The following is a 70,144-nucleotide window of genomic DNA, read 5'->3' as shown; positions in this document are numbered from 1 at the left end:
TTGGTTCATTTTCAAGCCTATTCTCTGAGTATCAAGTCACCTTCCTCCCTTCCCTCCTCTTCCTCAGGGCGGAGCAGTGGGAATCGCCCATGGGGGCACCTGGGGGGAAGCCAGAGCAGAGGTTTCAGGCAGAGCAGGAGCTTGGAGTGGCAGCCCCGTGCTCCCCCCACCCCATCACTTCCCACTACCAGGCAGCAGGGTCAGCCCTGGTGGGCTTTTCTCACCCAGCCCAGGCATGAGCACCGACACCAGCACCAGCACTGGCACGTCCAGCAGCAGAGTGCTGAGCCAGGTCCCCAGCTAGGAAATTGTTCTTACCCCACGGCACTGCCATCCATGTGGCTACAGATTGCTTCCAGGATTGATGCCTGTGGCTGGAGGAGAGGGACCCAGGTCAGTTTTGCTCCAGTCCCCAGCCCCCCTGAGCCCCAGCAGCCCCACCTTCAGAACAGAGCTCTGCAGTGCCCGATGCACCGGCAGCCTGAGAGCCCCCGGCTTTATGGGCAGACATGATTTAGTGCCCTGAGGAATACACCTCTGGGGAAACTGGGATGGCTTCCAACTCTTCCTTCCCTCCTCTATATATTAACTTTGCATGCATATGAAGCTGAAAGCTCTTCCAATCACCTCTGCAAATATCAATTAATCCTCACAGCATCCTGAGGACCATTATTCAGTCCTATTAAGTAAATATTATTAAATCCTTTTATGAGAGGTGAAATGACTTTTCCAGGGCTGTGCAGGGCATAAGTAGGGGCGCACAGACTTTGTCTCTGACCATATGCCCGGAGCTGCCAAGCTCAGTGAAGCAGTCACTGCTCAGGGGTAAACCTGCCTGTGCCTGAGCCAGGGGATGTCTCCGAGGACAGGGACCCCAAACACCCCACAGCACCGCTGTGCTGTGTGGGGTGGGAGCGCTGTGTCAGACCACCCCAAGATGCATCAGCACCCTATGCCTTTGGCTGCACCCTGCAGCCATGGGGACCTGCTCCCTGCTCTTGGCCACTACCCCATGCCAGGGCTGTGTCCCCTCTGTGCATCCCTGCTGCTGTGGCTGCTGCCCTTTTCTGGCTCACAGACACCAGTGGGGATCCCCATCATGGCATAGGGGCCAGACTTACTCTGAAGGAGCCAGTTGATGAAGGTGCTTGGGAATGGGGAATTCTGCAAAAAAAGCAAGGAGGGGTTAAAGTGCCTGACTGCAGAAGCTGTGGAGGGTGGGAGGGCAGGCAGTGCGGTGGGGACCAGGGACAGGACACAGCCGTACCTGCAAATCCAGCTCCACGAACTGCCCAGATGTCACGGGCAAACTGTAGAGGGCAGAATGGATTTTCCCCAGGAGTCCAAAGGGGATTATACCTGGGGAGAGAGAGAGGCTGTCAGGGTTGAGCAGAGGTGGCGGCCCCATTCAGGAGCCTGCTGGAGTGCTCTGCCTGCCCGGAGCTGTGCTGGCAAGTGGAGCATCTGGAAGAGGCTGGGAGAGCAAAGTCCCTGCTCAGCAATGTCCGCAGCACCAGAGGAGGAAAAATCCCTCATCCTTCCTGTGGGTCTCAAACCTCCCAGGGTTCAAAGGCTTCCATGAAAGCCTCTGTCCTGGAGCTACCTGGTACATGTCTCATCACAGAGGAAATGTTTTGGATAAATGGGGACGATGTTGCATGCAATGAGACAGCAATTGCATCTGTGCAGAACTTGAAGTCAACAGAGCAGAGGAGGGAAAACCCCCTGGCTCCATGGTGCTGCAAACTGGGGGGGTCCCAGCAGAGCTGCCTCTCTGGGCAGCAGCTCAGGTATGGCCCCAGTTAGAAGAACAACCATGAGAACAGCAAGATCATGGTGCTTTCGTGATGTCAGGCAGCAGCGGGGGGTGTGAGTCAGGACCGTGCCACCCACAGCAGCTTAACAGGTGATGTGGGGCTGCTCCTGGTCCGTGCAGAGCAACTTCTAGCTCTAGCTCTCCTGAGGACACCCACTGCCTGTAAAGATGGCTAGACATGCAAAACTCGTGTCACTAAAAATTAATACAAAAAGAAAAGTTAACGACTTACAGTTGAGGAGTTGTAGTTTAATATTGATGATGCTGACCCAAATATTCACTAATGGGCAAAGCTGCAATGGTAACAAGTGGCAAAATCTTGGTGAGAACATCATAGGTGTAGCAGCATGTTTCCCTAACATTGTTTGAGTTTCAGAGACTTTAAATCAAGATGGAACAATCAGCTCCTACAGCATAGTTTCCTCCATGGAGAAAGAGCAATAGAAATTGTTCAGCCCTCTTCTCAAGATGGCACAGATTCTATTTAACAGAATAAAAGATTTTCTAATAAGCTCCTTTTTGCTAAGTGAGGCTGTCACTTCTGCTTACCGCACCGTCTCGGTACCAGAAGGCGTTTCAGAAAGCAATTGGTTACAAATTATCCCGTAACATTGCATGATGGAATTTGAATTACTTCTAACAAATAAATCTTGGCTATAAGAAAGATCAAGGAATTTTGTGGAATTCACTTATGGGATGTAGGCGTATGTCTGTGCATGCACATATATATATATATGTATGTATATGTAAATCTGCTGGACAATTATGAGAAGGGCAGTAATTTCAGTTAAAGTGCAGCTTCTTACAGCAGACTTTCAGGCACTCACCAGTGCAGGTACAAGAGACCGAAGAGAAGTGTTCAGCAAATGGCTCACCAGATTGGTGAGGAAGCTGGAAAGTAAAAAAGACAGACAAAAATTACCAGGGAAGTTGTCAAAACCTGGGGCTCAGCATCAAGGCAAATCTGAACTCCTCTGCTGGTCTGCAGTGCTGCAAACACCAAAGAGGAGCACCCATTGTCTTCTCTTATCTCTGATGTTAAAAGATGCTGCGAGGCCACAGCTCCCCCAGGCTTTAGCAGGAATTATAGATGCTGAGGACTTTGTTATCTGCTTCTCAAAATCTGATTGTTAATGTGTAAATCTGTGCCCAGATTTGAGACTGAAATTTCACCCCACTGCAAACATGCACAGAGCTGACCCACGCTAGTCCTGCCCATTATTTTAACTGCTTCCCTGTGCACATACCAATATCCCATCCCCTTGCAGATTTCTCAGAAAAATATCAGCTTTTCTATGAGAAAAACCCATGAACTCATTATTGCTTGATAATGGAGCTGCCGTTTACTCTGCATGCTGCCTCTGAGATTTTTGCTGAATTAACCTTCTCTGTGAAGTGGTCTCAATTCTGGAAACTAGATCCTGGCTGGGCAGCTCAGGGGTGAGGGATGGAGAAACCTGCCTCCAGTGCAAAATGCAGTCCTATGCCAGGGGCCTCAGCTGAGCCCCAGGTCAGCCCAGGTAGGTTGGGCTCTGCTCCTGCACGTGACTAATTTGTCCTTGCAAATCACCTCAGGGCTTCTATGACCAGCTGCTTGGTGCAAAACACGAGCCTGGTGGTGATGAACACGCCCACTCACCCCTTCTGCAGGTTGACACGGAAGCCACCGAGTAGGTGGCTGCAATCCTTAATAACTAACTTGAGGTCACCGGGGGTGTCTTGTGTCAGTGCGATATGTGATGTGATGTTCGTTTCTACTGAGGATCCGCTCAGAAAGTTAAAAATCCTGAAAAATAAGGAAGTGGTTTGAAGGATTATGGAGGATACCAAAGCATCCCAGAAGAACAGTATCTGTGGCTGAATTGCAAGCTTGGGCTCAGCTGGGACAAAGTTTTAGTCTCAGGACTTCCATCAGGCTCCTGGTCCTGTAAGCAGATCTTTGAAGCCCCAGTATGCAAACAGGCACAGAGGGGTTTCCAGGACACTTCTGTCTTCAGGAGGAGGAAGGACAAGTGGACATAAAGGAGCATGCAGCCTTCTTGGCACTTTGCTTCCAACAAATTGTCCACAGGAGGACCTCTGCCTCTGCCAGCTGCCACAGACTGAGACTCTGCCTTTGGAGAGAGGACTGCTGGAAATGTCCCCAGGGAGAGGCACCAGTACAGCACAAAGCTTTCCTCACCAGTCCCTTGCTTAGCTTTTGGGGATGTTTCTCCAACACCCGCAACATCCCATCCTCCCCAGCACCCATGGCGTCGCTCTGCCCACCAGCCTTGCTCACCCTGGCAAGCGCAGCACCAGCCTTGAGCACAAGTTCAGCACGAGCTCGCTCCCGTGAAGGACGTTCCATGACACTCGGACATTCTCGAGGTTCAGCACCTTCAACCTGAGGGTCAACACCGAAGCAAACCCACCTTGGCCTGGCAGCATCAGCAGGAGCAGACCCTACAGTCCCATCTCTTCCTGTTCATCATTTGACCCATTACGTATGTGGATGTTCTCAGTTAAATGTGTAGGTGGGGAAGGGCAAGGCCCTGCTCCAAGAAAAGCCAACTTCAAAACAGGGTCAGGTTGCTCAGGGCTGTGTACCCCTGAGTCTTGACCATCTCCAAGGGTGGAGATTCCCCCACCTCTAGGGGTGCCTATTGCAGTGTCACGTCACTCTCATCGGGAAGACTTTTCCCATCTCTGGTTGGAATTTCCTCTGTCGCAGCTCCTCATGTGAGCTGTGAGTCCAAGACTGGTGATTTGTATAACAGGGAGGATCTGGTCCCCCAGAGCACCCCTTTAGGGGAACCTCTCCTCTGAATGTCATTTATTACCCTGCAACGAGCACAACCATTGTGCTTCTGCTCTGACTTACCAGGCTAAGTGAGTTGACTTGCGAGGGACTCCATCACCCAGCAGTCCTCCTTCACCCAGCAGTCCTCCTTCACCCAGTAGTCCTCCTTCACCCAGCAGTCCTCCTTCACCCAGTAGTCCTCCTTCACCCAGCAGACCTCCTTCACCCAGCAGTCCTCCTTCACCCAGTAGTCCTCCTTCACCCAGTAGTCCTCCTTCACCCAGCAGACCATCGAGACCAAGTATACTTCCACTGCCTAAAAGAACTTTTCTAAGCAGCCCTGTGCCAACCAGATCTTTATCTCCAAGAAGGCTTTTACTGTCAAGGAGACTGTTGCCAAGGAGGCCATTACCAAGGAGACCATTGCCAAGGAGACCATTGCCAAGGCCTTCCCCACCAAGGATGCCTGCGCTGAGCAGACCACCGCTGTCAGCTTGTCCTCCTGCAACAGCCATACCTCCATTACTGTTCTGGTTTTCATTTCCAAGAAGCTCTCCTCTCTCAAGTGGGCTCTTGCCAACGAGACCTTGCTCAGGCAGAAGGCCTGTGCCAGGAACTTCAGGTCTGCTGGATTCATTTCTTTCATCAAGGGTACCTCCACTTTTTCCTCCACTTGGACTTCCAGTGCCAAGGATGCCGGTACCAAGTAGCCCACTTTCACCAAACAGCCCTGTGCCAAGCAATCCACCTTTCCTGCTGATGAGACCTTTACTGCCAAGAAGACCAGTACCAAGCAGACCTGCACCAAGAAAGTCTCAGTTACTAATCAGACTTCCACTATTGGAAAGTGTTCATTGATGAGAAAAGTTGGTTCAGCCACAATAGGTTGACCTGCTCGTGAAGTCTCATGGGGAACCCCTGAGCATCCTTGCGCAAAGTTGGGTTCCCCATGAAGCTGAGCCTTCCAGGAGGCAGGTTCCTGATGCACAGAGGGATGCTCCATGAGCCCGACGCGGCACAGGACACACCAGGACCGAGGCGGGCATGGCCGCCTGTGCCACGATGCTCCCTTGGGCAACATGGAAAACCTCTGATCTTACCGTCTTTGGATTGTGCTGGGCTCAGCCCAAGGACACTGCCCACTTTGAGGAGGCCCTGGAAGGGGGGAAGGAGGCCCCCAAGGAGGACAAGACACCAGAAAGTCAGCATCTCTGGTCCCAGCACCTGTGGAGAGACCCACATCAGCCCAATCACCAGCCCAATCACCACATGGGAATTGGCAGCCTGCGCACTGGTCCAGCTCTCTATGCTTCATGTGTGCTGCTCCAGGGCAGTGGGCAGGTCTCCCCTGGACATGCAGCCCCCAGGCACTGCCTCCCAGCCACAGGGGACCTGCCTGGACCCACAACAACCTTTTCCACCCAGAAAGGTCAAACTGCTTCGGATTATCAGGGATCAACTGATAAGCATGTCACCGTGCTCCTCCAGAGTCATTGATGTCTCCATGCCCAGCTGGGCTACCACACTGCAGAGCTGGGAAGCTTGGAGGGAGAAAAATCCATTTTAAATAGAAAAAGAGGGGTGGATATGAGGCAGGAGGACCTTGTACCAAGCAAGACGGATGGCTTCCAACTGTTCTGAAATGGCCCTGAATGTAGAACATTTGAAGGGGCACAGCCAGATAAAAAATGGTATGTGTCAAAGTCGAGTCCTTCTCCCTGTTATGAAGAACACCTTGTGTTATTAAAGCTCAAAGCACAGCCAAAATCAGACTCACTTTTCCGCGGGCAGGTTGTTTGTTCTTCTCATCTTGTTCCGCTCAGGCTATGAATAGAGCCCACTTTCCCTGTATTTGATCTGCCTCTAGTCAAAAGAAAGCACCTCCAAGGACTTACGTTTCCACATGAGCTGGACTTCTTGGGGTTGCAACCAATGCTGTGGAGTGTTTGTTTATGCCCAGAAAGGTGTTTGCAAAGAAATGAAAAAAAAGGCACTGCTGTAGGTCGCAGTTTAAGGGAGCACCAGCCTGCACAGCCCACCTCCCAGGCCAGACACCCCTGTTTGTCTCTTCTGAGAAAAACTAGGTATGGGCTGCAGATTTGAGGTTCAGCACCAAGAAATAACATTATTTAGGTCAGACTGAACAACTTCTTTATCTCTTCCAGATACTTTAAAAAAATCCCTCTATGACAGTTCTTGGCACAATTAAATTAGACTTTAATTCACTAGACTGTCTTTTACATTTTCCCTTTGATCAGCATGTAATGATGCACAGCTCCTGTAGCTGTGATTATTGAACAGGAGAGAAAGATAGAGGCTTGAGCAGCTTCCATTGAAAATCGCGTCAAATAAAATCAGTGGGATTTGTTGGAGGGTCTCTGCAAGACGTGTGTAGCATTGTAAAAGGGTGCCAAAATGGTTTTCAGGTCTTTTAGAAGAACTCTTAGAGAGAATATGTGACAAAGTAGACAACTGTCTCTGCAGTTATTAACGATATCTATCAGGTTGGTACCTCCTTGGTCAGACGCATTTAAGCAAGCCGAACATCTTATACATGCAAAATGCATGTATGGCTTTGTAGATAACCACTTATTTTATGCCAGCTGAGATGAGATCCGTTCAACTGAAAATCATTCTGAATTCTGGTCACCAAGATCATGAAAAAAATCCTAGTCATTTCTGCTAGCTTAGTCATTATAACAAACTTAACAACAACAACAAAAATAAACACAGAATTTGACAAGCAAGAGCTCTACTACCTTTAAAAATTAATTTCATAAATGATTAAATGCAGCTACTGAAATCAAAGGAAAACATCATTAAAATTCTTGCTTTTAAAGCTGAGTTACACTTTGCTGTAGGTTGTCTAATGGGAACAGGATCTCTGTGGCCACGGTACCTTAATGCCACTTACCTGGAGCCCTTTGATGTTGTGCTGCAGCTGCCCACAGCTTCCCAGTGGTGGCTGGCAGGAGCAGCTCTTAAGTACCTGAACTGCAGGAACAAGGAAAGTCCAGGGGGGATGAAGTGGGAACAGTTCTGCTTCGCTGGCTGTGAATTATGAACCTTACACCAGCCTGACTCTGAATGCTCAAGTAGCAGTGCTGGACCATGGCCAGCAGCACCCATCAAGCCCAGTGGCTCATCCCCTTCCCCTCAGGCTGGGTGTGGTGCCCACTGCCTCTCCTGCCTGGCAGGAACACACTGCCACCCTGCTCCTCGGGGCTTGTCCCCTCCTGCCACCTCTGACTTTCAAGACAGCATATGCCTGGGGCAGCTGTGCCAGGTCCGAGGGTCCAGCACAGCATCCCCCCGCAGTCCCTGGGTGCTGGGGCAGGGACTCACATTCCCAGGCAGGGGATGCTCTGGATCAGGTCCCATCCAGCCCAGTGCAACACAGCTCCTTGCACATGGCCCAGCATGGCCGGCCGTGGCCATGGTCGGGATACAGGCTGCGGCACAGGTGGCTGTTGCTGCTCACAGCTACTCAGTGTATCTCTTGCTTTGCTCTCCCAAAGTGTGCCAGAGCAGAGCAGGAAGATCCTGGCACCCAGCAGCCCCTGGCTGCAAAGCTTTCCTGCACACGCGGTCCTGCTGAAAGCCCCAGTCCCTGCCACAAAGGCAGTCACCAGAACCGTGTGTGCTGAGGGTGCCCAGCATGGCCGTGGCTGTGGTGCAGATGGTGCCACGCTTTGCAGACAGCAGCACATACCTGCTCAAGGCTATGGCAGCAGCGGTGTCCAGCCCAGGGCAGCCCTTGCTGCCAAGGCAGGGAAGTGGAAATCTGTGATCCCTCTCATCTCTGCACCTCCAGATTTCCATGGGGCATGCAGACCCCAGACCATTCCCTGAGCATCACGGTTCCTATGAGACAATCTCAGAGCAGCCAGGGTGAAAGGGGCTGCCACAGGGGTTGGGGATTCTCCCGGGTCTCTGGCTGAGCAGAAGGTCCCAGGGACAGTTTGGGGCAGCTCCTCACCAGGGGATGCTCCATCATATTCAGCAGAGCACAAGGATCTGAGGACAGTGAGAGGTGAGCAATTACCTCCCAACAAGCTAATTATGTACAGAAATAGCACAAGGCTAGTTAAAAAAAAAAGTTATCATGAACTAAAGAGTGTGTGGATTTATGGCATACCAGCTATGCTATGAAATCTGCCTGTCACCCAGAGGTACGCAGGAGATGACTTGTGCCTCCAAGAAGGATCTTGGCAGTTTAAAGGAGGCTTGAGAGACAGCAAATAGAAGAAAATGGGGAAATAAATACAGAGAGGAAGGGAAAAGGAGCATGAAAAATGACAGAGAAACCTGAGTCTGAGGTTCCAGGTGTTTTTCAGGGTGGATTCATCCATCCATCCAATATTCAGAAGGCAGAGGCACCTCTGAACATCAACTGGATGGATCACCACCACCTCTGTTGTAGCCATGAGCTGGATCACGTTTTATTTTTCTTTAAGGTTGCCACAGGTGCTTCAGGGACTGCAATTTTCAGCAGCAATTCACATGGCTCAGGGTGCACCTCAGAAACCTGTCAACATCCAAAAATGGAAAGTTTCTGCTGGCAGGAGCACAAACAGTGCTGACGCTGGACCAGGCAGAACAAATAAGGAACCAGGAGCCAGAAAGCAGGCTGCCTACTCCGGCAGCATTTGCACAGTACTGCTCTCAGGGGGCAGATCTAATCCCGAATTGCTCCAGTCCAACAATCTGTATCTCAGCTGGCTTAAGTCAAGCTACCTGAGCACTCAGCTGCGTGGATGCCCTGAGTCTCACTGAGAGCATCTCATCCTGGTTGGGGAACCACAGACAGCCCTGCATCCAGGCAGATGGGGCAGCTGCAAGGCTCGTCTGTGACCCGAGAAATGCAGAGGACAGGGTGACAAACTGGGCTCTGGCCTGCCATGGTTTCCAGTTTTGGACTTAAGTCGGAGCTTGTTCAAGTCCATGGGACATCTGAGATGATACTTCTGAGAAGGAAGAGACAGGGAGACCTCCCCTGCCCTGGACACTGCTTCTCTGACAGGCTTATGCAGCAAGGGTAAATTAAGACTCACCACAGGAACCAGGGCTCCAAGGGTTGGTGTTGTTAGCGGCAGGAGTTCATGAAACTGTAACAGAGAAGAGAGAAATGCTGCACGTATGTGGAAGTTTTCAACAGGATCTGCTTTCACCAGCAACATGCCTGAGGCTTTTACCACACGGTCTCTCACTTTTTTTGCCTAAGATAGCAAACACCCTGATAGATAGTACAGAGGTGCTAAGGCATTACACGGTGGGATCAGTGTGCATGGCTGACAGCCCTGAGTAATTCCAAACCCAGAGCTAGGCAGTGGAGGTGGCCAGGTCCAGGGCACCGTCCTGCTGCAGGACAGACAGCACCAACCTGAGGAAGTTCACAGAGAGGCCCAGCTGGGAGGAGCTGGTATCCACCATTGGTGGCAGGGGTGGCAGGGGGACCTGCGGTGGTGTGGGGACAGTTTCTGGCTTTCCCAGAGGATAGTCCACCAGGCCTCCTGCGGCTCGCCCAGCAACAGTCTGGAGTTACAGGGGAAGGAAGCACAGGCCAAAATGTTTGCAATATTTGCCTTTATGGTTAATTTCATGTTCCTTCAGTATGAAATTGCTGCACACATGACCATGCCAAGTCAGGCCCTGTGACACTTCCTTCTCCAGAAATCATGAAATGCAAAACCCATTGCACTCTCCAATGACAACAGCAGCAGCAAGAGCAGGGCACCCAGCCAGGACTTCCCCAGGCTTTCCACAGCGACCTTGGAGCCCACTGCTCAGGTGCAGGTGGCCCCAGGGACAGCCCGAGGATACCTTCTCAAACCCAAGTGAAATAGCACAAACCTTGTACATAGATGGAAGGAGAAGATGCAAGAGCTATGTTCAAGTCTACCTGAAGGAACTGGCTGGTTACCAGAGGAAGGCTGGACACAGTGTACTGGATACTGCCCAGCAAACTCAGGTGCACCAGTGCTGGGGGGAGGAAGGACCTCAGCGATGCCCTGCTGGGCTCAGGTGCAAATACCCCCTCCCCTGCCCGGCAGGTTTTTTTCTGGAAGAGCCCTGCTCAGAGGCGGACTCAGGGCAGCCACTTGGCTTTGGCTTCAAGTGCTCTGTGCTGAGCGGTAATGCCACAGGAGACGTTTCCCTGACGAGCAATGCATGCCACCACTGCAAATGGAAGGGACAGCTCACAGCTCACCCCATCAATGTCACCCTCGTGCACCCAGGGGTCCTTGTGTCTGTGATTGAGATGGAGAAAGGGGAGATGTGGGGAGGCGACAGCATCCCTCCAGGCACACTGGGCCACTGCTCCCCGGCTGCTGCCCAGGGCTGACAGGGTCTGGGCAGGGAGCTGCTGAGGGGTCACCACTCCCTGAACAGGGCAGACCTGGGGTGAAGTGGGGGGATTTGCTCTTCCTGCCTGGGGTGCAGCAGGGGGAATACTGTGGCAGTCCTTGCACGGCCAGAGTGGAGGTGACACAGGGGGAAGGCAGGGGAAGTCATGGGACCCACCAAGTACTTACAGTTCACAACACCCTGCTGGCCATTGGCAAGTCCCAGGGCAATGTCGACCACCGGGCAGAGCTGCAAGAGTCGGGGAGGGACAGTGAGTTACCCGCATTCAGAGCCAGACAAGACACACAGTCCACCTCGGCTCTGCCACACTTTCCCTGGGAATGGGAGCACTGGGCGCATGGGATGGCATTCCCCGCTGGTGACTCCACAGTGCTGCTGAGGCTGCACCAGCGCTGGGTCTGGCCCTGGGCACCTTGCCCTTCATCAGAGAAGCGGGGTTAGGACTGGGTCCCAGGAGCCTACGTAGGACTGCTGAAGCGACTCGGGAGCTTTCAGGAGGAAGGAGGAGAGATTCAGTTAGCCCATAACACAGTCCAGAACATCATTAGAAAATCCCAGACACTTAGGCAGGCCTGTCTGTCTTGCTGACCTTGCATTTGGAAGGAGGGAGCAGCTTTTCCCAAGCAGATGGAGACATGACATACACCCCTTGATAATCCGAAAACATTGGGCGGGCGGGCGGGTGGATACAGCAGCCCTGGGATAGTGGCTGTGCCGGGAGCTGCACTGCAGCTTTCTGGACTCACTGCTCCTTTTCAGAGCGGAGGCTTTTTCCATCAGGAAGAAGTTTGTTCAGGACCCTTGCCAATAAATTACACACAACTGGGAGAAGGCTGTGGAAAAATAAAGGAGCACCATGAAAAAATCCTGCTGCAAAGTAAAGGGGTCTTGTTAAACAATTCCTTGTGAATGGTGCAGAACACAGACCTCTCGGAGGAAGGCAACTGCAGCAGCAAAGTGCACTGTCTATGCTTGGATTTTTCATGAGATAAGTGTAATTTGCATTCCAAAATAGCCAGTGGGAAATTAATTGCTGCTTTTTATCTACTAGCATATTGTCTCCTTAAATGAGCAGAAACTACCTAAGGCCAAGTGGTTTCTGTGGTTTACATACCATATGCTTACATCTTAGAAGACCCCATGAAATATCAGTTAAAATGACCTGTGAATGTGGCACATGGAACAGAAATATCTCTCTGGGGTCACTGTGGGGTCGTGCAGTCCTCTGGGACAACATGTCCATTTGCTGTGGCTGTGTGAGGGGCACACAAGGACCACCACAACCAGCAGCCTGTTACTCAGCCCCATGACATGGCTGGTGAGTGACTGTCACCTGCAGGGATGGTGGCTGCTGGTGTTGCAGTCACCTGCGGGTCTCAGGCACACAATGGGAAGTGCCCTCATGCATTCACTGTTCTGCAGGCGTGGGCCGGGGGCTGGCAAAGCCTGGTGGTGAGGTGGCTAATGCCAGCAGAGGAGGACACCTCCATCACTCACCCTTTCAGGAGTCTGACTTTAATGCTACCCAGGAGGGTGTTGCACCTTTCTGTTGTCAGTTTGGGGTAGCCCATGCTGTCCATGGTTAGCCTGACCCTTGATGTGATTTCACTTCCACTGCAATGTTGAGCAAACCTAGGAGGCTCTGTAAGGGGAAAGGAGTGACCTTCAGCAGAGCAGCCTCTTCCCAGTGAAGAGGAGGCCCCCCGAGACACCCCTGTGGAATAATCACTGGAGGTGACTTAGAAGTTGAACTTATGTTTTTAGAAAAGATACAGGATTAAAGCAGCTGTCAGGGTGAAGTGCAGCTGCTATGTGAGGAATCCATTCCATGGAAGTTCCCTAGTAACCTTAGATGTCGCCAATGCCAGGAGGACTTGGCATACTGACGCTAAGAGGAGTCGTCCAGAGGGTGGAGCGGTGTGGAGGCATCGCGGCTGGGCTCTGTGATAAATGGGAACTCGAGGCACCACGGAGCTGGTACGCTGCATATTTGCTACCCTGGGCCAACAGTCCGTCATACTTTTGACAAAATGCTGTCCTTTTGGTGAACTTTGTTCAATATAATATTATTATAATACCAAAACACACCTCCATCCCAAAAGTTACCCACCTCTAAGCTGCGACCACCCCGCACTGGGCATGCACTTTGAATTTCATCTAGTCTACACTTTTAAAAGTAAAGCAAGGAAATTTTACACCAAACATAATAAAGGTATGTATGACTAGAGTCACTCAAGCTCCACCTGAAAAATAATAGTATAAAATGTGTGAAAAGAAAGAGGGTTTTAGGGATACCATCGCACTCCACTCAGACTTCTGGGACCAGTCTTTGGGCTGCACCTCTCTCCTCCCACACTGGGGTGCCTTTGGGTAAGATTAAAACATTTGGTGGTGCTTCCACAAGACCCAGGGGCACAGCTGGCACTGCCACCAGCAGCACCAGCAGCACCAGCCCAACCTACCTCTTGGCATTGAGGGCCACCTGGGTGTAGAGACTGAGGTAGATGCCAATGCTAGGCAGAATCCGCAGGGACACCCTGGGGAGCATCAGCTCCACGATCCTTAGTCTGCAGGGACAAGGGACAGTGAGGGAGACACCATGAGTGATGGCTCTGAGCCCAGCACCCCATCACCTGGGCTCTGCCTCACACACAAAGCCACTGCTCAAGGGGTGGGTGAGTCAGAGGCCATTTAGACCAGAAATGGCAAAAGACACCAAGTTTTCTCAGTTATTTTCCTGTTTTAGTTATTTTCCAGTTTTAGCAGAAGCTTCATTCTAGCTGCTTTATTATTGCTTGTGCTTCTGCTTCTGCTTGGTGCTGGGCTCCAAATTAGAGTTAAATGGGATGGTTGCAAACAAGTGACCATTGGTTTGGCAGCGATGGCACCTGCTCCGCAGGGCCGATGTATATAGTTCGGTGCACCCTCTGTGTGTAAGTGCCTCTCAAGGTGCACCCTCTATGGGCAAGTGCCTTTCAACTACAGCTTCCATTAACTTTCCTTGGGTAGCTCAAGAAGCTCTTTTGCATCCAGCGATGCAAACCTGGTGGGACTTCCAGGCAGTGTTTATCTCAAAGGATCAGCTCCAAAACACATATAAGCATCTACTGAAGTATCACCATTGCTCCCCCTAAACAGCTCTGAGTTTGCCCCCACACAGAAAGTTGCCCAGGCGGTGCTGTCCTTACCTGGTGAGCCCCTGGACAGTGCTGAGCAAGCCACCTTGCCCAAGGATGACAAGCAGACTGCCATCTCCCAGCAGCCCTCCATTGCCCAGAAGCCCTTCTCTGCCAAGAAGGCCACCGGGGCTACCGTGATCCCTGCTGTGCTGAGGACACCTCCATCACCGAGTAGACTTCCTTGTCCCAGCACTCCTTCAGCTATCCCTGTGGGGATGACACCCCTGAGGACATTGCCACCAGCTGCTGGCCAGCCTCTGGGAGGGTTTCTGGGCCTCCCCCCATAAGCACCTCCACCACCCCCTCCACCCAGCAAGCCATCACTGGCATCACCTTCTCCATCAAGCAGAGCACCAGTCAGTCCCCCGAGCAGCCCTTCATCACTGCCACCCAGCAAGCCACCAAGCAGACCACCAATGCCACCACCACCGAGGCGACCTCCACCAAGGCCACCAAACAGGTCTCCGCTTCCATCTGTGATGGGACATTAATTTCTGAGTAGCACCTCTATGAGGGCATGTTGGAGGGTGTTGTCTTGCCTGAGTGAGCCTCTAAGAGCTGGAAACATCACCTGCCATGAGCCTCTAAGGCAGAGCTGCCTTCCTAGCCACTGCTGCAACCATGGAGCAGGGACCATCAGGCAGCCACCAGCCCACACCATTACTCATTGTGCTCCTCAAGCATGGGTTGTTGAGGGGTTTGTTCTTTCCATTGCCATCGTTGCCTATCCCAGTTCCTAAGTATCCACTGTCAGTTTTTCCCATATATGATGCAACAGAAAAAGGGCTTTGGGATCCAGGACAGGAGGCACCATGTTAAGAGCTGTGTAAAGAAGCCTGGGGGAATTTGTCTGCAGCTGCACCAGTAAGACAGCAAAGGATGTGGCACAGTTGCAGGGATTGGGCACTGATAAATCTAAATGTGAGATAATTGAGATGCCTGTGGCTTGCACCTCCTGACACATGCAGGCTCCCAGGAGGAGCAAGCTCCCACATTAGCAATGTCTCTCTCCTTTTAGAAGCCTGGCCTGTTGAAACTTTAATTACAAAAAAATTACTCCAGGTTCAGTTTGGAGAGTGAGGTTTCTGTGCAAGCCTCACGCTCTTGCCCTTCCACGTGCAGTTCCCCTCCCTTCCCTGTCTGATCAGGCTGTGCTAGTACCACAGCACCAACCCCCAAGGACCACTGCTAGTCCTGTTTCCCAGGATCTCACTAAGAGGAGGCAGAGTGACCCACCATCTCTTAAAACGTCTTTACTGAGCGTGAGGACAGCATCTTTTGGCTTGCTTAGTGATGGGATCAGCAGGGCATACAAGAGGGCGATGCCCAGAACCTGTGGCATGGTGTCCTCTTCTTGGCTGGGAGCACTGTGGGTGCTGGCAGGACTTGGGGAAGGACAATGGGAAAAGAGTAGGAACAGGCTGGGCAACCCCCTGGTGATGAAGGGGAGATGGATATTTCAAGCTGGGTGAAAATTTTTCAGTAAATAGAAAACATGAGCTTTAGGAGGACCAAAACTGTTCATGAGTCAGCGCCACATTCAGCAAACAGATCTGGACACACACAAAAAGGGGTGAAGAGGGAGGGTGGTGTACGCACATCTTCAGGGACTTTTTCATGCCAGCTCTGCACAACCCCAGCACTTGTTTGCTTATTCCTATTTATGGGCACCCTGGGCAGCCTGTGCCTTTCCATCCCTGGTCACTGTGACATAATTTTAAACTTACAGTATGAAATGATTACTCATAACCTATAGAAAACGCTGAAGCCCCCTCAGCAATAACTGCCTGGTGACTGGGCATGCAAATTAATGTTGTAATTATACAAGTAACTCACATTTGGAACAAAGCCTTTCTTTTTAAAATTCCATTCTTTTCTGATTTTTTCTGGCTAGTCACTACCTATAAATCAGAATTACTTACTTTCACTTCTACCATTATCATATTTTCCCCATGGTTTTTTCATGTTTACTAGAGTATATTGTAAGGCCTGTAGGTGAAATGGTGGCTCTGTTCTCCCAAGCTTACAACAGCCTATACCACTATTTTGACCATATTTACCTGGTCTTATCCCAAATTTCAAACCCTGGCTTTGGTCTTCAGTGCTCAGCTCTTAGTCAAGGGGAGACCTTACAGCAGTCCAAAGGCACCTCTGCTTTAACATTTAGGGACTGTGGGTCCTTATATCACAGAATCACAGAATGGTAGGGGCTGGAAGGGACCTCTGGAGATCATCTCGTCCAACCCTCCTGCTTGAGCAGGCACCCCCAGAGCAGGGGCACAGGGCCGCGTCCAGGTGGGGTGTGAATGTCTCCAGGGAAGGGACCCCACAGCCTCCCTGGGCAGGCTGTGCCCCTGCTCTGGCACCCACACGGGGAAGGGGTTTGTTTATTGAGGTGGAACTTCCCGTGTTCCAGCTTGTGCCCGTTGCCCCTTGTCCTGTCGTTGGGCACCACAGAAAAGAGTCAGACCCCATTGTCTTGACACCCACCCTTCAGATATTTACAAGTATTGATAAGATCCCCCTCAGTTTTCTCTTCTCCAGGCTGAACAAACCCAGGTCTCTCAGCCTTTCCTCACAAGGGAGATGCTCCTGTCCCCTGATCACATTCACAGCTCTCTGCTGGACTCTCTCCAGCAGTTCCTTGTCCTTCTTGACCGGGGGGGGCCAGAACTGAACACAATACACCAGGTGAGGCCTCACTAGGGCAGAGTAGAGGGGGAGGATAACCTCCCTTGTCCTGCTGGCCACACTCCTTTTAATGCAGCCCAGGATACCCTTGGCCTTCTTGGCCACAAGGGCACATTGCTGGCTCATGGTCAGCTTGCTGCCCACCAGCACTCCCAGGGCCTTCTCAGCAGAGCTGCTTTGCAGCAGGTCACCCCCAGCCTGTGCTGGTGCGGGGGGTTGTTCCTCCCCAGGTGCAGGTCTTTACGCTTTGTCTTGTTGAATTTCATCATGTCCCACCCAGCCCAGGTCTCCAGCCTGTCCAGGCCTCGCTGGATGGCAGCACAGCCTTCTGGCATGTCAGCCACTCCTCCCAGCTTGGTATCATCAGCAAATTTGGTGAAGGTACACTCTGTCCCTTCATGCAGGCTATTGATGATTATGTTGAACAGGACTGGACCCAGCGCAGACCCCTAGGGAACACCGCTAGCTACAGGTCTCCAGCCAGACTCTGCCCCGTTGATCACAACCCTCTGAGCTCTGTCGTTCAGCCAGTTCTCAACCCACTACTCTGTCCTCTCATCTAACCCACGCTTCCTTAGCTTGTCCATTAGGATATTATGGGAGACAGTGTCAAAAGCCTTGCTGAAGTCAAGGTAAACAACATCCACTGCTCTCCCTTCATCTACCCAGCCAGTCACACCATCATAGAAGGCTATCAGGTTGGTCAAGCATGATCTTCCCTTGGTGAATCCACGTTGACTACTTCTGATAATCTTCTTTTCCTCTACGTGTCTGGAGATGACCTCCAGAATGAACTGCTCCATCACCTTCTCGGGGATGGAGGTGAGGCTGACTGGCCTATAGTTTCCAGGGTCCTCCTTCCTGCCCTTTCTGAAGACTGGAGTGACATTGCTACCCTCCAGGCCTTGGGCACCCCTCCTGTCCTCCATGACCTTTCAAAGATGATGGAGAGTGGCTCAGCAAGAACATCCACCAGCCCTTCTTGTTATCCTTGACATCCCTTGCCAAATTTAGTTCCAAGTGGACCTTGGCCTTCCTCTTTGCATCTCTGCGTACCCTGACAATGTTTCTATATTCCTCCCAAGTGGTCAGTCCTTTTTTCCACATACTGTGAACCTCCCTCTTCCATTTGAGTTTCTCTAGAAGCTCTTTGCTCATCCATGCAGGTCTTCTGGATCCTTTGCTTGACTTCTTCCTCCTAGGGATGCTCTGATCTTGAGCTCAGAGGAAGTGGTCCTTGATCATTGATCAGGTCTCTTGGACCCCCCTACCTTTTAGAGCCCTAACCCATGGGATTCCTCCAAGCAGGTCTTTGAAGAGGCCAAAGTTGGCTCTCTTGAAGTCCAGGGTTGTAATCCTACTTGCCACTCTGCTTCTACCACGCAGGATCCTGAACTCCACTGTCTCGTGGTCGCTGCAGCCAAGGAAACCCCCTACTCTCATATCCTCAACCAGCCCTTCCTTGTTCATTAGTACAAGGTCCAGCAGCACATCTTGTCTTGGCTCCTCCATCACCTGCATCAAAAAGCTATCCTTAGTGTTCTACAGGAACCTGCTGGATCGTACATGCCTCGCTGCGTTGCTTTTCCAGCAAATTATAAGGGTTGTTGAAGTCCCCCACAAGAACCAGGGCCTGCAATTGTGAGGCTACTTCACATACAGCAAAGCTGATGCGGAAAAATGTGGAAAGATGCCTAAGGTGTAAAAGCTGGGCTAGTGAATTGAGTGTATAAAGCAGCATTTGTGGCTTTAATATATTCCAATATAAATAAAGATTTGTAAAAACAGCAAAAAGCATTGAGCAACAGGTTATTGGATGCCCAGTTATCAGCCAGCACTGTTAACCAAGAGCCCAGAGTTAATGCAAAGGAGAAGAAGCCTGGAATTCTGTAGGCTGCAGGATGTGAAGCTGGTACTGACCCCAAAAGAGCTGTGCTGGAAAATCAGCTTATTCCAGACAAATCCCCACTAACACTTGCACTCAGGTTGTCACACACAAATTACTGTATCAGGGTAATTTTTCAAGTTCCCAACAAGTGTGTGGGAAAAAATCCAGAAAAGCGACAGGAGATTTTTAGCTCCTTTAACATTCCACCTGAAAAGTGGTTCCCAAGGATCATCCCACCTGTCCCCACAGCTGCCAGACAGTTCCCGGCAGACAGTATTTCCACAGCCTCAGAAAAACCACTGTGTGGTGGGACACGCTGAGCCACGTCAGCTCCAGATCATAAGGGCACTTTCATCCTGGTGTCCTCAACAGTTAATACCTTTGTGAGATGAAATGTGCTCCTAACAAAGCAGTGCATCTTTCTTACACAATAAGGGGGCTAATACGCTCCTATACACAGCAATGCAGATGTGTAAACTCAGTTTAGCTGTGCCTGGCTCCATACAGAACCTTGCACAACAAGCACTGCTGGGCTCCATGCTGCAAACAAGCCCCTGGCAAGGAGCTGCTTGCCCTGCAGCAGCTGTGATGTGGGCTTCAAATGAGTCAGAAATATCAGCAAGCACTTTGCTAGATCTGTGCCGTCATTGCATTACGAGCACCTCCTCTGCCCCCATCAGTCTGGCATGAGCAGCACCCAGCACTGCCCCAGCTGGGCAGGGGATGGGCTGCAGCAGGGCACTTGTGTGCACCAAACCCCAGCTCCTGTGTGAGGCTGTTTCAAAAATGCTTTCTGTAAGGTACCAGCTTGTTCCCTATAGGTAGAACGTCCTTTTCAAGCTGTCTGCCTGCCTGTGCCATATGGCATAGGGGCACAGCCAGAAACCCGTATCAAATAAACATTTAGGGAAAGAAATACTGAGGCAGTGAAATATTTTATTGAAAGAGCAATACGAGAGCAACTTTTATGCCTAAAGAATAGCTCTGCTTACCAACTATGGATGTTAAAACTGGCCACAGAAAACCCTCTCTAACATCCACCAGCTGAGCAGCTTTCCCTACTTCTTATGCCAGGCTATGCCAGGACCAGCTGACCAGAGATGGTCACCTGTCCCCCTTGGGGCATGGCAATAACACAGGGCAGTGCTCAAGGGAGAATGAAGACAGAGACAGCAGAGAAGAGCATGGCTCTGGGGCTCGCAGCACATTGCCTGCCTCAGATGGTGAGCAGGGTCAAGGGTCCTCCCGAGCAGGATCTTTTTAGAGCAAGATGGTCAGAAGAGTCATCCGCCTGGAAGAAGCAGCACAAACAACTACTCATTTTTCTCATTTGGACTTTCACCAACTTTTTCCTGTCTCCCAAGTGAGGTTTCCTTTTGGGTCCATGCAGGCAGAGGGACCTTTTGGAAACGGGGAGCAGCCCATGGGAGATGGGATGGCTGGGGTGTCATGGGGCTCGTGCCCTGGATCCCTGGGAGACCAGCGCTGTGGGAAATGTGATCCTTACATCGGTGATGTCAACTTTGGTGTTACTGAGGCTGGTGTTGAGAATGTTGGGCAGAGGGACCAACACATGCAAGGCAGCTGCAAAACCAAGTGAAAGCATCTCATCACAGGGGAAACCCCAAACACAGGCAGCAAGGGAAGGGAGAGAGTTCCAAATCCAACTGAGTTTGAGAGAAGAGGGGACCCAGACCCCAGCCATACCATTAATGGCAGGTATGTATGCAGCCTCAAGGACTTGTTTGAGCCATCCTGCAAGTGGGGAGACCTGCAGGGGAAGATGATGTGTGTCAGTATCAGAAGAAGAGAGCAATGGTTATTGGGATGAAAACAGTGATGTCAGGGTTATCAAGTTCTGTTACTGTAGGATGGTCAGAGCTATGAAACATAAAGGCTGGGGAGCGTCCATCAGTGAAACTCTTCCAAGACAGAAGGTGGGAGCATACACAGGGACATGTGTATCTTTTTGGGTCATTTCTTCTTGGTTATTCCTCCTCCCTTCCCAGCACCCCCAGTGTGCTGCCAACAGGTGAACATATACATCCAAGTGTCACTGGTATAGGGTATAGGGGATCGACAGGGCAGACAACAATTGGCCTCTGCCAAGAGAAGAAGAAACATGAAGACTGAAGAGAAATTGGCATTTTGGTTCTCCTTCCCTACACAGGCTTCTGGCCATCACATTGCTCACTGCAGCACCTCGATCCAAAGCAGCATGCACTTACACTGAGAGGGTCGAGTCCCAGGGGTGTCCGTGTCAGGTTGATGCTACAAAAGATAAAAACAAGGCAGAGACAGGGTGCATCAGGTACAGGCCTCCTCCAGCCTTCAAAATGCTGCTCAGACCCTTTCTTGGTCCAGAATTTTGTCTCATCCACATAAAGATACAAGGATTTTGAAAATAAGGCAACTTTTTAAAACAATTCTCTCATCACTTCAGACATTCACTTGGTCTGAGGTTAGCGCTGGGAGGAGGCAGGAAAGCTCTGGCAGCCCTTTACATCTCTCCACGTCTACATCATACCCCTCGATCACTGCTACCAGCCCCATCTTCTCAGGTTCCTTGGAGGGTCCCCAGGCAGGGGCCCCTCCCTGCCCACACCAACTGCAATCCTTGGCTCTACCTGTCGAGAGCCAGGGAGGCTCGCAATTTGCCATCAGAGGCCAATGGGATGATGTTCAGAACAATGTCCTGAAATTGGAACAGCGGAAGAAATTATGTTAGTTCCCTGCATAGCTCCAAAGACTGAAAAGAAAACCCAGAGTATTTGTAAATAACCCATTCCAAGAAGAAACACCTGTCTGGGCCCAGAGATCACTTGTTTTTTCACAGATGGTGTCATGTACCCCTGTCCCCAGGGTTCACCCTTCCTGTCTTTATTTTGTTCTTAACAAAAGTTCTCTGTCTTTATTTATTCCTTAAACATTTTACTGGCTCTTGGTTACGAGCATTTTAAAAGGACTGGGCACCACTGCTTTTAAGATGTACTGAATTCAAAAGTACAAGTACTGCATGGCTAGGGGCAGGGCAAGCCAAGTGGATGAGACTCACCCCACACTGTTTCGGAGGTCTTGTCCTCCAGGAGCACACTCACCGTGTCAAAGGAGAAGAGGGGCTTCTGGGAGGACTGTAGAGGGGAACTGAAGATGTCAATGGAGGCTTTGAGGGTAGCGGTGGCTCTTCCTTCCCTCACAGCCACCACTGGTTTCTTGGCCACCCACACACGCAGCTCCAGTGGCAGAGAGCCAGGGAGGGCCTTGGTGAGCTGCACAGGGCAGGGGGAGTCATGGAAAGGGGGTCTTTGCATGGCCAGGGCAGGCGGAGGGGTTGGAGATCAATGCACACACAGGAGGTGGCTGACCTGCGGGATGAGCGGGAGAAGGGCAGACGTGGACAGCGAGAGCCCATCAGGCACCTGCAGGAACAGCACCAGCAGCGTCAGCGGCTGGGAGGGTTTGCGCAAAGCCCACACTGGGCTCAGCGGGACCCCACAAACAAATGCAAGCATGCAACAGCAAGCACCCCTGGGTCAACCCAGAAGGACCAGGACCCAGAAAGGGGTGTCATGACCCACCATCGAGTTGGTGATGCTGAGGTTGAAGGCTTCTTGCTCCTGGAATGGCTTCAGCAGGACACCAAGGGCGCTCTGGGAAAGGCTGAGCTGCGGCGGGTGGCCGGTGACCAGCAGCAGAGTGACAGCGAGCGGTGGTCCCTGCGTGGAGGCCGCCACGCCACCTTCCACATCCCCGATGGGGAGCTGCAGGGGACAGAGCAGGGGAGGGACATCGGCAGGCTCAGAGGGCTGCCCACCCAAAGACCTTGCGGAAAGGCTCATGTGGGGTTAATCAATGCTTTAATAAACATACACCTGCTTCAGACTGTTCTAGCACAGACAGTGGTTGCATTTGCTACAGTTTTCCCTTTAAAACACTGTCGCTTCTCCCGATTGGTAAGACACACTGCCAATATTTTTGGTCTGATTATCATCCCTATTAATTACATACTAAACTTTGACAAACTATTTATAAATGGAACCTGCTTGTGAATGGTGACCACTGCTTCTGTATGAAATTAAGCTTTTCTGATTAACAACTCTGAGAGTGTTATAATTATGCTTAATTAAGTGGTGTCAACCCAATCTGGGTCATGTCACTCTCAAGGATTAGCAAGTAAAAATAAGGGTAGAGACCAGTGGTGGCATTAGCATGAATGTGGCTGGACCACACTCATCAGCACCTTCCAGTGAATGCTTTCCTGAAGACAGCTGGAATAAGAGGTTCCTTTGGCCAATAGCCACCATACTCAGATTAATTAGCCAAACTCACTAATTCCAAGGATTCTGGGCCAGGGGAAGCAGTGGCACTTACGTTTAGATCCAGCTGGATAGCATCATTACTGAGGATGGAAAAGGGGGGCAGATCTCCCAGAGACCCAAGCGGGAGCACAGCTGTAGGATACAGGGAGGAAAGCTTTTAAAATACAATAGAGGGGCATGTTCCCAAATCCCGTGGTCTCAGGTGATATTGGAACCAACGGCAGTTCGTGCTCACAGCATTCCCAGCTGGAGAAGCCACTAGAAAGCCCTATTTTGCAGCAAAAATGTTGTTTCTAAAAGCAATAGTCCCTGAAGTGACTTTCTGCAGGAAAAATTGCTGCTGCTCTGGGGCAAGGGAAATTGAATGTTGTGCTTGAGCTGAGGGGTGTGCTTTTAGGAGGATGTTAAAATATTTGTATTTACCCAATATAAAAAAAAAAAAAAAGAAAAAAACACTAGCCCTACATGCAGGGGATCACACGGGAGCAGAGGAAAAAGAGGGTGCCAGCACTTACACGTCCTGGAGCCGAGCAGAGCGCTCACCACGTTGAGCTTGGTGTTGACAATGTTACACCCCTGGGGAGGCAACAAGAGGAATTAGAGTCCTGGGAGCTGCAGCAGCAGCAGATGTACCTTGCATTAACACAACTGGTAAGAACTGGCTCTGCTGGGGTTGCACAGCACAGGCAGGAGCCACTGCCAGGCAGGCTTTGGTGGGATGCTCAGAACCAGGCAGGCAAGTGCCCCCTCTAAGCCAACGTAGGCTTCACCTCCCAGGCAAGACTTGCTCACTGCGACTGCTAAACCTGCTTGTCTTGGAAAAGTGTTTGCTGGCAGACCCTGGCACAGGTGATGGTGCTGGTGAGGTGCCGGTGCCCGCTGGCAGGGAGGACGGGCTGGCCAACCCGGCTGAGCCCGCAGCTGTGCAAACAGCCCCATCCGCGGGGGCAGCTGGCACGCTGCCTGCCCTGCCCGCACTGCCTGCCCTGCCCGCACTGCCTGCCCTGCCCGCACTGCCTGCCCAGCACCGTGCTGATGGCTCACATGAAGATCTCTTTGCAGACTTACCACCTCACGCAGGACTTCACTAAGGAACTGGTTTAAAGGCTGATCCAGAAGTGGCACTTTGGGTCTAGAAAACAGGAAAATAGAAAATAAAAAGTGACATAGATTAATGTCTGGAAAACAAAAGTGCTTCACACAAGAGAAATAAGAGGCCTCGCTTGCAATGTCCAGGGCCATATTCAGTGCCAAAATATTACCAACCAAGCCCTCTGACTCCTGCCCAGTGCTAGGTTGCTAGCATAACCCAGAAATATTCTTTTCTTGAGCCCAAATTTTAAAATAAAGGTCAGCAGTTCCCCTCTGAGGCTGGCATCCAGGTAGTTCAGCCTCCAAGGCATTAGGCACAAAAGCACTGCCTTCAACGGCCAACAGTGCTATGGTTTCCCACTGCTGTGGGGGCCACAAGCTGGCCATGAGTGCCCTGCTCACACAGATGTCAACCTCACATGGATGCTACCTCACACCGATGCCTACCTCACATAGATGTTTATGTGTGAAGTCTTGCAGTCTTTATTGTTCTGGAGAGACTCCAACTTGTCCTGGACCAGCATGACCACATCTGCTTCCACCTGCACGCAGAGCACCCCGCCCAGTGCACTGCATGGGGGGAAACACAGCACGCAGCTCAGGAAATTTGCTGGTCATCTGCTTTCCAAAGAGGTGGTGATTCCCCTGCCCTGAGCCATGCCTCTGACGGACACGCCATACCTCATGCTCTCAACCAGCAACTGGGTGTTGAAGCCCACCTGGTGCCCAAAGCCTGGCAGGGAGTGCAGATTTATTTTCGGGAGGGTGTTGTTCACAATTTTTGGCCTGGATGATTGAAACAAGGAAAAGGCAGTCAGTAGCACATTTGTACAGTGGATGCCCTGTCCCCTCAGCCCGCAGCACTGTGGGCAATTGCAGAGCTGCAGTCTTGGAGTCTTGGGTCAGCAGGGAACCCCCCCAGCCAGGCACAGCTTGTGGCACATATAAGGCACACTTGCATGGCAGGCACATTCAGAAACTCCCAGCAGCTGACCCCCACTTATGAACCTGCCTGAGGAGAGGGAAGGAGGGGGCCCTGTGTGTTCAGACAGCAAGCTCCAGACCAGAGCCTCCTGTCCCCAGCATGGCCCAGATGTACCAAGGGCTGCTCAGGGAAACCCATCTCCCACTCTCACTCACCCTGTGAGATCTCCGCTATTTCCACCAAGAAGATTGCCAATGAGACCATCTTTGCCAATGAAATTATCAACGACATCATCAAGGAGACCATCAACAAGATGTGTGTGAAGGAGATCACCAACAACACTATCTCCGTGAGGGGGACTGCTAACAGCACCATCTCTACCAAGGAGCCCATCAAGATCATTAACTTTTTCAAGGTGACCACTAAGCAGGTTGCCAAGGACCTTCTGGAAGTCACGTTTGGCTAGTGAATGTTTAACATCTGAAAAAAAGGATGAGAGGTCACTGTGAGCTATGTGGACTCAGCACACTTGCATACTGTGTCAGTCTGGCTGTTCCTTCCCCTCCACTGTCCCTGTATTTCCCTCTTTTTACAAAGGGTGGTGGCACCAGTCACTGTAAAGTATCTGAAGTGCCATCTCCAAAGTGCTTTATAAATGCAAATTATCAGCATTACCACTACTGCTGAACAGATCTGGACCAGCTTCTGATTTTCTGAGCATGGTCAAGAGACAGAAAGAGCAGAACTGGTCTCAAAAAAAAAAAAGATAAATCCTGTGTCTTCCATACACTTAGTATCTGCATCCGCTTTGGCAACTGAGGACGTGATTCCAAGACTTTGTGAAGCGATCAGCAGGCTGCAGAGGAGCAAAATGGCCCGGGAAGCAGACATCTTTGGTCCTGATAACTGTGGAAAGTGATTGCCATCAGTGAAATGTTGGGACAGTGAGCACAAGCCAGTGGGGGTAGGAAAGAAGAGGATGGAGGGGAAAAAAAAAAGAGGAATGACTGTCAGGGAAGACAAAATCAGAGAGGAAGCTGCTGGCACCTCTCCTGCCTCCTCACCATACTGGTGGGCACAGTAAAACTTGTGATGGCACTTTCCTGCAGGACGAACCAGAACTTCAACAACAGTTGCTCCAAAGACCGACCGTGACAGCAGCCAAGTGGAAAGCAAGTGGTGGTTTGGTTGTTCCTGTTTTAGTCCCTCAGTGCCGGTGACCAGTGTTGGTGACAGATCTGGACAATCTGGGGCACATCTGTTCTGGGTGGGAATTTCTCCAAGAAACAAGATCCTGTATCCCCGGTGATGGGAAAACAGGACAATAGTCATGGAAAGAAAAGCAATGACATCTACACGGGACAAATACACCAACATGCCTTGTAAGGAGAGCATCTCTTTGTCTGAATGTCATGATCTCCACACAAACATCAAACATATGAGGCTTCTCTCTGCATAAAAGCACCTTTTGCTAAAATTGTAAGAAGGAGAATATAATTTTTGAAGTTTCAGTGTGACTGAAATATTTTTGTGGGACCTCCAATTTGAAGTAGCTTTTTTTTTTAAGAACCATAATGAACTTCATTGCCCCAAATCTATTTAAATGTAAATAGCACATCAAAAAGGGATCAAAACAAGTGTGAGAGGTCTAATTCACCCTAGGTAGAAATCTATCTCAGATAACAGAGTTATACCAAAAATAATTTAAGTGATAATTGTTTATGAAAAACCATGAAATATCCTTTCTTCTTCAAGGACTGCAAATACAATGAACACGCATGTCTGTTCTTAGGAAACTTATAGTGAAAGCCGTTGCACATTTTGTTCGGGGCATGATTCAGGCAGGCAGCAAGCAAGAATAACAATTTTTGTTAAAAAGTCAATACTCCTAAATGAACATTAGGAATTCTCTTCTGGAAGCATTCAGGTTTGCAGAAGCAGAAGCTAAGAACACACTTTTTGAGGAATAAGTTTGCTCTTACCTGACCAAGCCCTTGAGCGTGAGGATCTCGCTAGCTGATGTTCCTTTCTGAAGATGACCTGCATCAAGCATCCTCATATATAGAGCTTTACAGCAGGAAAGAGGCAAGCAATGTCATCAAGCACATCCAGAATAATTGGTGGGGAACAAAACAATGACTATATGGTTTCTGATGACTTCCACTGCAAATATTTCCCTAGAGACGTTAGGAGTTAAGTAAATCATTGAGCAACAACCTGTAGGTACAGAGGCAGGCTCGGCCAGCTCTGGCTGCCAGTCTGCACACTGCTGCCTGGTTTAGTACATCAGCAGCAGCCTTTTGGGCTTGCTCTCACGTCAAGATGTGGACATCCCTGAGAAGTCATGCCCTGATAAAATGCCTTTTTTTTCCAAATAAAACTGAGATTTTGGCTGAAAAATTTGCCAAAATACTGGCCACCTCTTGCTGTTAAGTACTTTTACAGTTCTCAGTGCTGCAATACTGAGCACTTTACCCTCACAGTAAGTCCATGCAGTGGGGATGCGCCACATGTTATAGGTGATAAATGAAGGACCAGGCAGCACCTTTCTCAGTGTAGGCAGAACATGGAGATAGTAACAGAGCCAGGTATTCACTGTCCAGGCCAGCAGGCCATGCCCAGTGTTCCCATTCCAACGCGCCTACAGACTGTGACCTTACCCAACATTTATCAAATCCAACAGCGCCTGTCCAGTAACCTGAATGGCTCATAATCCATTTGATAATTGAGGAAAAGGAGGTATTGAAATGGGAAGGAATAGTGACACCATGATAAGGTGTATCAATTGGGTGTCACAGCTTTATGGTTACCCTGAGCTGATAGACTCTTTGGAGAGACACCATCTGATTCAGAAATGCTGCACCAATCTAACTGGCATGCCATTATTTCCAGGTCCATCACCTCTGTCTCAGAGCACTCCAGGAAGACTGGAGGTGGGATGCACTGTCATGAGGAGATACCACAGAGAAGGTGATGCCATTGGCCATGAAGCCAGGGAACTCCCAAGCTAGAGCTTGTTGGCTCTGGATCATTTTGAAGACCTGGAGGGACTGTTGATCACAGTGTTGGCCTATCAAGAAATGTGGCCTCCCTGCCACACCTTCCCTTGCAACAAATGTGCTCTAACTGCCCAGGTCTTCCGTCCAGGCTCCTGTCCTCTCAGATTTCTGGCCAGGTTCTTTCACACTGAAAAATTGTGTCTCACCTGGTCCATCATGGCTCATTTACTGCCAGATAATTTACTGCTACAGACAGGAGAAAAGGAGAAAAATTTCTGCTGGGTGAACACATAATGTGTATCCACAGCCACGCTGGCTTTTTCCCTTTCACTCCATCCTCGTCCCGATCACCAGCACCACATGGATACATAGAACTGATGCCTTGAGCTGCACCAGAGCAGCAGCTTTTCACAGACAAGAAAATCTTCCTCTGTGGGCAACAGACCAAACGCAACCCCTATGTGCGGATCATGTCCCGATGTGCACAGCGAAGGCTGTCCATGGTGGAGGGGAGGATGCATTGGCCAAGGGGATAGCAGCAAACTATTCACTCCCCTGATGTGCTCTTCAGTGCAAGGGGTGGATGGCCTGCTTCTCAGCTCTGAAGGATAATAGTCCAGAAAAATGTTTGCTCAGAGTTAATACTTTCTGCAAATGTGGAAATACACATTTCCAGCAGATTAGCCAGCTTTTGTCATACATTAATTCTGGCTTTGAAAAATATCCTAGCTAAGGGCCAAGGAAGGGATGGCAAAGGTGTCAAAGTACGTAAGGAGTTGTCACTCTCCCTGCAACCTGAGCAGCCAGGCACCTGCAAAGCACAAAGCCTTGCTGTCACAGGTAGATCATGACATTTGATAAGGTGGAAGAGAGTGTTAACAAGATGGTATTATGTTATCATCCCTCCTGAATCAGTTTACATTTTGGGTAATCACAATAGGAAACCTGAATTACCATAAAGACAGACCTGATAATGGTCAGTACACAATAAAGGGGCACTTTGGCACTGCAGAGAATAGCTTCTGAGCAGTGACCTTACAGGCATGACAGAAACGTGGCCTCTCGCCAGCTGTTGCTGAATGCAGAGGTCTCTGACAACTAAATACTTTAGATAAACCAAAGCAGATTCCCATAAAGAGGTTTAGGTCTTGCTAAAGCAACTTTCAAAGCACCAAGAACACAAAGCCAAATCACTGCGTGAGGACAGAAATGCAGAGTAAACCAGAGCAGACCTGGTCAAAGAGAGAACAATAGGACTCATGCGAACAGACACTTCTCGGATCACCTGGAAGCTGAGACCTAAGGGGAGTCAGTAAAGAGGGACATAACCCCCAGAGCATAGGTTAGAGATCTTGACATTAGCACGAGGGCAGTAGGTTCCGGCCAGGGCAGAAAAAGTGAAATGTGTTAGGCCTGGTTGAAAAGGGAGATGGTTCTGCTCTGCTCTCTCCTTGATGGCATCATCCAGACAAGGCTCTTCTGCCTGACAAACCGCCTCTGCGGGGACCCCTGAGCCAGAGCAGTCTTGATTTGCACTTTCATTCCTCTGGGACCGTTAACGGTGAGAGGCTGGTACATTCCCCACTGCTGGGGGGATCAGGGTTGCTGGGGTGCATGTGCAGCTCCAGAGGACAACGCTGTTGCCTGCACCTCCACCAAGTGCCCCAGGGCATCAACTACCAGTTAAGTGATAGTGCAGCTTGACAATGTGGTTGTTTCATGAAAAATTAACTAGGTGCCCCCTGAGATTTCCACCCTTGATTTCTCCTAGGAGAGCTACATACAGATATTTTGATTCATTTTTGTTCTTCTTAAGGGAATTCAGACTCAAACTGTTTGATTGTTTATTAGCTAATGCAAGAGCAATAAGGGAAATCTCTTTAAAAAATGAGCTTGGCATTGACAAGGTTTGCACTGAAATGAAGAGAGAAGGCACCATGAACACCAGTCCTCATGGGGAGCTGGTTTTATGGCTGCTTCCCTCATTGCTTAGGACTCCGCATGAGGACAATTCCTTACACACATTGCAGAACAAATGCCTGCTGGGTCTAGCAGTGCACACAAGAAAACAAACAGAGTTCTCAAAGCCTGCCTCACAGAGAGGTTTTCTTGGGGACAATGCGTTAAAAACACAATGATCTTTTCAAAGATACCCTTAATTCTGTACCAGCTACCTGTCACTAGGAAAAAATGTTCAAATCATGTTGGCTTGATGAAATCAGGATCAAAGCTGTTTATTGACTTACTAATGACAGGTAATTATCCAGCAATCTGTGAACTATACACTTGGGATCAATATCAGCAATGCAGCCGATAAAACACAATCCTAGGCATTTCTGAAATATTAATAAACCCATGGAAATGTCTAAATGCCTGTTTCTAACTCATTCCGAGCAGTCCTAATCCCCCGCACACAACCGCAGATACACTCCCCTCCTCTCGCAGCACATGCACCCCAAGAGCAGGGCGGTCCCCTTTCTGCACCCCCTCCTGCAGGAGATGTGTGTGGTGCACCCCAATGGCAGCCCACGCTGCTGCCTGCAGCACACTAATGCAATGTTGCAAATGTGATTTACTTAGGTACCAGTCCTTTCAAGAAATATGACCTCTGCCCAGACATGCCAAGCTGGCCCCACTAGATGCACAGCAGGCCAGAGTCTTGTCATGGGGTGATGGGGTCTTTTTATTTCAGCTTATGAAGTCAAACTATTGAAAAGTCAAGGAAAGAGGAAGAAATGCCCCAGGAACTCCAGCACCCTCGCTGCTCCCTCTCCCGCCCTATCCTGCTGGGTCTTCACAGCAGGGGTATGTTGCAGCCGTACCTCCCTGTGCCTCAAGTCTCCATGATGGGCACGTCCAGCACTAGAGAATTCTGCAGATTTAAAAATAAAAAGCACACAGATAGCATTTAGCAGTTGCTTCCGTGCTCAGATGTGATGGGCGAGCAGCACTAACTCCAGGGATGACCCAGGGTACAGCAAAACCACCATGTGAGTAAGCCTCTCAGTGCCTACTTTGAACCCACTGATGTTTGCCTGATGGTAGGTGATGCCCAGCAGTTCAGGCAGGGGGACCCTCCATGCAGCACCCCTGGAATGAGGGGGAGATACTGTCAGAGGTGCTCCAGCTGTGGCAGGTGCTGCCAGCATCTCTGGCGCTTCCCTGCCTGCCTGCCCTCATGCTGCCTGCCTAGCCACACCTGCCAAAGGTCTGGCAAGGGTTTTGGGGAACACTCAGAAGGAAAATTGGCAGGGCTGAAATTCCTGGTTTTGTGCATGTTAACATGAATAAAATTTCTGCTTTTGGCATACTTTCCGTAAAAGTTAAGCAGGTAAATTGATGTTCCAGGGTGGCAGTTTTTACTGACACTCTGGCTGTTTTCAGGCATGGCAAAGAGGGACTTGTCAATTTTTGGACACTTCAGAATGGCAATCTTTTGAAAACTGTTCCCAGTTGTTCATGGCAAGTGTTTTTGATTTTGAGGACAGGAAATATGTTCAAAGAGGCTTCAGAGGAGAAGCCTGTATACTTTGCAGTGAATCTATTCTGTGAGAGCAGATCTCTGCTGCCTGTGAAGGAGGGGGTGTGCTGCAGCCCCAGCCAGAAGACATTGCCTTCCTCCAGCTCCCACTGCAAATCCCCCCAGTACAGCCCCAGCCAGAAAGAGATTTTCCTGGTAGAATCACTCAGAGCCTCGAGGGCATGAAAAGCATACAAGGTCAGCCAGGCAATGCCATTTCCAAGAAAACCCATAACAATCTATAGGAAAAGAAATGAGAACTATTTACCCCATGCAGATAGCAAATCCTCAGATGAAGCCTTAGCCATGCTTACTGTTGATTAATGGCACATAAGCCACATGAATAATATCTGCCAAAACTCTTTTCAGTGGAAGTTCCTGAAACAGAGAGAAGTGGTCTAAACTGCCCATTGCTCTGCCTGCCAGCAGCCGCGTCCACCAGGCTCACCCCAGCAATTCATCCAGTGCCTTCTTCCCTCACAGGAGGATTGCAAAGGTCTCCCCGAGCAGAATGGGAACATTTGAGAAATTCTAAATTTCCACGAAAACACTCCCAGATGAGCCCGTTCCAAGCCCCAGCAGCACTCTGCTATCTGACCTGCAGTCAGTGCCAGGCACCCTCCTTGCAGCCCAGAGCCCTGCCGCAGCCAGCCCGTATGTTAACCACATAAGCCCCAGGCACTCGCCCTCCCAGGCATCTCTACACCAGCATCAGGATTAGAGGGAGATGAGGGGATTGAACATCCAGCACACATGGCCACAGAGCAGCCCAGCCCACACTCCCACCCAACAATGCCGCACTGGCGAAAGTTACTCGTGGCCAAAACTCTTCCAGGAATGAACACAGTGCATTACGAGCAGGGACCCCTTCCAGAGCATTCATGCCTGTGGGAAAATGGTTTTGGCAGTTGATTTGTAATTTGTTTTTCCTTGAAATAATACTTCGATCCTCAGCAATCACTTTTGTTTTGAGTTTTGGGGTTTTTTTAACAAATCTGTTACTGACAATGAAAGCAGGAGGATGGGGCTCTGGGGAGTGAATTCGTGGTACCACATTACACAAGCTGCCAGTGCGGACATTCACAGTGTCAACCCCAGCCCCACGCACAGCGCAGACTGCCCAACTCACATCAAACATCCTGAGGGAGGAGGAAGCCAAAGCCACCCGAGGCAGACTGCAGGGAGAGGAAAGGCACAGCATCATTTGCCTCCATCGGCCCCCTGGCGAGCTGTCCTGTTGTCCTCAGCAAACTCCTCACCCAGATCTTGGCCTCCACTAAACCTCTCCCTTGCACCAGAGGTGCCGTGGCTCCGCCAGCCTCCCTCCGGGAATGGGCTGCTTCCCACCAAGAGCATTTTCTCCATCCTGAACCAAGTTCAGCTCTTCAAACTTAAAGAGCAAAAAAACCCAAACAGGTTTTGGGTCAGCTGGATTATGTCACATTAACCCCCCATCTATTTTTAAATAGCTGTTAGAATAAACTGTAAAAACATCATGCAGAGACAGCAAAGGTTTCTTCCAAAAATGCACAGGTGTGCATTCCAAAAATGCATTCCAAAAATGCAAATTCCAAAAATGCAGCGTGTGGCTTTCCCAGCAGCCCATGGACTGTCACACTCTGCTGGTGGCGGCACTGGGGACCAGCAGCCATGTTACCTTTGCAGAGCTGAGCAAAGAACAGGGCCAGAACCCCACAGGTATCCAACTAAAGCAGACCAACTTTATGACACACGTTAAGAGGCTGCAAGCCTGCCCTTTGACAAGCCCTTAGGAAAAAGCATGCTCAGCATTGAGATCGGCTCTGTCCAAGCATTGTATCTCTAACCACCAGGCTGGGACGAGGAGGCTTTAGGCAGTGACAGTGCCTTTGCTGCAGATATTGACTGCATAAAACCAGTAGTTGCTTGAAATGCTCCCTCTTACCAGCCTGCAAGCTCCTTTGTGTGGCAAAACCGTGAAACCTGTTACAGTACAGTGAGGAAGAGTAGGAGATGGTGTCAAAGAAACAAGGATGGGAGGAGGATCAGACTTACCAGAGCTGGCAGCACTTTCTGAAGGGTGTTGTCCAGAAACTTGTTCATGACTTTGGGCAGCATGCTGGGCAGAGACAACACATCAGCCGACACAGCCATTATGCACATAGCAATAATTATTTACTAAAGATCAAAAAGCAAGAAAAGCAAGCCCTAAAGAAACCTATCTGGTATGGATTAAGCCAAAATATGCCTAATGTCTAATAGAAGATGTCTATTAGACATCTAATAATGTCTAATAGAAGTCTTTACAAACCTTTTCTCAAGAATGCCATCTTCTGGCTTTAAACAAAGCTGAAGGTTTCCATGCCAGAAGCTCTGATATCCCAAGAGTACAATACTAGAATGAGGTCTGATGCCAAAGAACACTACATGGAATAACACTGATAGAGCTGGTCAGAATTTGTCCATAAAAGATTTTGGTTTTCTTAGTGGAAAAAAGAATGATCAGTGAAAAGTATTTGTGTTCTGTAGAAACCTGCGCCTGGAGACTAAAAGATTTAACAATGTTGTTACCTGCCTCTCAGCAATTATTAGTATCAGCAAACCTTCAGTGTTGTCCTTTGGGACTCATCTGCTGGGGAGGCTGGTTTTAACACTAACGAGAGCCATGTGACAGTTCCTGCAGCTGAACCTGGGGATGCCGGTGGTGTCCCGCCACAGCCAGCTGCTGGATGTCAGGTTTGCGGCCAGAGCAATTCCCATGTTTCCTCCTATAAAGCTGCTCAGAGCAAAGCTCGATCACTGCAGGGCAAACCCCCAGGAGCAAGCGAGCCCACCCCAGCCCCACCAGGAGCTCTACCCCATGAGTGCCGGCTCCTGTTCACCTTTCCCAGCGATGGTCACTGGGACCAAGACGACCGTGAAGACCCCCGAGCCCAGCAAGAGCAGCAGCGATATCACCAGGGGACAGAGAGCTTTCACTTTTAGCTTGTGCGAAAAAAACAGAGGAAAAGAGCTGGGGAAAAGGAGCCCACAGAGAAGCCAGTCAGGCTGCTTACATCAGTCACCTACCACTGATACTGCCATCACGATCTTTATTCTTCCACTTCTTGTTTAAATTTTCCATTTAAAGCTACTTTTAAATTTAGAAAAATGTTTCTTACTAACAAAAAGATTGCACAGCCTACTTTTGAAAAAAATTGGAAAAAAAATATTTCAGTGTTCAAAACGCCTCCGTGCTTTCACCCAGAACAAATCTGTGGGAAGGATGGCCAGCTCTGATACCCCAGAAATGCTGCAGCTCCCTCAGGATATTATTGACAAAAGCCAGGCACCCCTGGCTTTGAGAGAAAACCCCACCTGATGCCGCAGAGCCACTGCAGCAGTCCCCAGCCAGCGCTGAATCAAGAGCTGATGCGCTTTGTTGCCTTTAAGTTATAGTTTCTCCATGTATTTGTAGACACAACCATGCAGAAAATCACCGGCTTTAATATCACACTTGTTAGTGGGGAGTGATTCATTTCTGCCTCCAGGCTGACACTTCCCAACCTTCTGCTTTTATTTTCTCATTCCCAGGTTCAGGCTCGTGGTGTAATGCTGCTGATCATCACTCACCCCGAGATGCCTTTGATGGGTCTGGCGCTGCCTTTTCTTTTTTTTGCAGCTTCCTCTGCCATTTTCTGTAGAACATCACTCTTGTTCGGGGCAGTGGACACCACTGGAAGGTTTGCACAAGACAAGGAGTTTAGCACAAAACCCCCAGGGAGAAGCCTGTGCTGGAGGGTGAGAGGACTCAGCACCCTCCACCGTGACCTATAAAACATCTTTATTAACATATTCCCATTCCAACACACAGAGGCATCATCAGGACTCTTCGCATGCTGTAAATTTGGATTACCAGTAGTCTTTGCTATCCCCGGGTAGCGGCTGGAGCTTGGCAGGCACTTTCTGTGCAGGCATTGCCATTTTAGACATGAGATATGGGGCACATTTTCAGGTTCCCGCCTTAACGTACTGCACACCGTCGAGACAACCCATGTGCCCACGTCAGGGTGTCACAGCTGTGAGGTCCTGCTTGCAGCATCCCACGTGGGATGTGCAGACAGCAAGGAAGCAGCTCCTGCTGCAGATTAAGGGCAGTGCCTGGAGCCTGCCTGGCCAGCAGCACTCAGCAGCTGGGGATGTGCTTGGGGATGCAAGCTCTGCAGCAGCGAAAGCTGGTTTCCCTGCCATGACGCAGCCGGTGCACCACTGCCCGCTTGTCTGTGTGGACAGACAGACTCACGTCCATACACAGACAGTAACGTGACTGAGCACTTACTGTGGTCGGTTGTTCCAAGATCAGTCCTGATGACAGCTCTCGGCCATCAGCAACTCCCAACCGTACCAGCCAGCCACAAAGGAATAAAATGCACCAAATCCTTGACACCTTCCAATCCAGTACAGCTGCTTCAGAGCTCCAGAGGTGGCAGAGGTTTACAGGAGTGTGTGGGTTTCAACAAGCAGAGACAGACAACGAGCTGGAGACTGTTCCCAAACCACATGTCAGGGGCTAAACACTGCATTCACACTAGAGGAAAGCAAGCAGGGCTCCGTGCAAGTCTGGCAGAGCTCCACTAGCCAAAACACAGCCTGAATACAAGAATCGGTCCCCAAAATTCCAGTGTCTGAACATGTGAGAGCAGCCCCATCAGGACATGCCTGCATCATGCACCACCTGCCCCATGGTTGGTACCCAAGCAGGGTGCTAAGCCTTCCTCTTCCGCAGTCACCAGAGCTGCTCATGATGCCTGAAACCTGCCATAGAGAAGGGGCTGGGCCTGCCTGATGGAGTACATGGCCAGCTGGGTCTCGGGGCCACCCTGAGCCCTGGCCCCAGGAGTGACAGGAGAGCTCACAGCTGTTGGCCATGGCAGTGGCATGAGGCATGACAAGCCTCCCCACAGACTATGGACACGACTCCACCAGTCTGCACCAGCTTGGCCTCCCACGTCTTGCTTGCACCAGCAGGAAATGATGTGAGCTGCTGCACCTTGCCATGACGGGGACTCCTGCAGGGAAGGCCCTGCCATCACCTCACCCAGTTCTTCCCCAGTGGAGAGTCCCCTGAGGTTGCCCTGAGGTTGCACTGATCTCCTGGAGAGAGGCAAGAAACAGCCCATACATAAATCCTGACCGAGAAAGAGGAAAAAACAAAAGAATGAAAGGGTTGGATAATGACCATGATGTAACCTAATTCCTGAGTTTTTCTGACATCTGCCAATACAAATAATTTCACTAATAAATTTGAAAGTCTATGTAAGCCATTGAGTCTCATGCGTCAGGCATGTGCTCCAAGCAGGCTGAAGCCAGTGCTCTTGCTCAACACCCATGAAGAGCCAATGGAGACTCGCACATCAAGTCCAAAAGAGAAAAACCTGATCTGTTTAATTACATGGTACAGAGAGAAGTGGGAGTGAGGAGAAACCTAACACATGTAATGATAAGTTTTGCTTTTGGAGGTAACTGTGTAACTACAACTCTTGGGATGAGTGGCTCTCACTCCTCAACGGTTCGTGGAGCCTGTGTAAATGCTGGGGGATGATATGGGGTCAGCTGGTGGACAACCTACTGCAAATCGTGATAGTCTCAGTAATGATCTTACTGATTTCAGCAGGGTTGGAGTAAGGCTGAGAACTGTCACCTGCCCAGCGAACAGGCTTCTCTCCCCTGTGTCCTGCCATGGGAGAGACGTGCACCCCACCAGAGTGCAGACAGGGTGTTTGAAACTCTCCTCCGGTCTGCCCATGCTGCTGCTGGTGCTGTGGCTGCTCATGCACCAGCCCTGCCTGAGCTGGGGCTAGTGGTCACCATGGTGTCCTCACCCATCCCCTCACAGGTACCCCACCCAGCAGGACCCAGCTCTAGGAGTTCACCATAGCGGGATTCTGCAGCACCAAGCAATTTATTTCTCTCTTTATTTCTGTATAAAACATGTCATGAGGTTTAATCTGCCATCACCTCCCTCCCAGTGCTGTACTCGTTGGCTCTCTGCTAAGCCCAGACAAGGAGATTTACATCTTACCTAACAGGAGTGTAAGATTTATAGATAACTCCTGATAAGGAATGTACCATGCCAGAAAGATACCTTTGTGCTAGTAACTTGATCAGTCATTATGCTATAAGCTGACATGTAATTAAGCCTCCACAGGGATCATCAGGTCCAGAACAGGTCTTCAGGAGGAGAAAAATCCATGGCTAAGCACCACGGTGGCGTCTGACCCCGGCAGCTTATCCCGACCCTTACACTGCTGTCAATGACAGTAACGCTCCACAGATAAATCTCTAGTACTGCTTCGGGAAGAGCTGCTGATATTACCTACTCTGAAACAAGGCCTAGCGGGGCAAATTTCCAACCACTGCTCTAAAACACAGCAAAGACATATTTCTCAGAGACTTTTCTAGGTTGCGTCCATGTCCCTACTCATGTCAGATGCCACAAAATGCTTCCCACAGCCCCAGGGGACTCATCTGCAGGTTACAGCTTTCTCAATGGATTTACTTTTCTGAACACATTTCTAGCCTCTAAATGGGCTGCATACATCAGTGTAGATGTGTAAATCCTGCTGTCCCTTGGTAGGCTGCTAGACATACATCTTCATATTTTCTCTTGACACTGCTATTTGGATGTCTTCAATGGAAATGCACAATGTGGCTGAAACTCTGCTTTTCTTGGCATTTCTCTGTCACGCTGAGAAGGAAAGCAACACAGCGCTGGTGAGAGCCAAAGGCTCTGAACGTGTCAAGATGCACCTGGAACCAGCACCCAATAACTCACTTCGGCAATGCACAAAGGACAATGGCTGCCTCCCCAGGCAGCAGGTGTTTCAACAAGAGCTGAACCCTTTATCCTATTGCCAAGGGATTCAGACCGAAATGGGCAATTCAACCCTCTCTGGAAGACTGGTCATGCCTCAAAGCTGAAATCACAAATATCAGGGGTGGGGAAAAGTCAGAACACAGAGTGCAAAGGAGAGCTGGGTGAGACCATGGAGGATGCACTTACATGGCATTTGCAGGTAGTCCACACTCTGTCCTCCAGGCCAAAAGGAAGCCAGGAGAACACAATGGACCCCAAGCAGAGGAAGGAGCGGGACTCTGACTCCCTTCCATGAACACTTTCACTGCTTGTAGAGACATTAGCAAAGAGGGTGGACATCACCCACCATTTTTTCTACCAGTTGTAATAAATATTGCTAGTGGCTTTTATTTGGGAATGGGTTAAAGAGAGGAAGAAATTATTGCATGTGGGCCATTCCAGAGGTTAGAGGAGATACCTTAAAAAAAAAATTGATCTTCTGTCCAATCTAAAACTCACTGAACCCAACAGAAACCCTCCTGTTGCCTTTAACAGACTTACCCAGGCCTGATGGAAATGGAGGGCATGCTTGATGAATTGCCAAGACCTGCAGCACAACACATGCAGGTCTCATTCCATCTGTCCTGAGCTGCCCATCTGGGAGAGCAACACAAACCACAGCAGCATCTTGCTGGTGTGGACAGGGTGGTGGCCATCCCTGTGGTGTTCAGAAGAAAGCATGGCTGCAGAGCAAAGAAACTGATGTTCGCTTTCTAACAGTGTTTGATTTCTTGGCACCCTCCATCCTGAGACCGTTCTTTGTGCTCCTCAGTAACAACACGATGAAGGCAAGCTGCCCCAGCACCTGCTATTCAATATTTCACCTCACTAGGTCAACAGCCAATGTAATCAAGTATATGGGGAAACAATAAAAATGGTATATAAAACAAAGGGTCCACCCAATGTCCTGGTTTCCATCCCTCTCTGCCAATTTCTGCCCCATCAGCCTTAGTTGTGAAGATATATAAAGCCAGCATAATTCCTTGGTGTGGCCACAGCAAGAAACGAACTGAGTTAGAAGAATGAGAAGACCAGCCAGGAAAGGTAAAGATGTATTTGTAAAGTGAATAGCTTGATATAGGCGTTGCTTGTACTTACTTTGATGTGTCTCTGTAAGGATCGGTTCTCATCAGAGTCCACTTTCTGCAAAGACTGATATAAATATGTATGTTTTCTGCAAGTTAAACTTTCTGAATTACTTGTTTTCTTAATATTGTAACAGCATTATAAACAATTCCCAAAGGTTTTTCGGAGAGACAGATAACACTTTCACCTTTTTATCTGGTTTTAGCCTCCTCCATAACTTCCATTTATTCCTCAATTACTTTTAACTCCTGTTTATTTGCTAGTTTTATACCAGTAGTAGGCCATTATGTGCTCTTCAGCAGGTATGATACTGCTGCAAGCACCACTGCAGCTTACAGACTTGCAGGGAGCTTTCAAAGCTGAGCCTTCTGTTAGTGTTTTTACATCCCCAGGCTCCACATGAGAGCTGTGCCTTGTTATTGTACAAAAGCTGACAAGCTCAGGACCACAAACCAGACCCGGGAGCAGATCCATGGCTCCTGAGCATGGCTCAGTGCCTCGGTGGCTGGGCCAAGGCCATGCCGCTCTGACCGGGCTGCTGCGGGTGCCCTCCTCTTCCAGGCGCTGGCATGGCGAAGCTCCGCACCCTGAGCATCCTCCTAAGCCTCCTCGTCCCTGCACAGACCACCAGGTCACCCGACTGTGGGGGCATCCTCACCCCATCAGGACTGAGCTACAGTAAGTCTGGACCCCGTACCTCCCATGCCTTCAGCAGGGAGGGGAGGCAGCAGCATCTTTCAGTCCAGCGATGAAATATCAAACACTGTCACCAGAAATTTATGCCATTAATCAGCTCACTTTCATCATCCCCTTTCTATAGTTAGTAACAGGGGGGTTTAGTATAGAATGGAAGTGTGTCACCTGGACAGATTTCAGTCTGTCCATCTCTGTGCATCAGACCACAGGCTCCAGAGGGTCTCATAAAATATCTGCCCTCTTTCAGTTGCTGAAGTTTCAAAGCTACAGACAGAGTCAGTCCTCAGGCAGGATCTAATGGCCCCAACAGTCCCAGACCTGTTTCTCGGCTCCCCAAAGCCCAGCAGGTGAGTCTGCAGCCCAGGCTTTGCCACCATACCACTGGTTCATGCTGGTGTTTAGCTGGAGAGTTCTGAATATCATCAGAAAAGACATTTTTCCAGAGAGGGCAAAAATCCTCATGGAGATCAACATGGCTGTTTGGCAGAGTTTAGAAACGAGTTCCTGGCTCCTCCTTTGGGTTCTAAGGGCAGCAGCCATGGTGCCACCATCAGAGCACTGATTTATCTGTGCACTGTGCAGATCTTATGGACTTTTGGGGTTTGCCCACTGTGAGAGCAGACAGGGATTGCACATCAGTCTGTGCCAGTCTCCTGACACCTTCATTTCTCCTCCAGCAGGAACCAAATTAACTCTGTCAAAGTTGCTGAGCTGTCTCTGTCCCTCATCCCTGACACCGGGCTGCGGCTGAGCATCGACGTGGACCTTGGCATCACGCCTGCCCCGTGAGTGCTAGGGCTGTGGGGCTGGAAGCAGCCCAAGCTCCCTGATGGAGCTATGGGGCCACATCCAGCACTCGCTGTCTGCCTGTGGGGGTGGGGGGGGGCTGGGGCTAGTGGGACCGGGAGCAGTGCCCACACTCCAGCCTCCACCTCTTTTCCCCTGGCACAGCTCAACCACCAAGGTGATGAGACTGTCCATTCTGGCGGACATCCACGTAGAAATGAACCCTGAAGGGAACCTGGAACTAGTGACCTCTGCCTGCAAACCCACCTTGGAGGAGATGCAGAGCACTGAGGAGTTGGAAAGGTCAACCCCACAGTTTTCCTTGTTGTGGGATCTGGATAAGGGGGTGAGAGAAGAAACTGAGGCACAAGCATTGATAGGCAGGAAGGTGGTACAACTAAGATTTGCTCACTGCCCTAAAAGTTTACAAAGGTTAACACAAAAACTTTATCTTCACAGGAGGAACTTTCTTGTGCTTGTAGGGTTCCTTTCCCCCTTTTTAAGAGAGTTTCATTCTCTCATAAGGGACTGGAGTGTGGAAGGAACTTTTTTAATGCAAGTCCAACAGCAATTCTTCAGCATTTTAGGATTCTGAATTGTAATCCTAACTTAATAGGGGTTAGAAAATAATGGTAATACTGTCTCTGGATGCCTTTTGGGTCAGATAAAAGATGCTTACCTACCCTTGGCTGGTTCTCACCTAACTTCTGTTCTGTTGTTTTCGTCCAGTGAGTCCTCTAGTTCAGATGTGGACAAGCAGATTAATGTCGATAAGGTAAGATAAAGTTTGTAAAGGCATGAGACAGGCGAAGACAGAGTTGTACAGTTCTGTAAGAATTAGGGCACTTTAAGTCAACCTGGTGCTTTGCCAGGTCTCCCTTGCAGCCCTGTGGTCACTGAATGCTGCCATCCCCTGTCTCGTGGCTGCTGCATGTCCAGCTGATGGGGATGCCCATGCCAGAGGTGTTCAGGGGATGCCTGATGCCAGCAGACCCCCCTGTTCATCCAGCACCTCTCTTTTTGTTCTTTATTCCACAGATTTGCCTGGAAGTCTCCAAATTACTGCTTTTGCCAAATGAACATCTGATGTCTCTGACAGGTGAGCATTTGGTTTTCAGTCTTGTCACAGACTAAGGGCTTCAGGGCTCATTTTGGAGCAGGTCATGAGATGGGGTGGGCTCCCACCCTGCAGCAGAAACCCAGCAGCAACGGCTCTGCTGCCGTCATCTCCCTGGGAACCTGCTCTGACCACCTGGCTCTCTTTCCCTGCCTCGTTACTCGGGAAACCCAGACGCTTCCCAGACCCAGCCTGCCGTCACTGCTCCCCTCCTCTTTCTGAGCATCCCTCTGCTTGGTTTGCAGCTCAGTTCCCCATCATGCCAAGCTGCCAGGTCCAGTACCTGCCCCTGGCTGCACCTGTGTTCTCCAAGCAGGGAATCACCATATCCTTGCAAGTAAGTCCTCATTTTCCACCACTCACAGCCCAGCTACAGGCTTTGGGAGAGCTGCTTCCTCCCAGTGGCACATGCCTCAAACGCCTTTCCTTGCCCATGTCCCCGCAGACGACTTTCCAGGTGGCAGGGGTGGCAATCCCCCTGCCAGTCAGCCCTGTGCCATTCAGCATGCCTGAGCCAGCGAGCTCCAGCCCTTCCCACTTCACCCTGGCTTTCTCTGAGCACTTCTACACCAGTCTCTTCTTTGCCCTGGAAATGGCTGGAGCCTTCAACATGACCATCCCGGTGAGTAGAGCAAGGAAGGAGTAGAAAATATGCATTTGGAGAGACGGCCCTGCCCCACAAATGGCTTGGAGGAGCCATGCGTCCTGCGAAGAAATGACAGTGCCTGTGGGAGTCACAACCCCTCACCCCCAGGGTCCCAAAAATATCGCTGGTCTAACAATGAATAGAGAATTTGCCACGAGGAGTAACCAGAATGCTGCTCCTGGCACATCCTGGCATGCAGGAAGGCTCCTGCGCATACCTGTGCTCAGCGCTCACCGCGGGGTCTGCACAGCCCTGCGGTGCATGAGCCCCAGAGCAGCAGCCCCAAGCAGCCACCAGTCGGATCACAAGCTGTGCTTTGTCTTTCAGAGCCCACTGACCACCGCCACCGCGGCACAGAAGCTTACTCAGGTTTGTTGCCATTGCTTGCTCCAAGAGGCACAGCCCCAGCTCGGGCAGCGACCCCGGCCTCCTGCCCACTACCCCGGGGGCGTAGGGGATGCTGCGGTGCCCAGAAATAACCCTCCTCCCTTGGCAGATGGGCTCCCTCTTCCAGGAGGACCTACCAGTAATCCTGCAAGCTGTGTTCAGGAGCTCACCTCGGGTGGTGCTGGAGGAAGGCAAGGCAGCGCTGAAGCTCTTCCTCACCGTCCATGTCGGGGCAGGCTTGCCAGCTTTCCAGAGCTTCCTGAGTGTGAACGTGGTGAGTGTGCCCTGTGAGTGTGCCCTGTGAGCGTGCCCGAGCTGCACATGGGCAATGCCCTTTGCTCCAAGGCCCGGCCCAATGGCAGCTGTTGCAGGGGGCTGATTGAGCCTTCACCTGCCACAGCGCTCACAGCCCCAAGCAGTGTTTGCCTCTGTTGCATAAAGCAGGGCGTGAGGAGCACTTTGCGGGTGGCAGCACACGGATGCGTTCATTGCATCTCACTATTCAAAGCTGAAGTGGGACCATTTGCTCACTCTGATCCTGCCCTCTCTTTTCCCCTTGCAGGATATGTCTGCAGGACTCCTCCTTAGCGTCGCCGACACGAGGATGACGATCTCTGCAGCAACGATAGAGTAATGAACCCAGCTATGCTCTGAGTCCTTAAGGAGACACGCCCTAGTCACAGCAGGGAAAGGAGAGGGAAAGCGGTCTGGGGAGTTTATTAGCTTTTATGGTTTGGGCACTGCACAGGTAGCTCTATCTTGGGGGAAATAGTGAGGCTCCAGTAACATCATTGGAGAGAAAAGTGGAAATTGCACCCTACATTCAGCACAGATGTACGCAGGCAACCAGCACACGCTAACACCTTCTGCTTCTCCCTGTTCCTGCTGCACCGCTGGCACCACTGCCGGGGAAAGTACACGCTCAACTACCCCATCTGCAAACACAGCCCACTGCTGGAGGGGCTCCAGTGTGCCCATCGCTCCAGACCCTGGCCCCACAGCCCGCTCACCCCCATCACAGCCTGCCCGTTTCAGTGGGGCCCCACGAAAGCTGTTCAACCTGGGTCCTGGGGTCCAAAATGTCCTCAAGCCCTTGCTGCTGTGCCCGGGGGAAAGTCAGGCTTCAGCCACCTGCTCAGATGTACCCAGGCACCAAGTTCACTGTGGGCTTGGCCCTGAACTCAGCCGTGGCGTTCAGGTGAACATGAAAGTCACTGCTCATTACAACTTATTACAAGCAGTTTCTGTGCCACTGTTTGTTTTCCAGGGATATTGAGCTCAGCCTGGCTGCCTCTGACGTGGGCCCCGTACCGGTAGGTGCCCCAGCTGCACACCCCACTAGTGACCAAGGGCAGTCACATCCCCTCCTTAAACCATGCTGCTGTGACTTGCTGAATGCAACAGGCCATGCCTTAGCACCATCCTCTAACAGCTCCACCAGCCAGCTTAGACTGCCCTAAACCATCCTGGGGTTGGTTAGCAGCAGGGAAATATTTACTTCGGGCGCTCACTGCACCCTGCAGAAGGCAGAGGCAGGTCCATGCAGGATTAGGAAAGGTGCAATGAGCATCAGGACCCCTCTCTTGCTGGTCGCTGCCCCTCTCCTTCTGCTGTAGAGTCATGCCATAAGCGAGCTGACCATGGATTTCCCTTTGGCAGGCTGCCTTACTGGAGGAGTTATTTTTGCCCACAATCCGTGAGGAGGTACCAGCTCAGATGAACGGTGAGGAGTCAGTAGTTTTGCAGCAGTGCTGCCACACAGGATACATGATGAGGATGAAGGCAGCACCCACGTGGTAACTTTCCCTCTTTTTTTTTTTCCCCTAGTGGTCCTGAGTGAAGGTGTATTCCTGCCCCATGTCTCCAGCTTTACCTACACCGACGTCAAAGTCATGATTCACAAGGTAAGAAAGAAGACATTTAAATTGCTCCCTGCTGTGTTTGATTTAAAGGGAACCCAGGAGCGATGCTTACCTCCTGGCTCCAAAATAAATCAGACCTTCCTCCTTTAGCCCTGTTAACCCGCAGAACCAAGTTTCATCACTTTAAATAGACATAGTTCCTCTCTAACCCCACTGAGATGAGCAATAGCTGTGTTGGAGGAACCACTGGCCTGCAGAGAGCCCTGTGCAGGCTGGTGTGAGCCACAGAGGCACCTTGCTCAGCCCTTGTTCCTCCCCTTGCTTAGGACTATGTCTTGATCCCCTGCAACCTTGAGCTACAGGCGAGGACTGGAGAGAAGACTACTGTGGGCTGAAGTCTGATGTCCAGAGTAAAACTGTGGCAAAATTGTTCTGTCAACTCTGAAATCATGCTTTATGTTTTGTCACTGCTTGAAATGCTGAAAATCATCTTTCTTGCCTTACTAAAACAACACTTTCTCAGATTTAGGATAACAACAGCATTGCACTAACAGCTTTCCTTTCCAGTCCTGCTCTTGGTATTTTTGTTGCACAAAGAGGATGGATTGTAACAATGTTCCATACCTTAATTAAACATTTCTCTTTCATACTGCATTTTCTGTATGACTACTGACTTTTTTCCCCTCAACGATTTGTATCTAAAAAGACAGATTTTGTCTTGCTAAGAACTGGTACCAGTACAGAAGTCCAGACTTTACATTTAATTAAAGGAGCATGAAAATTCCACTAATTTACAAGGATGCAAAGTAGCCCTGTGCCTCTCAGCTACAGAATGACACGGCCCCTACCAACAAGAGCTCTTTTATCTGCTTTTCCTCCATTTCTCGTGTTACTATGGGAACATTATGGCTGGCGGTTTTCCCTAGGTCAGAAAGAAGGGGAGGGGAGAGAAATTAGTCTGCACCATGGTTTCTAATTTTAGACTTGAAGGCAATCTTATTTTCAAAACTATACTTCTGACAAAGCTCATGACAGAGAAAATGCTGAATGAAACATAACTGCACACGTACAGACAGTGCCACGCACTGGCTCGGCAGGCGCCCGCCCAAGGGTGCCGGTGGCTGCGTTTGTCGACATTGGTATGCTCTTTCCCACTGACCAGACGCGTCTCCATGCTCAAGAGGTTGTTCAGCAAATTAAAGGGGTGGAAAAAAAAAAAACCACCCAACACAACAGACTTGAGAGTCTGAAATGGAAGGGTGGACTCGTAACACAGATCCTAAAGCCGCCCGAGTCGCTCCATCGGCGGGTGCTGTTGGCAGCTGCCTCTGGACAGGGTGAGTGCATCGCTGTGCCAGTGCCCAGGAAGAGCACCCTTACTGCTGCCTGTGTGGCTCTCACGTAACCTCTGCAGGGATGATGCCCACGAAACCATATTAATTACATATACCTCTGCTTTCACTTGCAACAGCTATACACATCGTTTCTAGTCTCTGGACCTGATGAAAAGCACTGCAAAACCTCATATTTTAGAGACTCAGAAATAGGAAAGCAAACACAACAAGCCAAGTTGATTTATTATAAGGAGTAAAAAACCCTGGAGGTTTATATGCCCAGCTTGGGGACCTGACTAATGATTTTAATGCCCAAAGCTGGCAATAGCGGGAACTGCTTCTAATAAAAATTTCCTGGTAGAGCTGCAACCATTATTCTTTGACTAATATATCTTAAACCAGTTTGCCAAATAGAATAAGCTACAGTAGTAAAATATATATTTATTTACCAGTGGCTATTCTGGCTTTAGACTTTACTGCATAGCTCTGCATCTCTGGTGTAGGGCTGTGGTTATGGGAGCTGCACACCTCGACTCCCAGTGCCACACATCCGACCTGGGACCAGGTGCAGGCTTGGGGCAGAGCTGGCTTACGCTAGAGAGCTGGGGTCTTCTGCTGCTCCCCCCATCACCCCATTTACCGACCCCACCAGCACCTGCAGGAGTGTTAGAACCATAGAATCATTCCATTTGGAAAAGACCTCTAAGATCATCAAGTCCAACCATCAACCCACCACCACCACGGCCACCTAAACCATGTCTCCAGGTGCCACGTTACACAGTTTTTGAACATCTCCAGGGATGGTGAATCCACCACCTCTCTGGGCAGCCTGTTCCCGTGCCCGACCACTCTTTCAGTGAAGACATTTTTCCTAATATCCAATCTAAACCTCCCCTGACACAGCTTGAGGCCATTTCCTCTTGTCTTATCACTAGTAACGTGGGGGAAGAGACCAACACCCACGTCGCTGCAACCTCCTTTCAGGTACTTGCAGAGAGCAATAAGGTCTCCCCTCAGCCTCCTCTTCTCCAGGCTAAACACCCCCAGCCCCCTCAGCCGCTCCTCATCAGACTTGTGCTCCAGACCCTGCCCCAGCTCCGCTGCCCTTCTCTGGACACGCTCCAGCACCTCAATGTCCTTCTTGTCCCGAGGGGCCCAAAACTGAACACAGGATTCAAGGTTGGCCTCACCGGGGCCGAGCACAGGGGCCCCATCCCTGCCCGGCTCCTGCTGGCCACACCAGTGCTGACACAAGCCAGATGCTGTTGGACTCTTTGGCCACCTGGGCACTGCTGGCTCATGCTCAGCTGGCTGTCAACCAACAGCCCCAGGTCCTTCCTCACCCAACAGCTTTCCAGGCACTCTTCCCCAAGCCTGTAGCCTTGCCTGGGGTTGTGAACCAAGTGCAGGACCCGGCACTTGGCCTTGTTAAACCTCACGCAATTGGCCTTGGTCCATCAATCCAGCCTGTCGACACCCCTCTGCAGACCCCTTCCTACCCTCGAGCAGATCGACACTGCCACCCAATTTGGTGCCATCTGCAAACGTACTGAGGGCACGCTCAATCCCCTCGTCCAGATCATTGATAAAGATATTAAACAAGACCGACCCCAAAACCAAGCTCTGGGCAACGCTGCTGATGACCGGCGCCAACTGGATTTAGCTCTGTTCACCACAGCTCTCTGGGCTCGGCCATCCAGCCAGTTTTTAACCTGGCAAAGAGTACACCTGTCTAAGCCATGAGCCACAGCTCTCTATGAAAAAGCTGTGGGAGACAGTGTTGTCCCAAGCAGTCACTTTGGGTTCACCTGGAAAAAGAGATGATGAAAAAAGCATTTGTAGTAGCAACTTTGGCATAAACAAAATCTATAGTTTTCCTGGGCATTATCCCAGGCTCCCACAGGATGCACTGCTTCCCTTGCCAGAGGCACACACAGGACAGCCAGATGGTTCAAATGCTTGAGAAACAGAGATGAGTCCCTTCGCCAGCCCCTATGTGTCAGCAGAGGGATGAAGCTTTACAAGGGACATTCCTGGAGCAAGGGCTGGAGAGACCAAAGTCCCACACAGCCCAGGCAGAGCAGCCAGCCCATCACACCCTGCTCCTGCCACTCACCCATAAAGAGATTTTTCAGTGTGTTGGGGTGCTGGCATGCTGGAAAATGACTGCTTAGTGGTTTTTTCACAGTGGACAGGATTGTCACAGCTCCTATGAATTCCAACCTGCAGTTTTCTTCTCTGGATTTACTCCTGAACCCACCAGCAATTCAAAGCACTAGATTTATGAGATGCAGAAGTAATGAGTTATACTGAGGAGCTGCTGCCCTTTCCTTTTGAAAAGGCTCCTCTGCTTCTTCCCGTGCAATAAACGATGTGACAGAAGCTGGGGCCTGGGAGGAAAAGCCATTTCCAGATGCATGAGAGGACTTCACTTTTCTGTGATCCCAGGCCCGCGCAGCCCCTGCCCTGGCCCTACAAGACAGCAAGCTCTCCAGTTACACTCTACCTGCTGTCTTTTCTTTCTCAAGTCAAACAGTCCCCTGGGACAGTGACAGATCACAGATTATTCCACAGTCTTCCAGCAAAATTAACCTTCCCCCACCCCAGCAAACCAGAATGCACACAAAAGTGCTGGCCAAGAGTGTGCAAGAAAGGTGCTAAACTTCACTTACCATACAGAAGGTGTTTGCTCAGTAACCAGAGCAAAACCTTGTACAAACAAAGCCTGTTATGGCAGCCTGTGGGCAAAAAGGATGGATAGACACCAAGCCCCCATGTCCTGGTAACCCCGAGGTGGCACAAAGCAGCTGCGAGTGCTTTGGCTGTGGGGCTGACAGTGCAGGTCAGCCGAGCTGTTCATCCTGCCCACCAGGTAACAGGGTCACACAACCCCCTGAAACCCTGCTCTACCAGCACTATGGACACACCGGCATCAGAGAGCACAAGCAGTGGGGTCTGAAGTTCCATGCTCCCGGCTCACGAGCATGGTCCAATGGTCCACAGTGTCCCTTCTTGTTCACAACTTGCCTCACAGATATTCCTCACCTGCGTGGTTTAGCTGGTGGCTGGGGCTGCCCACAATACACTACTTGAATGGGGAGTCCCATCACCATGCAGGAGCATCATTTCTGCCCAGGGACAGAGCAAGGTCTGTGTTACCAGCAGCTGAATGGCCTTTGGAGAGCACAGCCCCACCAGCAACATCAGCCTGCATGGAGCTGGGAACCAAAGGAGCTGTTCAGACTTGCCAAAACACCAGTCTTCAGCATTATCATGCACTTCAACCCACCCAAAACCCTCCTGACACGACAAAAGACACGCCTGCCCACACAATGACAGTAAGTGACACCAGGTTTGCCATTTGGCACAGCACAGGAGACCTCTGGGCAGTTTGCATGAGCCGGGACTGCCAACGGGTCCAGCGCATCCTCTGCTGTGTTCAGTGATTATTCTGCAGCATCTCACTGGGATGCTGGAAATTAATGCAACAACCAAGGGCTTTGGCCAGGCAGATATTGAACTACTCTTACCTTTAGGCAGAAATGCAGAGCAGGATGTTGCCCCTGTCTGTTACCTGATCGGTGCTAGACTTCTTCCACACACCACCCATGCTTTAACACTGATGTACCACCACCAACTTTGGGGACACTAGCAATAAATAATAATGTCTAGTGCTGTTTTTTAACAGGTATTTGAGAAGCCATTTAAGACCTCATGTTTGTTTATTTTTTTTATCCAGAATCATATGTTTTTCTGAAATCAAAAAAGCCTGAATTCTTTCCCGTGACATGCAGAGACCAACTGACTGTCACATCAGCCTAAGCAAACATGGACTATTTCACACAGATGGGTGTGCTCCAGTTTAATTGTACTTACCAGTTACCTGGTAATGAAGTTTTCCCTTCAGATTCTATTAGGAAATGCTTCATGACCTTTGGAAATTCAATTCCATTCTGATTTCTACTTGTGGATTAGCATCTAGTCAGTAGGTTACCTGGCCAGGAGTAGCCACGAAAATGCAAGTGTTTTTTTTCTAAGGAAGTTTGAGTGGAAAAAGTTTTCAAACCACAAACCAAAATATCAGTTGTCACAAAGGAACCAGATCCCATAGAAAAAGGCAGGACAGATACTGTCCCTGAGAAGCATCAGAAACCAGAACCTCATTCCAAGCACTAAAAAAGTAGGAATGTTTATTAAAAGAGTTACATGACAAATGTATCCTGAGCTCCTGCTCAGCACTTCATACCCTTCTGAACGTGGATGGTGACATTTACTTAGAAAACCATATGCAACAAGTTTACTTTTTCGTTATATCAAGAACAATTTTGCCTCAGAACAAATTTAACAATTCCACTCCAGCATCACATGCAACCGCTATAACTCTGCGCCCAAAATCATGCTAAGTTCTCTAAATAAATATTCGTACACAGAGCTGCCTAACGGGTTTTGGCTTATGCAAGTATCTTAGCACCCACATGAGCCAATTAACTTTAGTGTGTCTTAAATGTTTTCAAGAATCTTGAATCAAGTTTAGAAGAGAAAAGTAGATAATGCCAGTCTCTCTGTTCCATCCTCATGGGTCTTTCTTCTTCTTTCTCTGTCCAGAAAGACCTCTCCATGCCTTGTACTCCCCAGCTCACACAAGAATCGCCAGCAGGCCCTGAAGAAGTGCAAGGAGCAACACATCCATGTTATTTCCCAACTTCAAGGGGCGCTGGTTCACAATAGCTTGTCAGCAACACACAGTGAACCAAAAACCCTCTTGCAAAAATCCTCACATCAAATTTTTAATAGGAAGGGCACTGTACACTTTGGGAAGTGTTGGAGAATATCCCGGGCCCTCTGGGGCATCTCCAGGATGCACAGGGCTGAAATTTGCTGTAATTCAAGACATTTTGACCAGAGCCACTGGAAAGGGCTTGCCAGACCCCATGGACCCACATCAGAGCTGCTCACACAGAGTTCTCCAGAAAGGAAAGGCACCCTGGGTGGGGAACCAGGACCTACCCCAAAGGGGCTGAACATTGCTCATTGTGTACCTGGTTCGATAATACCTATGGGCATGAAATACTCAGCAGCATTTTCTGACCTGAAGGAGGTCAGACAGAGCAACCTTTTCTGACCTTTCAAGGCTTAAAATCTATAGCTCTTGCATACTAAACCACCACTGGCAGGGTCCTGTTACAGGAGTCAGCTGCTAGAAACAGCCCCAGTGACCTGCACTGGTGCCTTGCAGGAGGAAATAGCCCTTCCAGACACTTACCGCTAATATCTGAATATCCACCTTTATTAAGGGAATGCCCAGCACGTTTGGCAGAGGGATCCCGATGCCCAGAGCACCTGCAGGGAACAGACAGGTCCTTACACACCACCGGAGGAGTGAGCCCAGCTCCTGCCCCAGGACAAAGCTGCTCCCGGGGAGGGTGAAGGGAGCAGAGCTGCTCAGGAGGCATGGACAACTGCAGCACCACTGTGCACGATGCATTTGGCTTTCCTTATGCTCTCTTCCACTAACTGTTGCTAGGGGCCTTAGGACTGAAGCTAGGGTGGATGGTATAAGAATAAGGTTGGGACTTTTAACTACAGCCTCAAGATGGGGATTGCAGGCCTTTAAAGGCTCCAACTCTCCTGCTACAGCTTTCAATCACGCACACCTACCCCTCTCCCCTCCTCAGTCAAAACACTCCCAATGTTACAGCTATCCCGGGCACCTTACCGTTGATAAGGGGCAGTAACGTTTCTGCCAGCAGACTGCTGAAGTGTGGCTTCAAGTTCGAGATCTGAACCAGAGAAGGAACAAGTGTGTGAGCGGTGTTGCCAGGCACACAACAGCGGCAAGCATAGCCCAGCACTGCAGCTGGAAGACAGCCAGTCCTCAGGACTGGAAATCACTTCCCACTTCCCACTGACACAGCAAAAGAAAAAATAGTCCCTCTTTTCTTTAATGCAAATCTACTTTTCTTCCTCAATTTGTATTTGGTCCTTCCTTTGGGAAATCTTCTACCAGGTAAAACTCCTGCTGGACATCCATGTAAGCTTTGACCAAGCAGGGGTGAATAAACAAATAGACTTCAGGATTTACATTTGCATTATTAGAAAAGGCAGAAGAATTTTTTAAAAGTAGCAAAAGAAGAATTGCTATGACCTACAAAGTAGAGCAGCTAACAACTAAGACCCTTAGCAGACGTAATCCATCACAGCCAGGACACATTTCAGCATCACACAGCAACTGCGTGTCTCCCTGCTTCCCAGAGCCGCAGTGCACAGCACTCAGGCACTCCGCCCATCTAGTAAAGCCTAGACTGGTACAAGAGACTTACATTACTGATGCCAACATCAGAAGACTCCAAGGAGAGGGAAATGCTGCAGGGAAAGTAAAGCAAACAGCACATCAGACAGCAAGTCACTGGCCAGAGCTCACAGACCCCTACCATGTGAGCCCTGCCATCTCCCGGTGCAGCGTTATTCAGCCCACGGGCAAGGGATCCCTGTGAGGCATCATCAGGGCAACCATAAAGGGATCACAATATCGTAACACAAAAATCAGGCACTGCCACACTTGCAAGAGAGAACAGAAAATAGGAAAATAAAAGCAATAGATCGATACCAAAAGCTTCACCTAATTTTTATTTGCTTGTAAATGAAGCAGCACTGCAACAGGGCACACACTAACTCCTAGCTTCCCCTTCCTTCTCCCGTGCCCAGGTAGTTATTCACCTTGGGAAAGGGGTCAGCTCTTGGCTAGCTGAGAGCAGAGCTTCTAGAAAAAGCATCCAGTCTGGATTTAAAGATCATGAGCTCTGGAGAACTTGCTACAGCTCCTAATCTATCATTGCAATCACACAACTATCTCCATAGCTAAAACGTATGCTTTATTTCCACTTTGGATTTCTCTTTTCTACTTCCACTGAATCTTATTATATCTTTGTCTATTGAATTAAAAGCCCTTTGATGCATTTCTATTCTCTATATCCCTGCATACAAGCTATGCCAATGTTGCTTCTAAATCTAGCTCTTTGACAAGCTAAATGTCTTGAAATCCTCAAACCTCACACTATAAGGAATGCTTTCTAATCTATAATCATACCTTGACTGGCATTAATGACAGTACTTTCCTTTACTCCTTTATCACTCATGTCCAATATCAGACATTTCAAACTACTGCCCAGGATCAAAGTCAAGCTGACAGTCTTACAATTATTCAGGTTATCTCATTTCTCCTTGTTATAAAACTGACACAGACTTTTCCTCCAGTCTCCTAAAACTTTCCCACTGCTGTAATGTTTCCGGAAAGTCAGCAATACTTGTCCACCTCGTGCCATCAGCCAGGTATGAAATTCTCAGATTCAGGAAATGAAATGTCTGTTTTACGGACACTGAAAGACATTTCAAGCTAGCAGCTCCAGAGCTAATATTGCAATGCAGAGAATGTCACCATCCTGTAAAAGGGCAGCACTGCCTGGCTTAGTCACAGCCGTGTTTGTGCAACACTCCTGTCCCTTCTGCCGTAGTTCAGGCAGCTCCAGCAGTGCTGTGTCACCAAGGGACACGCTGTTATAGTGCTCAGAGTGTCCCTGATGAGTTGCAGTCCTTCCTATCATCCTGCTCTCTTCGGGCTATGGCTTCCCAGCAAACTGAACCTGTACCCTGAGCTCTGGGAATGCCAGAGTTTCCCAACGTGGCTGAACACCCAGTGCTGTCTCAGGAGAATGTGGGTGTCCAGCAGGCTGGAGCATTGCCACAGGCTTTGCTTTGGGTATAGGGACAGCCTACCTGCCCAGGGACAACCCCAGCACCAATCTGCCTCCAGCAATCGACACGTGGGCATTTAGACTGAGGTCCTGCAAGCAGACAGGGAGAGGATCAGCCCATGGAGATGTCCCCATTCCAGCTGCCAGTCACTTGGCTGGCTATACACTTCACCAGTTTGAGGTCTTTACATCCACACTTACGGCCTTCAGGAGCAGGAGGTTGAGGGTGGTTCCATCTAAACGCTTAATGAACACCTGAATCAAGACCGAGAGCTCGACGGTGGCTTTGTTTTCTTCCAAGAGGATGAGCGGGTTCCCAGACAAAGTTAGCTTAATGTTCAGGGGACTGGTCCCACGGCAGGTGGAGCACTGTGGGAATCAGGGACACATGGAGGTGGCTACCCGCACCCCACACACTGGCCAGGCAGGGGATGGGCCGTCCTCCCTCTGGTGGACTCCCACAGCCCCTTAACTCTGTAGGGCCTCGCACAAGGTCACACAGACCTTGGACAAGCCAAATTTACAGAGCCTATAGGTCTGGCAGCACAGGTCAGCACTCCTGGCTGCAGGCAGTAAGGGGCTGAGGAAGCAAAGGTGGACAGAAAGCGGGCTGTGGCCCTAAGAGGGTGCCCATGGTGCCCAGGAAACGGGAGTTGCCAGGCATTTATCAGTTCTTTGTGTCAATGGCTGTGAGCTGCAAGAGAAGACACTCCCCTGCTTAGGGAGTGGGAAAAGGTAGGCTACAGCTAATGGTACACAGGAGGACAGGCGCTGTGCAGAGGCTGCTGAGGGCTGAGCACAAACCTCCGGTCCCTTCACCCGCTCCCATCAGCTGGTCACGCAGCAGGGCAGCCTCAAGCTGTGCTGGCGCGGTTTGGCCATGTTGCACGCTCAGCGTGGCCAAGGGGAGGGGAGCAGAAGGTACTGAAGACCTTTGGCAGCTGCACCCCAGCACATCCAGGAGCATCACTTGGATGGCCTCGGGCCTGGCGAGGTTTACACAAATCCTCGCGCCAGCGAAATTCACTCACCCCAGCAGGAATGAGAGTCATGATGGCTTCTTGCAGATGGCTGGCATCAGAGAACTGTTGGAACAAAAGCACAAGCAGCCCTGATGAGCACTCCAGCTGATTTCAGCAACACCATCCTGCCAGGGCCGCCCCTCTCCCACTTGTGTCGCTGCTCCCGGCCAGATCGTTCGCACTCCCGAGGCCAGTCCCTGAGGCCTCATTCAATCAGTGTCCCCAGTGAAGCCGCAGGCACCTCAGTCACACACAGACCTACGTTACAGCAGCACCGGAGCCCTCTGCCTTCTCCATTGCTCCCCAGCTGCCTGGGCGATTCCTGGTCAGTCATTAAGTTGAGAGCAACCAGCAGCAGAAGGAAAGGTAACCCACAGGCTTTCAATGTTTGTCAGTATGTAGACCCCAAATACTTCCCAGTGGAAGTACAGATCAGAGGTACAGAAAATGCATATGCCTAGAGAATTGTATTGCGTATATGAAGTTGCTTTTCTCAGTGACTTTTTAAAGAGTCCTTGAAACAGATTACAGACCTCCAAGAGTCTGTGGCATAACTGGTACACAACTGGTTTCAACAGGTTTCCCTGGGGGTGCCCATACAGAAACAAGAATGGCTGATCGTTGCATGTGCTATTATAGCTTTCTGAAAAAAGCAGTAAGGACGCAGTGCTGGGGCTTGAGCATCTGCAGGTGAGCACATGCACATGCGGGCCCCAGACCAGCCACGTGCTGAGCACCAACAGAGGCTGTGCATGCCATGAATGCCGTGCACAGCTTGCTCCCTGAGCAGGCCTAAGGTCACACTGATGCATGCCCCTTCCCACCTCCCCTGGCATGACATATGGGTGCTGCTACACTCACGACTTCTGGCGCACAGGTGAAGGTCTGCGGCGGTATCTGGATCAGGAGGGACAGGACTGCGTTGAGAAAGCTCTGGCGCAGTCCCAAGATCAGAAGTTTGTCCATCAATGGAGGCAAAGCAGAGGGGGATGAGTCATGGGGGATGATGCTGCCTCCCACCTGCTTCACCGCACCCTGTGAAGAGAGGTGACACAGACGTTAAACCTATTCTTCAAAGCCATGAAGCATGCCCAGATCCTCGAGACGGATAGTACTGGGTCTGTGCCAGCTGAAACGGCCCTCCTCTCACCAGCCGCTTAGGGAAAACATTGGACTTGGAGCAATTCCCTCTATATTTAATAGACAAAAGGAGCTGATAAAGGCCAGAGTGCATAACTGAGGCCTTCTTAGCTAGTAACACACCATGTCCAAATCACAACTCGCTGCTTCAGTTCATCCTTGAGATTTCACTCCAAGAGCAAACAAGCAGTGAAAGTGCTGCCAACCCAAACCCAGCAGTCCCAGCCCTGCGTTCCCTGCCTCCAGGGCCCAGCCAAGGGTGAGCCACCCTTGGACTCCACAAACTTGCACTGATACCATCTACTTGCTAAGGACACCAACTCTGACCATCTGGGGATGGTGGGGGCAAAGACTAATCCCAGTGAAGTATCTGGACTAAAGCAAGAGCAGCAGTGCTGATTGTACACACCACAGTGTTTGTTATTAACCCTTGCTATTCTTTTTTGCTTATGTCCCAGTTACTTCTCACCAGCCACTTTTATTTAAGTTCTCCAGTTTGAAAGCACTGTTTGGTTTTTGCTGCTTTTCTTCCCCCCCCCCCCCCCCCCAGTGAGATAGTAGTAAAAAAATCCATTAGCTCGGTTTAATATTCACCCACCACAAAGACTTAATAGCAAAGGCAGAAAGCAATAGCACCCCGTCTGCAGGCAGGATGAGGGAGAGGATGAAAACTGCTTGTCCCAGCAGTTACAAAGAATAGACAAACACTCTCAGGCAGTCTCAGGATAAGTTTGCAAACAGAGAAAAAGCGGGCTTGAAGAAAAGTACACACAGTCACTTGGCGGTGATTTGGATAAGGATGTAAATATTTAGCTAGCATTTCCAGAAGAAGTTGTTAGCCCAGCTCCCCCCCGTGGTTGTACTGGAAGAAGATAACTGCTCCCACAGGACAAGGTGGGAGTCTGAAAGCCACCACAATGCAGTCACACTTGCAGAGCCTTGTCACCCAGCAATAACTTACATCTAAATCCAACCCAAGGAACAAGCCAGAGGTAAACGGGAGGCTCGCCAGCTGGTAGTGAATTGTTCCTGCCGTACCAACTGGGATCACCGCTTCATGGAGGGAAAAAGATCATTACAACATCAGGAAATGTGCTGCAACACAAACTCATTCCCTGACTCCACAGGCCCCCAGCCAGACCTCACACCCACAAACCAGTTCCCGAGCATGCACTTCTGAGGGATGCTCGCTGCTACTCAAAATGGACAAAACAGCCCCAAATTCAGCTTTGTGGGATCTGCCTTTAGAATACAGCCTACAAAAAGCATCAAAGATAATAAGCTAAATCCAAGGGTAATGTATAAAAATGGCCTAAGGAGGACCAAGGTGTGAGTGGATCACTTGGACTGCTTGGGTGTGAATTCAAGGTTCAGTAACAGCCCTGCAGAAATACAGCTCCTCCCCAATGCACTTATGGACTAGACATGGGAAAGGGCGCTTCCCACCGCAGGACTGCAGGGAACGTGAGGAAGCAGCACCTCATCCTCCACAAGAAACGCACCATTGAGAGTACCCAGGAGCTGGATGTTCACAAGGTTGACGACGATATCAACTACTGGACACAGCTGCAACACAAAGCAGAAATGAAACTGCTCAACCCCCCTTGCTACCCCTCTACAGGGAGCCATCACCCTACAGCCTGATCAGACCCACTCCTTTTAACCTAAATCCCCAGGGGAAAAGTGCTGTCTGGCATTAGGCAGCAGCTGGGATGCTGTGAAGGACTTGGGGGCAGTGGAGCACATGTGGAGCTGTGGTACTGCACCAAAGGGGACTGCCTTCATCTGGAGAATATTTCAGGCATCACCCTGCAGGCAGAAATATACAGGCAGCAGCCAGGCTGGCCACGGGCATCCCTGTCAAGCGGCACATGCCAGTGACATGGGAAAGCAACACAGAAAGACAGTGCAGCTTGCTGTGACCTCATAACATGTTGTTCCTGATATTTCTGCGTTTCAGCTATGAAAGGAGGGCGATATTCAGGCTTACCAGACCAGGCAGAGTTGCTGTCAGCTGCTTAAGCACTATGTCATTTACTGATAGGGAGAGTAAGCTGGAAAGGAAAGAAAAAAATTTCCAGTTACTACAAACACAGCTCCAGGAGACCAAAAGGTCCCCAGCCTTCACTTTACACACTACTATGTCTTCAGTCATCCCTTCAGGGACACTGCTGCAGCTAATACTGGCAAGAGCAGGGGCTGTGCAGAAGGCAGGAAGGGCAAGGAGCTGCTCGCCTCAGCGAGGGGAGAATTGAGCTAATTTCTGAGAACTGAAGCTTCAGCATTTGGGGTGTGCAGACATCATTGCACGAAAGGAGTGAGCCTCTCACAGTATAACCTGAGTCTGATTGTCGTCTTCTGGTATTTAAATCAGTGCTGTAGTTAAGGGAAAGCGGAGTCGTAATGAAATATCTTCATGTTAGTTATGGGAAACAGACCATTTACATGTGGAATAACAAGAGGAGAAATCTGCTGTGTAACGTTTTGACACTGCTGCTAAATAGATCACTCTGGGGTGCGTGATGCCTGCAGGCAGTGCAGAACCATTTACTTTTGATAATCAATATTTTTCTGGACTATTGAGTTAGAACATGCAGCAGCACACTCAGCAAGCCACAGACAGCAGGAATTCATAATGCATCTTGTTATTTATGTCCAAGTTCTGCCTATAGGCACAGCTGAGGAACTGCTATGAAGTCAATCACATGTACCCCCACTCCTCCTTACCCCACAGGGACCACACCATCACTTTAATCCTGCAAAAACTTAAAATATGACCTGCAGAGTGGGTGAGCTGTGTTCCTCTACTCACTTATGCAGCCTCCTTCAAACCAGCTGCTGCCCCGATTGGAATATAATGCATAATGCAAAAATTAATTAGAAGAAATGCAATGAACCTGAAAAGTGAGTAATTCAAAAGCAATAAAAGAAAATATTTCCCATGATGAGTTTACCGTTGCATTCATCAATACACCAAGTCAGCAAATTCTTTCTGCCAAGAATTTAAAAAGACTGAGCAAGAGATGGCACATTTGCATGGAATTACACACCCCCACGGCAGTCAGACCAAAAGCCCATATGCCCAGCATCTTTCTGTGACAGCAGCCAAAGGCAGAGTATAAAACCAGGACAAGCAATGGTGCTGTTTTCCTAGAACACTCCTTGCCCTATTATTCCTACTCTTTGGATATCAGTTCACTAGCTAAGTCTAAAGTGCACTGGAGTAGGTACCAAACATCATACTTCAGATCTTAAAATTTCCACGGGCAAACAGGGCAAATTAACCCTCATCTTCCAACAACTACATTTTTTGCCAGTTCCACTGAAGCAACTGGCTTTGGCAATAGGAAAGAAATTACTTCCCCGAGGTCTGGCTCTGTATCAGCTTAGCACCGTCTGTGTCCTGGCAGACTGTCTAGATCATTGGATAAAGAGACGAGGATTACAAGCAATGGAAAACATAAATCCACAGGCACTTACCCAGAAAGCAGCTTGATCTTTATGGCACCAAGAATGCAGAGGCAGTCTTCAATGACGACCTGGACAGTGCCCGATTCAAAATTTGTGCATTTAATGTTTGCAGTAATGTTCACATCCACTAAGATATCAATTAGTTCTGAAAGAAGGCCAACCAAGCTGAAAAAAGCAAATGGGTTGAACAGATTTCACCTCTCAGCCTCTAACCAGAGAAACTCAGCAAAGCCAGAAGCAACTACATATATATCACAAGCCATCTTTCAGTGCCTGTTCTGCTCTGTGACTTTATTATAGGTAAGAAACACCTAGAAATCCATAAAAGATGCAAAATGTTGTGCAATAGGAAGCCTGTGGGAAGGGGTTTCCCTTAGCAGCCACCGTGAAACACTACACTCACCAGTTGCCACTGAGCTCCAGCTTTGCAGCGATGGTCAGCTGGACCCCGATTCCTGGCAGCAGCACCACTGACAGCTTGGGGAGCCGAACCTTGACAAGGTGTAGGCTGCAAACAACAGCAAAAGCTGGCACAAATTAAAAGCATCTACTAACAGCTGAGCAGCTGTATGCGCTGAGGAACATACAGCGCCCCACAACACCACCACCACCTGCAGCTGGAGGCATGAGTATTATAAGCAAGAGATACCAGCTCCAGGATGAGGGACAGAGTCTGCAGCTGAAACCCAAAAGAAGGCAACCTCAAACCAGATTGGCGTGAAAGCCAACTTTATAGAGCAATCAACTTTTTCTCTCTGTGGCACCTTCCCCTCTCTCTCAGTGCTGTCAAGCATCTCAGATATCAACATCAGCATCAGAGCCACCATTCTGCATCTGCATCCATAACCTGCAGTGCACTTCACCATCTACCTTGCTACCACACGAAAACTTTTGTCAAGCCAGAATTTCAGTATCAAAATAAAATGAGGATAACTACTTGGGCCAGTCATGACAACTGCAGCTCAGCTTCTGTTGCTTCAGAATTGCTGCTCAAGGTGAGAAGCCCTCACTCTCCACTTACCCAGTGATGCTGGTGGGAGAGTTCAGCAGACCCCCTTCACCCATGATGTTTGGGAGCACGAGGCCCTGGAGGTGCTGCTGGAGAAGTCCGTTCTGAAGTATGGCATCTGAGAGAACTGGAAAACATCTCTGCATGAGGACCAACACTTGCAGCCATGACGTCTCTCCGCTTGGTCAGATCTGTCTTGGCAAAGGGGTCACACAACAAAGCCCCCCACCGCGCAAACCTCCTTATAAAGTCGTTACCTGTCTCAATGCAGTCAAATCACACAGGGGATGACATTTTACAATGTGTAGGAAGCCAAAAGTCCCCTTAGTGACTTTACCAGGAGGAGTAGCAGTGGAGAGCATCCCAGACCTCCAACGTAAAGATTACAGTGCAGCTGTGCACTACCAGCAATGACAACGACCCTACTCAGTGGGAGCTGTGCTTCAACTCACAGCTTGTTTCCCATTTGTAAAGGGGTTTTGTTTGTTTGTTTGAAATAGAAACAACTTGAAACAAGCCTCCTTTTTTTTTTTTTTTTTTTTTCTGGAGCATTGCAAATATTAACAAGGCTGCTAAACTTCACAGCAGTTATTTGTCAAATATCAGCTGCTCCAATATGGAAATGAGAAACTAAGACAAAAAGAGGAAGCAATCCAGATCTAGCCCTGAAATTCTGTATGGCTGTTTGGTGCTGAAAAGTATCCCAGTTCTGGAGCAGAAAGATTTCCCTGACCCGTGAACCCAGCAATGGCTGTCAGAAGTCTGCAGCCCCAAGGAACTACAAAATAAAGATGAAGACACTCAGAAGGTTTTACTCCACAACACAGTCTCACATAGCTTTCAAAACAAAGATAAATTCATGCTTTCTAGTTACCATTCTGCATTGCCCCTGGACTGACAGCGCAGGACAGGCCGGACAAGACTTCTTGAGAGGGCGAGAGGAGGCCACAGAAAAAGACGATTCCAAAAAGCTTCAACATTGTCATCGCCAGAAGACTCCCCTGCTGGCAAGGGAGACATCAGGGTGAAAAGCTGGGGGGAAAGCCCCTAGGAAGGGATCCCAGTGTCCTTATGAGGAAAAAGGTCTAGTGAGATATCCCTTCTCTACTCTTTATTGAGCTCAAGTAAGACTCTCCTCAAGCCTGGTGCAGCACAACCTTGTTCAAGTCCACACACATGGACAGACTTCAAACATGGATCAATAAAAGCCCTTTTCTTGTCCTTTGTGAGTTGCCCCAAATATTCTACATGTTCACACAAAATAAAGCCACACTGCTTTTCACGTGAACTGATGTTTAAGCAGTCATAATTTCTGCATCTCTTAGATGAAAAGTTACACATGTTTTGGTGAGAGTCTTTGCCAAGAGAAGCATCTGAGGATTGTTCTTGTTTTTTCTACTTTTCAAAAGCAATAACTAAAGCTCAAGTAATAAAAATAAGCTAACTATAGAGTTAAATAATTATTAACATAAATTTAATTATGAAGTGATAGACATAGGCAGATGATTAAGAGCTTGGTGCACAGCAAATTCCCAGACTAAAGAAGCCAAGTACTAGACGCTATACGCATCTTTCCAGAGCTATAAGGTGGTAACACTGCTACCACGCACGTCTCCCTGCCACCACGCAGCCTTCACCAGCTGAGGCTTTGAGGCACAGGTGATGGTATTACCTGCATCAGCTGCAGCCAGCTGGGAAGGGTGCTCGCGTCTGCTCAGGCTCTTTTGGAAGTCGTCGAGACTCTGCGTCGTCCTCCCTTTTTTTCCTGCAACTGAGATGGAAGCAGTTGCCCTTATATAAGGACTGCAGCCAACGAGACACACCTTTTCCTCACAACCTCCACGTCTCACTATCATCTCTATCTACACTCTTGCTCTTCGCAAGCAACAACCAGCTGCCACCTCTGTGATTTACACGAGGTAACGTCACTGCTGACTCTTTGACCAGGTGCTGTGTCCCTTTGTGTCCTGAATCACTCAGATGCCGCTTTTCACCCCCCCAGTCTGTTTTAGAAAGCATGCCCTGTAATGGTGGTGATCTCCATGATTTGAGAAAAGTCAAATTTTAGGAAATCAGGAGAATTACTGAAGCATCTAAACCTGACAGGAGGTTGATAGGGCTGCCTGCATGGAGAGGCAGCGCACAGAGCACACGGGCACAGATTCAAGGAGGCTTACAGTAAGAAATTATCTACTTTTCCCAAACCCTGAGAAGTTGTAGGATTTATAATGCTCATTCCTGTTTCAAATGCAACACAGGAAAATATTTTCTTGACAAAAAGCAGCATGGAGAAGTTGCAGAAACTGACAAATGTTGGCTTTGTTAAGACCAAGCTTCAAATTGACTTCAATTGTGTCTGTAAAGGGTGTCATGAAGTGACTGTAAAAAAAATGAAGTTGAAATGAAATGTATAAAGCCAACAATAGATATTATTTTGAATAAGCAATGCTTATGTTTTGTTTTATATAGCTAGTTTTTTAATATAGATACATTTATATAACATTCATATACTGAATGAGTCAAAGGAGCAGAAACACATATTTCAAAGGAAAATCTCATCCCACAGGGATCAAAATCTCATCCCTCAGCAGATGCCTTGGCCGGGCTTTGCGGAAGTTTCCATTGTGCAGGTCCTCAGGAAGATCTTATCTGGTGACTTTGATCAGGTCTGGTCACCCGTGTTCAACATGGATCGACTCAGATGGAAAACAGGCAGCAAAGGACTGCTGAGATGATTGGGAAAACGGAGAGAGGCCAGTGCTCGGCCTCGCGGAACAAAGAGGAGCAGAGATACAATCATTCTCCACAAACACAGGAGAGGGGTAAATACTGGGGAGGGAGAGGAGAGGGGAGCTGCTCAGGCTCAGGGACAATGTTGGCACAGGAACAAACACCAGCCAATACACTCAGATTGAAGTTAGGAGAAAGCTGCCACCACCACAGTTAGTTTTGGGCTAACTTTCCCATGGGAATACAGAACGCAGCAAAAATAGTATTAGGATGTTCTTCAATACAGCACAAGGTGTTTTGCAGTAACAGCGAAGTGCTCTCGCCCAGCAGGAAGGTCCTCCAGTACCTGCTTCCAAGGGCTCAGACTCAACAAAGTAACTCCATCACAGAAAAGCTGTATGAGCTCTTATTTTATTTAACACACACTCAATCTGGACTGCATTTGGTGTGCTGATGACAGTCTAGTCCCAAAAACAGGGAATGAGGTTAGCCCCTCTGAGAAGGCTGGAGTAGTAGAGCAAAGTCAAAATCCATCTTCCCCAGAAGATGCAGCCCAGCTGCCCACTGAGATTGTGACTGCAGCGCTTGGTCAGCAGGGAAAAGACATGAAGCAACACTGTGGCCCACTCCCAGGCCCTTTATGGGGTGCCAGGTGCAGAGCCACACAAGCGCAGTCCTTCCCGCGGCCGATCCCTCGGCAGCACCCCACGGTGCCTGCATCCGACCACCGGCTCTAGTCCTGCCTTCCCCATTTTCTTCCCAGGTGCCTCAGGGTGATTTACACATACTGGTTTTAGCACCGACTCCACTGCTTGCCCTAATGCGCTTTTACTGCCTAGGACAACCTATGCATGTTTCTCCTTTTTTGTTCCCTTTCAAAGAGCCTCATCCCAATGCACAAGGGTGAGTGGTCATCATGAATGTCCACAGTGAAGAATTCAGGAAACTCTGCCTTATACATGCTATAGGAATATCACCGCTGGCAAAAGTCAGCTACTGAGCATGTACAAAAGCAGATTTCCAACCGGTTTCAGACATGCCGCTGTGTGTGCAATGAACACCCAAGTCGTTGCATATGCACAACACGACTGCACGCTCAAATCAGATAATCTCGCAGTTAAATGGCAAGAGACAGACATCGGTGTTCGTACCTGACACACACGTATTGTACCAACAGCGGCGAGCAGAAGCTGTAAGGAAAGCAGCACATTTTATACACCGCTGTAGATATTTCTTCTTGCTGTGCGAGTTTTTCTTATTCAGTCATATCCTTTGCCTCCCTCTTACGCACCTATATTTCATTCTCTCCTTGCAGCAGTGATTTAGATATCACTTACCAGAAGGCTGAATTCAGTTCTGCAGTGACAAGGGAATATATATTAAAATGAAGCATTGCAAGAAATGCTAGATGAGATTATCACAACACAAATGCTGGAAAGTGGAAGGGCTTATAGAAAGAATAACACCCGCAGAGGAAAGATGCTCCAGAGCAGCCTCTGGCATTCTGAACTGCCCTGAGCTTGTGGCTGAGAAAGATGGCAGGTTAAACTGCAACGGGAACTTTAAAAGAGTAATATTAAAGTAAATCAATATTATAACTTATTTTATATTATTAAATTCACTGATATTTTTTCTCTAATGCTGAGAGCCATAGAAGCCTAGGGAAAACTTCGGAGAATTGCATACATCTCAACCTAAAACGTGGCACAACATCGAAGAACAGCAACAAAAAAAAAAAAAATCTGAATTTTTCCGCCACAGTTTGAAGAATACCACCATACTTTTATGACAAATGAATCCTGTCTCTCGAGATGAAAAATCTAAATATTGTAGCAAGAATTACACCCTGTGATGGAGCTGCCTTGTAAAATATTCAGCCTGGTCTCTTGCAGGGACACTTCCTGGAAGTAGGTGACTGCTTCCAAACAGATGCTGTGAACATTAATGAAACTGCTCAGTTCAAATATGGATGGAAAGTAACTTCCCTCATGTCAACAAAAAGAAGGCAGCTCAAGAGAAAGGAGAAAGCACTCAGGTAGAAAAATGACACAGCAAACCTCAAACTAAATTAGGCTGCTAGAACAAAAACTGGAAAAGGAAGGGGATAAAATGAAATAAGTTTTAAGCACTGGCTGCACCTGGGCTGTGAACTTCCAGTCTGGTTTCCAAATAGCTGAAGTTCAGCTTTATCAACTGTTTTCCACACCTGACACTTCACTGGGGAATACGGCGACAATGGCAGTACAGTCAGATTTGCACTGCAGTAGGTCTGACACTTCAGCCAGTGTGTTGGTCAGTGGCAATTCAGTCCAGAGACTGGAAAGCAAATGCACGGAAAAGTGTCATTTAATGCTGTATTCACTCTGCCTCATTGTAAGCAGCCTTGCTCAGGGGAGATTTTTTCCACTCCTGTTTATGAAATCGCTCAGGGAAGTGGAAGGAGGGAACCTCTCTCTGAACTCCCCAGTCCAGCGTAACGTGCTGAATTACACTAACCAGAGACTGCGTTAGTGAAGCATCTATCATTGAAAGGTTACCTGTGTTCTTGTTTGGTTTGGGATGGATGAATCGTCCCAGAGCCAGACTCAAAAGCTAATTTCTAGCAACAGGATTTGTCAAAACATGAACTAAAATCTCCTAGAAAGGAGCTGGTGGGTTTTAGTAAGAACTGAAATAATCAAACCCTCAAAGTCCAATCCCAAAAATCAAAGTTTTGGGATCGGACTTTAGCCCAGGATTGTCAGAAGCCCACAATCCCCACAGCCAGATTTACAGTTGATTTAGCAGCTTCCATTGTCAGCGGTCCACAAGGGCAGAGCAGCTTAATTAATACCAATCACTCTTTATAACAACAGCGAGCCTTGCCAAATCGATCCAGGCTTGCATTGACCCAGGACTCCTGCTTAGCGCATGTACCAGGGACTTGTGGCATTTTGTGCGTGGGCAGACGTCAAAAGCATCCTTTCCAGGTTTACTTGTGTCTGATCACTCACCCATGCAGTTTCCTACACAGGGAACTTGAGAAACAGAAAGATAATTTCAGGGAAGGGCCACGCGGAGAGCACGGGCAGGAAAAACAAGAAGAACACAAGGCTTATGGGCAGCAGCTCTAAGGAGCTGCCTGTCAAAAGGAGTGAGAACAGCAGCATTGATTTCTGGATGCATCCGCAATGCCGAGCATAAACAGCAAGGCAGAATAAAATCGCTGCCATGAGATAACAACAAATCAATGTCTCCAGGAATCTTATAGACAGGAAACTTTCTGCTTCCGAGATGTGAACCGAAGTAGAACGAGTGTAATGTTATCAGCCACAAAAAAGGGACAAACTTCATTAATCAGATGCAACATGATGTGTTGCAGTGCAAAAACAGAGACGCTTTTGCAGACGTGTCTTCAGGCCTTACCAAGATATTGGAGCTCCACAGTGCAATGCTGAAAGTAGCACTGGCCAAAGGACTCACAGGAGGAACCAAGCCACACCAGGCAGGAAAGTCTGGGAAGCCCTGCAAACCCCTCCCCAGCTGCTTTGGGCAGACGTTGGTTTCACTGAGTTCTGCAATATTTTGTCAGTGTCTGTCTGTCATCGGCCTGCAGAGACCGAGTTGAAGCTGAGGTGGCACCCTGAGCATCTTTCTGGGTGAACATCTTGCATCTTGACTTTTTCAGGTCTAGCACATTCCAAGGTTCCCGAGGCCATCCTTTTTCACCTGGCCCCACACAAGGCAAGCTTGGCCACTTGCCACAAATCACCTGATGTTCAAAGGCCTGGTCAGGTCAGCAGAAGAGGCTGTAACCCCACTGCAGGACTGCCAGGAGTCCCACGCGACAGGCCACGGGGCACACACAGACTCACTGCCCCACATTTGGGGTGCGTGGCCAGAACCACCCCCATGTGTCTGCAGGCAGCTGCTCTGCACTGGCATCCCTGCGTGTGCGCTGCCTGGCGCACGCCCCAGCAGAGACATGGCAGCATGGATTTCTCAGTGATGCAAAGTGCACCTTAAAGTTAAATCTAGTCCTATATTTCAAACAAATGAATCCCTTTCCTGCCTTCTTCCCATCACTTCCAATCACTTGTGCTGCGAGCGCTGTGAACGCCTCAATTCCTCCTCACTCCTCATTCTTCCAATTCACTTTTTGCCTTCCTTCCAGCCTAGAAAATGGATTTCTGTCCATTTCATTGTCTCAGAAAGTGTTGGCACCATGATGCCAACAGAGACTTTTAAAATAAAGACAGCTATTTCCATTTGACTGAAGGAGAGCAACACAGACTCAAAGCCATGTTTCTGTGTTGCCTCAGGTTTGGGGAAGCTTCACTTTACAAAAAGAAGAGCAATATTGAGTGAAATTGTCCTTGATCATCTCTATTAATCCCTGGGAATAATTAGCAGCAGCCTTATATTACACACATACATCATTTGTAAACAAAGATTTTACGCTTTCTATCTTATTCTCAGCTTTTAACAGTGACTTGACATGGTCTCTATGGACACATCATCAGCACAGGTGGCAGAATTAGTGCCATGCTTTGTCCAGACATTCCTCTGAGGATAAATTACAGCCCCTACAAGTAGTCAGAGGTTTGAAGTCAGCGTTATGTAGATAAATGTTTATTTCTAGGAAGATACCAACTGTTCTAAAGAAACTGCAGCTGAAACAAGAGAGCGAGTTCATGTTTAAACAAATCTTGCTAATGAGTTAATTATCCTGACGAGTAGGACTGAGGTCTAACTCACCTATACGCTATTTCCCTTCCATTGTCAGTCGGTACATGAATCCTGTCTCAGGGCAGAAGCCTCAGAACACCAGTGCGATGCTGAAAGGAGGAGACAAAGAGGCATTGGAGGAGATGAAACCGGGAGCCAGCTGGAGGGGGTGAAGAATACAGTCATGCTGGCAGGGCAGGCAGCTGTCCTGCTTCTGACCCTGCGTGGCTCAGCATCCCAATTCATGCCTACAACTGGCGTGGATAATTTTGAGTACCCATTCCCTACCCAGCTCCTATGCACTGGGGAGACGTTACAGATCTCATAAGCACCTTCTCTCGGTTCCCCTGCTTCCAAACTGAAGAGCAATTTTGATGCAAAAACATGGGCAAGGGGAAACAAGTGAAGAGGAGCAAGAAACAGCCACGTTCCCCCACCCCACGATGCAGGCAGTGCTAGAGCCTGGAGCTAACCCAGGACTGGGGCCCCCGCTGCCCAGACCTTGTACCGACATGGAAGCAAGCCGCCCTCACCCCGGAGGGTGGTAAAACACACCCACACCCCGCAGCGAGCAAGAGCACAAGGGAGAAGCCCCCGGGGACACGCCGGGCACAGGGAGCAGGAAAATAGCCCGAGGCACACCAGCACGGGGCTGCCACGGCCGGAGCCGCCAGTGCCGGCGCCGCGGAGCTGCCGGGGAGAGCCTCGAACCGGCGGCCGCACGGGCAGCGGCCGGCTGAGGGTGGCTCCGCTCCGGCCCGCGGCGCTGCGGGGTGCGGCGCAGCCTGGGCTGTACCGCCCCCTGCTGGCGGCGTGCGGCCGCGCACCCTGCCGCCGCGGCGGCTCCGCGACCCCCACCCCCGGGCCGGGACCCCCCAGCCTTGTCAACAACGCACCACCCAAAGATCAGAAAGGCTGTACGGCATCAGTGCAGCGCCGCGGCAGAAGAGTTTTGCTGAAGCTTGATGGCATTTAACGCACGGCTGAAGCGCTGGTGTTTATTAGAGCTGGAACCAAATGTAAAATGGTTGGGGATGTTACGCAGACAATTATTTCAAAGACATGTGCAGGATAACGCTCTTCTGAAACAACTCATGGTAGGGTCAAATTGATTCCTGTGCACAAAAATGCAATATAGGCAAAAAAAGGAGAGATCATTTAATTCCCCTTTAACTCTGAAAAACAATTCGATGCAGTATCTGACACATTGCAAAGAACTAAGCATCAACCTGCAAAACAAACATAGCGCAGTGGAGCGAGTTACACACCAGGCCCTAGTATTTCACACTAGAGAGTGAAGTTAAGAAAAAAAGAATTGGTTCAAGGCCAATTTCACTCACACAGTAAAAACAAGACTTTGTTAATGTTGGAAAAGCACAGATTGATCCATTAACAACAACCACTAACAAGCTCTGCAGCCAGAACTCCTCGCATACACAATGGCAATATACTCACCTACACAGACACACCAAAGGTACCCTGCCATCTGCGAGCGAGCGGCCCCACGGCACTGCAGGGAAGCACACTACATTACTCAGCTGCATAGCAGCAAAAAAGGTGTCATGGTTAAAAACTTGCTGCCATCTAATTAAAACCTAAATAAGGCACCACAGTTCCTTTTAGCATCCTATCATTTAGCAAGAGAGACCCTTTGTAAACATTTGGGGGCACAGATGCTTACAACTGGAATTTGTGCGTGAAATTACAGAGTGCTCTGCTGAGACGTTTCAGCTGGATCACCACAGATAACGAAATGGCTGAACCACAGCACGCAGCCATTAATATTGTCTCTGAAATGAAGAACTGGATTCTTCAAGGCATCGCCAGGCTCTGGTAATTTTCAGCAGCCTCTCCTGACTGCAGATGCTCAGGCCATAAATAATCACTACATATTTTTGCTACCATTGATATTTTATTGCTTGAGGCAACCACTTGCTGGTCTGCCT

At 49.4% G+C, this 70,144-nt stretch overlaps 3 protein-coding genes across 3 annotated transcripts in view; 1 reads left to right on the top strand and 2 right to left on the bottom strand.

Annotated features, from left to right (window-relative positions):
- Nucleotides 1–5,440, bottom strand: part of LOC135315669 (BPI fold-containing family B member 4-like) — a 6,598-nt gene extending 1,158 nt beyond the window's left edge. The window contains exons 1-9 of the mRNA XM_064465146.1: nt 4,680–5,440; nt 4,098–4,202; nt 3,456–3,602; nt 2,644–2,707; nt 2,049–2,109; nt 1,268–1,359; nt 1,122–1,164; nt 319–374; nt 1–99 (exon numbers count right to left, since the gene is read on the bottom strand). The exon at nt 1–99 is cut by the window's left edge and continues 1,158 nt beyond it. Of these exons, the coding sequence (XP_064321216.1) occupies nt 343–374; nt 1,122–1,164; nt 1,268–1,359; nt 2,049–2,109; nt 2,644–2,707; nt 3,456–3,602; nt 4,098–4,202; nt 4,680–5,113 (978 nt within the window). The 5' untranslated portion in view covers nt 5,114–5,440 and the 3' untranslated portion in view covers nt 1–99; nt 319–342. The remainder of the gene's footprint in view (nt 100–318; nt 375–1,121; nt 1,165–1,267; nt 1,360–2,048; nt 2,110–2,643; nt 2,708–3,455; nt 3,603–4,097; nt 4,203–4,679) is intronic.
- A 34,036-nt stretch (nt 5,441–39,476) lies between these two features.
- BPIFB2 (BPI fold containing family B member 2) lies at nt 39,477–45,429 on the top strand. The gene is made up of 16 exons (XM_064465334.1): nt 39,477–39,498; nt 40,102–40,218; nt 40,484–40,583; nt 40,917–41,021; nt 41,188–41,325; nt 41,752–41,797; nt 42,061–42,121; nt 42,385–42,476; nt 42,585–42,761; nt 43,113–43,154; nt 43,282–43,446; nt 43,735–43,802; nt 44,440–44,485; nt 44,832–44,895; nt 45,000–45,076; nt 45,361–45,429. Exons 1-16 carry the CDS (start codon nt 39,477–39,479, stop codon nt 45,427–45,429), a joined length of 1,389 nt encoding a protein of 462 aa, XP_064321404.1.
- A 5,126-nt stretch (nt 45,430–50,555) lies between these two features.
- Nucleotides 50,556–69,870, bottom strand: LOC135315668 (BPI fold-containing family B member 4-like). Its single transcript, XM_064465145.1, has 17 exons — nt 69,654–69,870; nt 62,434–62,532; nt 61,636–61,765; nt 60,774–60,888; nt 60,156–60,260; nt 59,762–59,917; nt 58,272–58,335; nt 57,784–57,847; nt 57,243–57,334; nt 56,003–56,176; nt 55,151–55,204; nt 54,321–54,488; nt 54,142–54,209; nt 52,689–52,731; nt 52,085–52,148; nt 51,632–51,708; nt 50,556–51,028 (listed from the first exon to the last, which is right to left on the bottom strand). Exons 2-17 carry the CDS (start codon nt 62,437–62,439, stop codon nt 51,005–51,007), a joined length of 1,404 nt encoding a protein of 467 aa, XP_064321215.1. The 5' UTR covers nt 62,440–62,532; nt 69,654–69,870; the 3' UTR covers nt 50,556–51,004.
- Nucleotides 69,871–70,144: the final 274 nt, after the last annotated feature.

Source organism: Phalacrocorax carbo, chromosome 14 (genome assembly GCF_963921805.1).
Source record: "Phalacrocorax carbo chromosome 14, bPhaCar2.1, whole genome shotgun sequence".
Classification (NCBI taxonomy): Eukaryota; Metazoa; Chordata; class Aves; order Suliformes; family Phalacrocoracidae; genus Phalacrocorax; species Phalacrocorax carbo.
The sequence above is the reverse complement of the archived record's forward strand: the minus strand, read 5'-3'. Positions and strand labels throughout refer to the sequence as shown.

What these genes read in the sequence shown, in the direction of transcription:
- BPIFB2 (XM_064465334.1), top strand. Translation starts at nt 39,477, where the DNA reads ATGAGAAGACCAGCCAGGAAAG. An exon ending in GGCTCCCCAAAGCCCAGCAG is followed by an intron (nt 40,584 to 40,916) that starts GTGAGTCTGCAG and finishes CTCCTCCAGCAG; the next exon opens with GAACCAAATTAACTCTGTCA. An exon ending in GAATCACCATATCCTTGCAA is followed by an intron (nt 42,477 to 42,584) that starts GTAAGTCCTCAT and finishes ATGTCCCCGCAG; the next exon opens with ACGACTTTCCAGGTGGCAGG.
- LOC135315668 (XM_064465145.1), bottom strand. An exon ending in CTGGAGCTCAGTGGCAACTG is followed by an intron (nt 59,918 to 60,155) that starts GTGAGTGTAGTG and finishes TGCTTTTTTCAG; the next exon opens with CTTGGTTGGCCTTCTTTCAG. An exon ending in CAGCAACTCTGCCTGGTCTG is followed by an intron (nt 57,848 to 58,271) that starts GTAAGCCTGAAT and finishes TTTGTGTTGCAG; the next exon opens with CTGTGTCCAGTAGTTGATAT.